A 71,531-nucleotide genomic window follows, 5' to 3' on the forward strand; every position below is an offset into this window, starting at 1 on the left:
AGACCCCCCAACCTCTAGTCACTTCCCTTGGGAGTGTATCTACCTTCCTCTTGCACTACGCACGTGGTTTGCCCCTGGGCGTGGCCCTCTCATGGGTCGTATCTATCCCAGGGGCCTCCCAGCGGTGGCATGAGTACTTCACGAGTCAGGTTACTCCCTACTGGTACTAGAACTATGGCCTTGAAACCACCTTTCTCTTCTCTTTGTTACTGTTTTGGGCTACGTCTTAACCTGGCGACACCCTCTCCTGGCGACGCCTTACTTTGGCGACGCCTTCTCTTGACGACGCCTCATCTTGGAGATGCCTTCTCTTGGCGACGCCTCAAGCGGTCAGTCTGTTGACTTCCTTCTTTGTACTCCTCGAGTGGTCTCACTATATGTTGACTTTGACTTTGGTCAACGCCCGGGGACGGGATGGTACATTTATAAAGTTTAAATAATATATAAACAAACACGCAATATATAAACAAATAACATCCCTACAAGAGAAATTGAATTTGAGACCACGTCCCTTCCGTATTCAGATTTTCTATCCTAGGGTGTTATTAAAACTTAAATTTAGCTTCCCTTACCTCAATTGTTTGTTTTCCAAGCAACTTCTAGAATTTTATTTCCCACAATCTGGATAAGCTTCAAGATTTACGGGCCTAAAGAAAGTTATCCAAACAGAACAAAAATTCAGTATATAATAGAATAAGTTGAGAGGATTAAACTTCTCAACTGACCCCACCAAGATTGATGACTAAATCCTAAGGAAAAACAGATAACAAAGGATATTTAGAGTAAAAATGAACTTACTCTATTTGAAAATCTGATCGGGTAGAAATGTTCTTTAACTCGCCAGCTACAACGTGGTATGATCAGATTTTAAAATAGATGAAGATTGGAAGAGAAAATTAAGAGAGAGGGAGAGAAGAGAATATAGAGAGAGGGAGAGAAGAGAATATAGAGAGAAAGAAGAAAAAGGATGGAAAGAAAGCTTCTTTACTCTCTTTTTTTTTTTGTCTTTTATTCCGTTGTTACATAATATATGTTTTAAAAGTTTAGAAATTTATATTTTTGCTTAGTATAAATGTGGTGATTTAAAAGTTATTTTCTTTCTTTGTGTGATTTTTATGCATGTGAGTTTTATATAAGTATTTTGAGTAGGAAGGTAGAATATGAGAATTCAAGTTACAATTACTAACTTACAACTTCAAAATTTTGAATTTTCATTTTTTTTAATGTCAGAGAAATTTTTTCTAACAATTTTAAAATTAGAAATGTTGCTATGAATATTTATTAGTCATCAATTCAATCAAATTCTTCATTTATTAGATTGGAGAATGAGTTTCGGTGATGAGTAACCAACCCACTTGCTAATATAATATAATATATTTTTAATTTTAATTTATTGTTTATATATCTTATAAAAACTAAAGATTAAGAAAAGTCACACATATTAAATATCATTTTCAGTTTTTTCTTATCTTATTCTCCTTATCAGAAAGTTTCTTAGAGCACTTTCAGTGGATAACTTATTTATGACTTCTTTAAAATATTCTTTATAAATATTAAATTTTTATGTCATAGTTAAGAAATTTATCCACCTTTTCTGTAATAGTAAAGTAATTATAAATTCAATTTTTTCATTTTTGTTAAAAAATATTTATACGAATTAATTCTGAAAAATAAATAACGCCGAGTTTCAATAAGAAACATTATCAAAAACAAGTTCTAAAGATAAAAATATTTTTATATTTTCTCACATTTAGTTTAAGATTTGATTTAATTTTTTTACATGTATTATTTAATTATATATATAATATAAATATTAAAAAGTTACAAAAATAAATTGTCAAACAATTTTTGTTTCGATTGAGTTTTATGACACCTGTGAAAACATCCAACCCCTTGAATTGATTAATAAATTTGAAAAAACTCAACCTAATCTTATTATATCTTATTATTTATTTTATTTTATATTATATTGTAATATTTATTCATCATTGTCTCAATTCCTTATCTAGCACCATTTACACTTTTATTTTTTTAATTAGCACTTTTTTGTTTTTATTTCCCTATCTAGCATCCTTTTATTTTTTATTTCTCTATCTAGCACTATTTCAAAAAATAAATAAAATAATAATAAATTTATTTTTTTGATAATTTTAATTTTGAATATATTAAAAAATAAGTATTTTTAATGTTTAAAATAGTTAGAATATAATTAATGAATAAAGAAATGAGTTTTTACAAAATAAAAATAAAAAAGTAATAAATTAAAAATATTTAGTTTAATTTTTTTTAAGAATGAAGAAAATAAAAAATTAAACTCTACAACAACATAAAAGTTGAATCTATAAACATAAATTAGTATTTAGTTTTATTATTATTGATGATGTAATCATGTTAATTTCAAGTAAAAAATACAGGACATAATTATAAAAAAATCAAAGTCAATTAGTATTAATTAATATTGAGCGCATAAATATGTTAATTATTGATGATGTAATATTGAATCTATAAACATAAATTAGTATTTAGTTTTATTATTATTGATGATGTAATCATGTTAATTTCAAGTAAAAAATACAGGACATAATTATAAAAAAATCAAAGTCAATTAGTATTAATTAATATTGAGCGCATAAATAATATTGAAGTGTCTATCTATCCTAAATGAAAAATCCTAATTAAAATTATCAAAAAAATAATAATTTATTATTTATTTATTTATTTTTGAAATGGTGCTAGATAGGGAAATAATTTTTATTAATTTTTATTTCCCTATCTAGCATCCTTTTATTTTTTTTATTTCTCTATCTAGCACTATTTCAAAAAATAAATAAAATAATAATAAATTTATTTTTTTGATAATTTTAATTTTGAATATATTAAAAAATAAGTATTTTTAATGTTTAAAATAGTTAGAATATAATTAATGAATAAAGAAATGAGTTTTTACAAAATAAAAATAAAAAAGTAATAAATTAAAAATGGCAGAAAAAAAAAAGAATAACTAGAAACATAAAAGATATAAAATAAAGGCAAAACAAAATAAGATAAAGATAAAATATATAAAAAAATCCAAATAAGATAAATATAAGAGATATAAGACGATACTAAATAACTATATGTTGATCATAAAAAGGAAAATAAATGAAAGATGATCATTCATTTAATATTTTCTTCAATGGTACATTAAATAGTTTGTGCGAAATGAAACATAATTAATGACGAGAAGTGCACAATCTAGTAATGTTGGGACAGGTTCTTTGTGTGTGTCCTGGTGTTTGACAATATGAACATTTTTTTGTTCAATCGTGTTGTTCTCTTATGTCCATATCAATCCTTATTGAACTTGTTTTTTTTTAATAATTATGTTATGTATTTTTTACTTGAAATTAACATAATTACATCATCAATAATAATAAAAATAAATACTAATTTATATTTACAGATTCAACTTTTATGTTGTTGTAGAGTCTAATTTTTATTTTCTTCATTCTTAAAAAAATATTTTTTAAACTAAACATTTTAAATTTATTACTTTTTTTTATTTTTATTTTGTAAAAACTCATTTCTTTATTCATTAATTATATTTCTAACTAATTTAAACATTAAAAATATTTATTTTTTAATGCATTCAAAATTAAAATTATCAATTTTCTTTTAAATTTATTATTTATTTATTTATTTTTGAAATGGTGCTAGATAGGGAAATAAAAAATAAAAGGGTGTTAGATAGGGAAATAAAAACAAAAGGGTGTTAGATAGGGAAATAAAAACAAAATGGTGCTAGATGGGGAAATAAAAGTGTAAATGGTGTTAGATAGGGAATTTACCCACAAAAGGGTGCTAGATAGGGAAATAAAAACAAAAGGGTGCTAGTTAGGGAAATAAAAGTGTAAATGGTACTAGATAGGGAATTTACCCATACATCATTAGTAATAAAAAATTTAAGGTAAAATATGTTTTTAATCACCGTACATTTTTTAATATTCTTTTGTATTTTTTTTTTAGTTTTTGAAATTTCAGCTTGTTATTAACAAATTAAATTATACTTAAAAAAGTACATTTAATTAAAAAATGTGTATTTTTTTTAAATACACCAAAATACACAAATGTATGCATTGTAAATTTCACTATAACACGTTCATAGGTGTACTTTTTCTATCTCATGATAATGGATGTCCATGACGATTTTCAAAGATGAAATACTTGTCTTAAGTCTTATCGAACATTTAAGTGTTGAAAATTACTTGTTTGTTATCAAAATTAACTTGAAATCGTGACACCAAATGATTTTAGGTTGAAAAAAATTTAGAAGAAATGTGACGCATAAATGTATTGTTTTAAAAATTCGTCTTCGGCATCTAATTTTACATGTTAAAGATGTATGTTTTAATGAGAGAAGAATACTGTAAAAAGAAATTACAAAATGTGTGTGCATATTTTTGTGTTACAATGTTGTTTTACATGCAAAACACATGTAGATTTTTTATTATAGTGAAATGTGTGTTTTTGTATTATACCTTGCTATCGATGTAAACTCTTATAGAACTATATTTTATTTAAAATTATTTAAAATTTAAAAAAAGAGTTAAAATTAACTTTTTGTACGGAGTTAATGGGAGAATTTGGCAAAAAAGAATAAAGTGTTGAGCGTTGTAACCTTAATATTTGTAAAAACATAGAAGAGGTCCAAATGTTCCTTTCCAGCGTAATGGATGTAGATGTGAGCTGTGTGGGATTTTGAAACGGACAGGCAGACAAGTTTTCATGTGACATTTTTGAATTTTTTTGATTTTAAGATAAGAATAGAGCAGTTTAATATCCCTACATCTTATGCACTTGTACACAACATCACCAACACAACTTCAATTTCCACCTATCCTCCAATACTAGATCCATTCATTCCGCCCAATAATTTCATCGCAGCTACACACACAAATTTTAACACTTTTGTTTCTTTTGCAACACATGCTTCTTCTCACATCTTCACCCAATCCATAACTTTTAACATCAGGACCAAAATATGAATTTTACATTAAAATATTTTCTAGATCTAACAACCAAATATCGGATAACTATTTTTCTATATCTCACTTGTGTCAGACGTTGTACACCTAAACTCTATAAGCATCAATAAGTCGGTGGAACTCTTGTGTTAGAGTCTCAACCCAATCACAATTTCTCCCACCAAGTCCAGAATACTCATCACTGTTTCTTTCTCTACCTCCCTACCTCTACTCTACTTCTATAGCTTCTTATTGCATAGCTTACTATCACACTCTATATTTCTTAAAATACCAAAAATACTTTTTTTATAGAAATTGATATAAAAAATAATGAAAGTTAAGAATGAAAATACTTTATCAAAAATATTTTTATTTTATTAATGTGTTTCAGAATAGATGATCCATCAGATTCTATAATTTAAAATATATTTAAAAAAAAAATATATTTCAGATTATAGTTTCATCAAAATATTTTCGTCAAAAATACCTTTTAAATTATATAATCTAGAATATATAAATTAAAAAAATACATTTCGAATTATAAAATCTAAAATGTATTTTTGATCCGAAAATACATTTAAAATTTTATAATTCAAAATACACTTTTTTAAGAAAAAAACACTTTAAATTATAGAATATGAAAGATATTTTTAAATATGAAGATATCTTTGAGATTCCAAAATATGGGATGTATAAATAAAGAGATATATTTTGGATTGTAAAAGGTATTTTCATAGAGATCCTACAATCCAAAATGTATATTTTAATGACAAAAATAGTTTTTTCACTTTGCCTATAGACATGTTAGGAGAAGTTAGGAAGGTGCAGGAAGAAATAGTCAATGATCACAAAGCTCAAGGTTCAAATCCAACATCTAGCACATAACTACAAGCCTTTACCCATTGAAGTGTATTTAGAAACCCTAATGGTTGATTCTCCCCACACCAGATCAATTCAAATCTGCGCCCAACACACTAAGGTGAAATGTCCGTTTTTCTCTTAATAATTTAAAAAACTTTGTCTTCCGAATATTCATATCCGTAAGTTAAATCACAAAGTTTCGGATATGCAAATCTAGAACTAATATATCACTTCTGGATGTGGCCATCCGAGAGCTTACCTGGACAGCATAAATGACCTTCTGAATGCCAAGATCCGTAAGCAAACATAAATGAGTTCTGGATCTCAATCCTTAACACCATTTACAGCACACCATTTCAGACATGGAAATCCAAAAATCATAACTCACTTTTGGATATGGTCATCCAAAAACTTAAATGAAGCACGAAAATGACCTTCTGGATATCTAAATCCAGAGTATATAACAACCACTTATGGGTTTCTACATCCCTAAACAAACATGAAGCCTTCTGGATATCCGGATCTGGTAACAGCTCAATACCATTATTAGCTAAAATGCAAAATGTAAATGATTTTCCTTTTCTCAAAAAATATTTGCATCGCACCTAAGAGTAATGACTTCACTCCACCACCACAACAACCCACTTCACCACCACCACCTCTACTCAAAATGCACAACACAATAGAAAACACTCCTTGCAGTTTTTTTCAAAACAAAGAAGATAAGGACAATGTTAGGTTTAGGGTTTATGTTGGGTGCATGTGTTAAATGATATGGTGTAGGGAGAAACAACCAACCCTCATTTTCCAACTACAAAATTTATCTATTATAAAAAAAAGATATTGCATTTTCTTTACTAATCTTATATCAAAACATCCTATAAAAGTAACCAAGTTTAAGATATTGGGGGTGATTTTTACTTTAACCACTTGGGTGTTTCTTCCTGCACCACTACATTTTTCTTCCTGCACTCTTATATTTTTAAAAGTACCAAAACTAGCCTTGCCGTTTTTATTTGAAAAGGCACCATTACGGTGTTTATAGATTTCCAAAAATTGCGTTCCGAGATATTTATGGATTGGTGGATCCGGAATGTATTTTTTTTTTTACTTATGGATTGATGGATCCAAAATGTATTTTTTTAACTTATAGATTGGTGAATCCGAAATGTATTTTTTTGACTTATGAATTGTTGAATCTGGAATGCATTTTTTTGACTTATGGATTGGTGGATCCGGAATGCATTTTTTTTACTTTTGATGTTTGATTGTGGTTTTCAATAATTTGTTGGAATTTCATGGTAAGATGTTAATTTGTAAAAGTATGGACAATATCGAAGGATTTGTTGAACTTCACTATTAATCAATTTGAAGACTCATTGGAAAACATAAACATAAATATTTATATCCAATCACCAAAGTTTGGTCTTCATATATAGTTATTGGGTTATAATCGAATTCATAAATCAATAAGTTGTCAACAGTGACTCATCCACTGGATTGTAGAATATTGAAGTGGTGCAGAAGAAACACCCAAAGTATAATTGTACCTGTGTGGATGACGAAGTCTGAGTAATGTTGATCCACTCGATACACAATTCGTTGTTGTGCTAGTAGTCTATGAATTCTTCAAAGTTCTTCCTCTCTCACGCACGTGCTCCGTTGGTAGGTGGGGGTACCTGCGATTGCACTCTGACACTCAAGTCAGTGCTAGTGATTAGTTTTGTTCTCTCAGGATATGAAAAACGTACATTTTCCCCCTTCAGAAGTCTCTTTTATAGGTTGACTTGGGCCTTCACTCGCGTGGGCCAGATAACCAGTTTTCCAAGACATGTGTAGTGGTCATCAGGTCTTGTGTAGTGGCTTCCTGATATTACGGAAGTGTGTTTCGAAGTTTCCTTGACTCATTCAACGTTAGTTGTAACTGCTTTCTTGCCACATATTTATAACATTATATTATTAATTCATGTCTTGGGCCTTAAATGCATAGCAGAGATGTGACAAGAGGTGACATTTGGCAGAGCCGCCATTTCACGTTGCACTGTTTCATCAGATGCCTTTGACGGTGGAGATTGCGTGTCATTTCACATGCCGGATGGTTTTGATCATTAGATCATACTAGATCCAACAATGTTGGACGAATGAGGAGGATTTCTCTCTCTTACTGTGATGGCTATAAATAGCACTTTGCTGAGAAGTTTGAAGGTTTACACTTTCTCTTCTCTTGCAAGGATTACGCTATTTGCTCCGAGTGCCGAGTCCATTGCGAGTGCCAAGTTCGTTTCCAATCAAGGTTAGTAATGCCATCTCCAGTAGAGTCCTCCAATAGTGTTACCCGTGTCAATTCGTCCGTGACTCGCACTGCATCTAGTAGCGCGAGTTAGTCGTCGGACAACCCAAGCTACGATTGGATTGATCCGTCAGTCCTCAAAATCCTAACTAGGATTAGGACTTCCGATGATTTAGATAAATTCCTTTCTGCGAATGATGATTTTTTGGCGCCTGACTTCCCATCTGAGGCAATAACCGCGGACGTTTGCGGCGTGACCGACCGTGTGTGCCACAATCGGGAAAATGTGCCGCATGACTTCTTTTTTGTGTATAATACGTTTTTTGCCAACCTACACGTTACCTTTCCTTTTGATAAATTTACTATGGGAGTCTTTCAAATTCTTAATGTTGCGCCCACGCAATTGCATCCCAACTCGTGGGAAATTCTTCAAGCATTCTGAGTGTTATGCCATGTTTTCAAACTTGAGCCTACCCCTGAGTCGTTTTTGTACTACTATAACACGCATCCAATTACCCATGTAAGCTGGTTGTCATTGTCTAGCCGACCAGGGAATGTCCGTTTCGCTGCCTTTACCACCTCATATAAAAATTTCAAAGAAAATTACTTTAAGATTTTTGTGGAACCTGACGGTCGAGACCTCTTTTACAATGCGGATGGGACGACCAAATTTCCCTTCAATTGGACAGAGAAACCCACCAAACTTGGTAGTTGGTTGCGGAAGTCGTTGCCACCCTTCGACAAGGAGATTATAATAGTCACTAACCAGTTGCCCTGTAAACTGCCCACCCGAGAATTGGTAGCTTTGTATGGGTCGTCCAAAAAGTGGGTATATTTAAATGGTATGTGAATTTCTTTACGTTCGGTCGTTCTTCTGCTAAGTTAATATGGTTTAATTGTACATGTATTTTGCAGATATTATTCTGAAGATGGATCCCTCCTTGAGCAAGTTTATGAGTAACCTCAAGCGTCAAGCGGCTGGGCAGAAGATTAGTGCTGGGGTTGAAAACGCAAAAACTGATATAGAGGTTGTGCCGTTTGTGGTAGCGGTCGCTCCGGTCGGTAATCGAAAAAGAGGGCGTCCACCAAAGACGCAAATCAGCCTGGAAGTGGGATCGTCGTCCGGCAAGCCAATTACCATGCTTGGTTTGTCGATAAGAGTTGCCCCCACCATGCAATTCGACCTTCGTCCCGAAGATGAGGGTGTGCTGGCGGCCATTCTCACTAAGGACTTAATAGAGAAATGGTGGAATTACAATGTCGGGCGGCAGTTGTGGGTATAGCCATTGGCGACGAGCTAAATAGGGCCCAGTCGGTCGTAGTTCCCAAGCTGAAAGTGAAGCTCGAGAACTCAGCCCTCTCTTTAAAGAATGCCATAGAGAGTGTGGAGGCCTGCTGAGAGGAGATGCAAAAGAAAGAGCAACTGGCCAAGGAGGAACAAGAAGGATTGAAGGCAGCTCTTGCCAAGGTGATGGTCGAACGCGATCAGCTTGTAAAGGAAAAATCTGAAGGCAAGGCTCATAGAGAATCTCTGAATGTTGAACTGGAGAAATGCCAAGAGTTTATGTTGTGAATTAGCGAAGAGAGCTTTAACCAAGGCGTTCGTTAAGTGGCTTTCTTCCATGGTGTACCGACCGAGAACTCGCGGTATGACCTAGAAAAAGACGTTGTGAACGGCCAATTCGTGCCGCTTGGGGAAGGTGTTGATCAAGTGATGGAAGACCAACAAATCGAGGTTGCACAGCCGGACCAATCCATCGAAATTATTTGAATTAGAATATCCTGGAACCGGGTTATGGGTTTTGAACAATTTTATCGCACTTTTAATTGTTTTAGCTTGAATTGCCTTGAACAATTGCATTTATGATTGTCATTTTATATAATTATGTTTCTGTTAAGCAATGTTGATCGTATGTTTGACCGAGTGCTTAAGTTATTTGTTTTTTACCAAAGATTTGGCAAATAATGCTTAAGTTATTAATTTCTAACCGAACGCTTTCGTAAATAACAATTAAAATTTAATTTCGGACCGAATGTCTCGGTAATTTCAGACCAAAGATTTGTTAAATAATCCTTAAGTGATTAATTTCGGATCGAACGCTTCGGTAAATAACGATTAAGTTATTTAAGTTACTTGTTTCTGACCAAAGATTTGGTAAATAACACTTAAGTTATTAATTTTGGACAGAACGCCTCAGTAATTTTGGACCGAACGTCACGGTAATTTTGGACCAAAGATTTGGTAAATAATCCTTAAATGATTAATTTCAGACCGAACGCTTCGGTAAATAACGATTAAGTTATTTAAGTTACTTGTTTCTAACCAAAGATTTGGTAAATAACCCTTAAGTTATTAATTTCGGACCGAACGCCTCGATAATTTTGGACCAAAGATTTGGTAAATAACCCTGAAGTGATTAATTTCGAACCGAACGCTTCGGTAAATAACGATTAATCGTATACGCTTTTGAGAAATGATTTTTAAAGTGCCTCATTAAAACCTTCTCGGTCAAAAACCCTCCTTAGGGATAAACAACCGAGTGAGGAAAGAGTACACTAGTGTTTATTCATCAGCTGTAATAAAATTTGAGATGCGTGGCATTTCACGTTCTCGGTACAGATTTTCCTGAAAAATATTCTAAATAATATGTCGTGTCGGTACTTGAAGCTTCATGGCTTTACATTCGAGTTATACCGCCTTGTTACCCGCATTTTACACGCTTTTTCTCGTATTATGCACTTGTCCCTTAGTTCGTTGATAAGGTCAAGGTCGACCAACAAGCTTTCTTTATTTAAATCCAAATATAACATTTGTCGTCGTAATGAAGGTTTGCCTATCTCGACTGGAATCATGGCTTCGGTGCCGTACGTCAGACTATAGGGCGTCTCTTGAGTTATAGATTGCGGGGTACACCGGTAGGCCCACAGAACCTCCAGAAGTTCCTCAGTCCAACTTCCCTTGGCTGAACCAAGTCTCTTTTTAAGCTCGTTGAGGATGACTTTATTGGCGGCCTCTGCTTGGCCGTTGGTTTGTGGATGCTCGACCAAGCTCGCAATGTGTTTGATGTTGAGTTTTTCGTAGAATTCTGCTAACCCTTGGTCGGTGAATTGTCGACCATTATCGGTGATAATAACCTAGGGTAGATTGAATCGACAAACGATATTCTTCCATACGAAATTTTGGACATTTCGAGCAGTTATGGCTGTCAAGGGTTCGGCCTCGATCCACTTAGTGAAGTAATCGATGCCGACCAGTAGGAATTTACATTGCCCCTTGCCAAGTGCAAAGGGTCCAATTATATCCATTCCCCACTTTACGAATGGCCATGGAGACAAGATATGATGTAGATTCTCGGGCTTCTGGTGTGACAAGGTGTCATACTCTTGGCACATTAAGCACTTCCGAACGAACTCTGTACAATCCCCTTGCATGGTCAGCTAATAATACCCAACCCGTAACACCTTGACAGCCATGGTTCGCACTCCAGAGTGAATTCCGCATATCCCCTCGTGCAACTCGGTCATCACTTAAGTGGTTTGTTCAGGAGTAAGGCACTTTAAGAGTGGACGAGTGTATCCGCGCCTATAAAGGTCTTGGTCAATGAGTACAAACCGAGTGGCATGTTGCTTCATCGTTTTCACTAAGTGCAGGTCACATACCCCATCCATTAAATACTGTTTGATGGGGGTCATCCAATTTGGCTGAGTGTCAGTCGCCATACATTCTTCTTCACTGAAACTGGGCTTGGTTAACGTGACGTGTACGACTGACCGATGAATTCCTTTCTGTTTGGTGGTGGCCAATCGCGATAGGGTGTCCGCACGAGTGTTATTTTCTCGTCGGACGTGTTGGAACGATACTTCCTTGAATTTGGTTAACATATTTCGATTGAAATGAAAATACTGCTGAAGCAAAGTTTCCCTTACCTCGTATTCTTCTATAAGTTGTCCGACCACGAGCCGCGAGTCGGTTTGCAAATTAATTTAGTTACTTCTAATTCATTGGCCAGGTAAAGCCTGGCTATGATGGCCTCATACTCGGCCTGATTATTTGAAGTTTTGAACTCAAATTTCAGATCCTGCTCAACAACAATTTCACCTGGTCCTTCCAATACTACTCTTGCGTCGCACGATCGACATTTTGAAGAGCCATCTACATATAAAATCCACTTAGAATGTTTGTCTTCAGCCGATTGTGGGGTTAGTTCTACTGCGAAATCGGCGAGGGCCTGAGATTTACCTGCCCCCCGGGCTGATATTGAATATGAAATTCGAACAATTCGATTGCCCATCCTATCATTCGTCCGGCCAAATCTGGCTTAGTCAAGATTTTCATAATGGGATAGTTTGTCTTAACTATGATCTGATGATTTTGGAAATACATCTGCATCCTTCGGGCGGTGATCACTAAAGCCAATGCGACTTTTTCAACCATATTATATCTGATTTCTACGCCGTTAAGTACTCGGCTAACAAAGTACACCAATCGTCCCTCTACCTCTATATCTTGTACTAGGACCGAACTTACTGCTTCATTTGACACGACAAGGTAAACGATAATAGGTTCTCGTGTGTTAGGTTTTTGGATAATTGGTGGGGATGCCAGGAATGTTTTCAATTGTTGAAAAAATTGTTCACACTCAGTGGTCCACTCAAACTTAGACGCCTATTTTAGTTGTTGGACGATCGGTCTCGTTCGTTCTGCCAGTTTTGGAACAAACCGAGACAAAGAGGTGAGTCGTCCGACTAACCTTTGGATTTCTTTAATGTTGCTTGGACTGCGCATTTCTGCAACAGTTTTGCATTTCTCAGGGTTTGCTTCTACGCCCCGATGAGTGAGCATAAAACCTAAGAACTTCCCTCCTTCCACGCCGAACGCGCACTTGTCGGGATTAGGCGCATGCGGTACTTACGTAAAGCTTGGAAAACTTCTTTCAAATCCGATACATGTTGTTGGCATGAGCCAGATTTGACAACAATGTCATCAACATATACTTCGACATTTCTTCCGATCATGTCATGGAAAACATGATCCATTAAACGTTGGTATGTGGCTCCAACATTTTTTAGTCCGAACGTTATGACTTCATAATAAAAATTGTTGGAGTCTATCATGAAGGTTGTTTTCTCCATATCCCGTGGGTGCATCTGGATTTGATTATATCCTAAGTATGCGTCCAGGAAACTGAGGAACTAATACCCAGCAGCTCCGTCGACCAGCCGATCGATAGTCGGCAGCGGGTAAGAATCCTTGGGGCATGCCTTGTTGAGGTCTGTGTAGTCTACACACATTCGCCACTTACGATTAGACTTCTTGACCATTACTACGTTAGTTAACCACGTAGTGTAATGGGCTTTCTAGATGAAGTCAGCCTGAATCAACTTATCAATTTCTTCTCGGGCGGCCTTGCGTCTTTCTTCGCCCAATTTTCTCTTCTTTTGTGCTATCGGTCTGGCCTCTTTATACAGAGATAAACGATGAGTGATGACATTAGGATTTACCCCGGGCATGTCTGCGGCGGTCCAAGCAAAAAGATCTGCATTTTTAATCAAGGTTTTGCTTATCACCTCTCGATCGTCCGACTTCAGGGATGTTCCTATGTATGTTTTGCGGTCGTTCTCTTGAAGGAATTTGGGCTGAAAGTCTTCTCCAGCCTCCATGCGAGGATCGTCCAGTCGTGGGTCCAGATCTACGAGGGCAACCAAGTGTCTTCTGGGATTTCTGCCCCTAGAACGCCTCTCCAGGGACCATCCTCTTCTACTGGAGGATCGGTCGTCCGTTGTAGTATATAATCGCCTAGTCGGCTCGACTTTTAGGCTTGCTACATAGCACTCCCGCGCAATTTTTTGGTCAACATGCACTGTTGCAATATCTCCATTGATAGAAGGAAATTTCATGGCCAAATGAGGAGAAGAAACAATAGCCTTTAACCTGTTGATAAAAGGACATCCGAGTAGTATGTTGTAAGAAGTGTTGGCATTAATCAACAAGTATCGGATGTTGATTGTCCTACTAAGACAGTCATCGCCAAAGGTGGTAAATAAATCGATGTACCCCTTGGTATCCACCTGTTTTCCTGAAAATCCAACTATCTGTTCATCATAAGGTTGTATTTCTACTTCCGAAATTCGCATCTTCTTAAAAGTTTCCCAATATAAAATGTCGACTGAGCTGCCTTGATCCACCAGAACTTTAGCAATTGCAAATTTGTCTATCTCCACCGTGATGACCATGGGGTCATCTTGTGCTGGATCGATTGCGATCTAAGTTGAATGGACAGATTGAATCACCCTCGGATGTTTCTTCCTGGCAGAGTTAGAGCATCCACCACCTGCGAAGTCACCTGCAATATAATTAACCTCCCGAGAGGGTACGCCGAGCGACACTGGGTCGGCGATGGTGTTAATGACTTCACGAACCTTTTGTTTGGTTCGGCTTCTGCGCTCAGGGCTCTCACTTCGGGGGCGAGTACGCCTGACCGGACTCTCACTTCATTTCTGTCGAGTTGTACGACGATAGCCATCGCGGTTTCGGATGTCCCTTCATCGAGAACGTTCTTTATCTTTATAATAGTCAATGTCATGTTGGGGTGACCTTGGTGCAGCGGCCGTCGTCCTAATGAATTTGCGGAGGTGACTGACTTGAACAAGCTCTTCTATTTTATCCTTTAATGTTTTGCAACCCTCGGTCGTGTGACCGTAATTGTGATGGTATTGACAACGTTTAGTTGTATCTGCATTGGGCGGTGTTTGTGCTTGCTTGAGCGCTGGGATCAATTCAGTTTGTAAGGCTTCATCCAAAGTCTTCCCTCTAGGTACTGTCAGAGGAGTGTAGTTATAGAAACGAGGACCTTTGTTCAGACGATACTGGTCTCGGTCGGTCCCCACTGCGGGAGGACGGATACCCCTATTTTTATCTCTTTCTTTTTCATAAGCTTTCGCTAACGTTTTCCTGTGATAGCCAACATGTTCTTCTATTTGCATGAATTTGGTTGCTATTGTTCTTAATTCGTCCATGTTGTATGGTGGTCGTTTTATAAGGCTCTCAGTGAATCGACCTGGCAGTATGACTGAGACTAAATGGTGCATTGCTATGTCTGGATTCAAATTCCTGATTCCCATGCAAACCATGCTGAATTTATCCATGAAAGCCCTAAACAATTCTCCTTTTTCCTGTTTGACATTGAGGAGAGACATGGAGGACGTACGATGGGGTCTACTCGTAGCATACTGGGTGGTAAACTTTGTTTCCAAAATTTTGAAACTAGCCACAGAATTCGGTGGGAGCTCGGTAAACCATCCCAGAGGCCTTTCCCTCAGTGAGGTGGGAAAAACCTTACACCCACCGTCTGATCCACGGTGTATAAAGTCATTTGCGTCCTAAAAATATTCAGGTACTCGTCCAGATCAGTGGAACCATCATAAAGATTCATCGTTAAGCCCCTCCACTTGTCAGGAAGGGGTGCAGCAATGATGTCATCCGTAAAAGGATGACCCCTTGGATTGGCTACTCTGTCGGGAGCAGCATACTTAACGCTTTGATGTGTGTGATGCGTAATTGACGTGTGATGCACCAACTGAGTTTGGGGAGTTAGTGGTTTTGTCCCGAATTGATGTGTCGGTGGTGTCGGCGCACGAGAATGTCCTTCCCGTTCGGATTCTTCAAGTTGTTGGAGTAGTCTTTTGTTCTGCTCCTTTAATTGAGCCATTTCCTCTACCTGCTGACGTCGTTCTTCTTCTTGCTTACGCTGATCCTCCTCATGACGTAATTGATTTGCAGTTCCTTTCCGCAATAGCTCTTGCATCTGGGCTTGAAGGGCCTGCAACATCGTCATTTGATCTTCTACCGTGTTGTCATTATTCGTGTTATTCATTGTGGATACCATTGTTGCTCGTCGAAGTCCTTGTGACTGAAGGCTAAAATTTACTCGGGCCCCATGGTGGGCGCCAATTGTACCTATGTGAATGACGAGGCCTGAGTAATGTTGATTCACTCGATACACAATTCGTTGTTGTGCTAGTAGTCTTTGAATTCTTCAAAGTTCTTCCTCTCTCACGCACGTGCTTCGCCGGTCGGTGGGGATACCTGCGATTGCACTCCGACGCTCAAGTCAGTGCTAGTGATTAGTTTTGTTCTCTCAGGATATGAAAAAACGTACATTTTCCCCCTTCAGAAGTCTCTTTTATAGGTTGACTTGGGCCTTCACTCGCGTGGGCAAGATAACCAGTTTGCCAAGACATGTGTAGTGATCATCAGGTCGTGTTCAGTGGCTTCCTGGTATTACCGAAGTGCGTTTCAAAGTGTCATTCAACGTTAGTTGTAACTGTTTTCTTGCCACATATTTATTACATTATATTATTAATTTATGTCTTTGATCGTCCGACCGGTACAATAATATTAAAGTGGATGGGTTACGGTTGACAACTTACGAAAATCATGTGACCCATTTGTATGATGTGTGTATGTCCGTACACAATGACATGAACGACGATGATTATTTATATCTTTTATGCTTTTATTTGTATTTCTATTTTGTAATTTGATGAAACTACACATTGTTTACATTATTATTTTAAAGAGTAATGGAATTAGTTCTTAAACAATCGTGAATGAATTTGTTTTTCTGCATTTATAATAGCCACAATGTATGTTTACATATTAATTTATAAATTCGATTATAACCTCATAACTAGATATGAAGACCAAGCTTTGGTGATTGCATAAAAATGTTTATGTTTATGTTTTTCCAATGAGTTATAAAATTGATTAATAATGAAGTTCAACAAATCATTCGTCATTATCAATACTTCTACAAATTTACATCTTACCATGAAATTCCAACAAATTATTGAAAACCACCACCAAACATAAAAGTAAAAAAATACACTCCGAATCCACCAATCCATAAGTCAAAAAATACATTCCAAATTCACCAATTCATAAGTCAAAAAATACATTTCAGATCCACCAATCCATAAATCGAAAAATGCATTTTGAATGCATAAGTAAAAAATATATTCCAAACCCACCAATCTATAGTATTCAGAAAATCCACATTGTAGACTCACCAATCTCTAGATTTCGCAAAAGCCGCATTCCAGAACCTATAAACTCCATAAAAATTATAACGATGCCTTTTCAAATAAAAATAGCAATATTAGTTTTAATATTTTAAAAAATATAAACCTTTTCAAATAAAAATAACACGGCTAATTTTGATATTTCGAAAATTATAGTGATGCTTGAAGAAGAACGGAAGGATGTACAAAAGTGGACGAGTAAGTGGACTAGAGCATCAAAAGTTTAATGTCACATTTATTTGAGAATAAAGAGTAAATGTCGAATAGAAAATTTTATTTAAATCTAAAATTACTATTTACTTATGACTTTAAGTTGTATACTAATATTTACTTTAAAATAGAACATTGAAAAAATTATTATCCTTAATAGATACAGATGCCAAAATTACTCAAACTATATAATTTATACTTTCAGATAAATATACAAAAATAGAACCAATTTTTTCATAAAAAAAAATCCGAGGGAATTAGTCAGTTCATAATAGAAAAGAAAATATAAAAGGTAAAATAGTATACAAGATGAATATTACAAAACTTGAATAAAATTAATAACAAGTTATTGTTAGATTACATAATTTTAAACGAGACCATTTATAAGAAACTTAAACAAAAAAAAAGTTTGCACAACATTACACCTCATTTCCTTAGATTTTGTGTTTTCCTGAAAATTACAAAACGTTTCTCGGATAAACTAATTCGTTGTTTTCTGTTGTCTTATCTTTATTACATCTCAATGCTCTCTATTTTATTTCTGTTGTCTTATCTTTATTACATCTCAATCCTCTCTATTTTATTTCTGTTTAATAAACCTTCCAATTTCGCCCAATGACAAACCCATGAAACCCACCACAATAGCCCAACTATTAAACTAGTTATAAGTAGAACTAATTTCCTAAGAAAATTTGACCATATCACAGGCCGTCACAACTTACAAAGAACTTCAAATAATAACTAAAAGCAAATAAGTTCATCGCAAATTAGACTACAACTAGCATATTATGGTGATATGGAAATTACGATATGAGGCCATAACTAAAAAGTAAACATAAAGGGGATAACAATTTTCACGAACTAATTGATACTCTACTAATGTGAATATGGGTAAGATATTAATAGTTGAAAAGCTTTTAATTCACTGTATTCACTAGCTGGAACGATTGAAAATAGCTTGAGAAACTCATTTTAATATCAAATTAGAATCGGAATTATCTAATAGTGTTTTTAGGACAATTTTTTTTTCCTGGAAGCACAAATAAACTGATTTCAAAATTCAATCTATAACTATAACTCAACCACGGAATCTCAAACTTCGCTGCATTTCAAATTTCCAATCAAAAAGACTTACCAGTTAAAACAACTTGTCCAATACATTTTGGTATAAGAAAAATAATGATAAAGAAAAGATAAAAGTTTCAGTACCAACTTGACTTTGCAAACAAAATAAAGAACATCAAAACATCTCCTGCTATGTTGATATAACTAGGGGACTAGCATATCCTCCATTGCAACCAGTGAATCTCAAATTTGAAATCACTTCCATCCTCAATTGAAAATAACCTAGTAGAAGAAACCAAGGACCTTACCACCAACATTTTTCCTCCTGGCCTCTTCATGATCCATAATGCCAGCAGAGGTTGTCAATACAATATACCCAAACTGCATAATTAGTACAAATTGTCAGGGATAAGTAGTGGAACCATTAGTATTCAACGTCAAACAGTAACCAATCACATATAATTGAATCGTTGATATGATGTTAGGGAGTTTAATGTCACAAGCCCTGGAAGAAAAAAAAAAACCTTAGCATATAGCCGTGGCCAATCTAACTCAATCCTGACATAAAAATTTCACAGCACTGAAGAATTTTAATCCCCACAAGAAAAAAATGAAATAAGTTTTAATTCTATGGCACTATGCTATGCAAGCATCAAGTTGTGTTTAGAAAGTTCATAGAAACACGCATTTGAACACAACAAAAAAGGTATAAAAGTATATAAATTTAACTTACCTGTCTTGAGGGGAGAAGCCTAGCGGTCCAAGGTTCTATCTCTTTCACACCCACATCAAAACGGGGACTAATAACCCCACACTTGTTCAGTCTACCGTTCAACTCAACCACGATTTTACCAGCCCTATGGTCATCAACATACTCAAACTCTCCGATGTATCCTACACAGTAAAGCAACAATAATTCAACACAGAAACAATATCATTAAAGAGAAAAAAAAAAAACAAAACTTTAATAACTGAGAGATACCGTGCTTTTGCATGACCATAAGGAATTTGATGATGACTTTGGAAGATGGCCTGATCATAACTTGGCGCTTTCCCCTTTTCTCGGCATTGTACATGCTCTTGAGAGCATCGTTCAACACGCTAACCCTCACCATAGTCACTAACTGACACGCAAATTGCAATCAGAGTCAATCAGTTATCATTAAGGCTAAAAACTAGATCACACACTCAAACAGAACCAGATTTTAGGAAACGAGAGAATAAAACTATTCTTACCAACAGAGAAAAGAAGCCACAGGGAAGCTGCGCCGGTGCTCTTCCGTTCAGAACTAAGCGACAATCACAAAAAGCGCAAATTAGAAAACTTGCGACTCTGTATTTAGGGTTTAGAAGCTGCACAGCCTCTTATTGGGCCCTTTCGGCCTCAACGTATAGTTTTAAGCCCTTTCCATCTACTGCTTGCTGGGGAATTGCTTTCTGTACCTCCATAGTTTCTTCCTACACCTTCATAATTATTGTAATATCAAACATATTTTTCTAAATTTGTATTTCGAAATTTATAATTTGAAATCATTTTTCAAAATAAAATATTTTTAAATTGTAAAATTCGAAATAAAAAATTTGTTTCTAATTTTATAATTTAAAAATTATTTTAAAAATCATAATGACTTTCAAATTATAGAATTTTTGAAATCTAAATTTATATTTTAAAATTTAAAATTTAAAATATAAATTTGAATTTTATAATTTAAAAATCATTTTCTGAATTTATAAATAATTTTTAAATTATAAAATTCGCATTTTAAATTACATAATTTAAAAGTCAGTAAAATATATTTTAAATTTTATAATTTTATAATTTGAAATATAAACTTACATTCTGAAATATAAAATTCAAAAGTTATATTAATCGTGCTTCATTTCCTCAAATAAGATTTTTTCCATAACTTGTGGTTTAGGGTTTACATCAATAATAATAATAATAATAATAATTATTATTATTATTATTATTAACATTATTTAAAATAAATACCTATAAAAATAAAATAATAATTACCTTAATAAAAATAATAACTTTTTAAAATTAAAATTATTTTATGAAATTAATTTATGAAAAAATTCTCATTTGTTTCTTTAAGAGCTAATTTTTTACATTTAAAAGGTAAATTCAACTTCTAAAATACATATTTTTTTTATAAATGTTTGTTTGTATTGGGGAGAGAAAGGATGTTTGTATTGGGGAGAGAAAGGAAAGAAAAAGAAAAGAAGGGAAAAAGGTGAAAAATTATTTGAATTAAAATAAAATGAGTGAATTTAAGTGAAAAAATTGTAATATATAATTGATGTAATTGAAAAAATATTAAAAAAAATGTGTTATGTAATAAATTACTAATACGTCATTTGAGGTATTTTATTTGTTCCGATCTCAAGTTCAAGAGATAATATCGTTAGGGTCAATCACCGCATCCAAGGTATTGTCTGTTTTGGAGGTCGATATTTCATCACGATTTTGTCATTAAAAGGCACCTCAATGGATTGGAGGAGACATAATATACAAACTATCTTTGATCTCGACTCCTGAATATGTGAAACAATTGATGGTACCGAAAAATTATTGATGTAAGATAAATTTGAATAGTTAATATTTTTAAAATGAATTGTTTAAGTAAAGTAATTTGTTTTACATAAATTACTTTAATTCTTTTTATATATATATATATATATATATATTAAGAACTGTTTTTTTTTTCAATACCATATGTTGAGAACTCTATTTAATAACAAAATATTAAATTCAAATTTATAGTAACAACATAAATTAAATTATTGAATAAAACATTCCTAAAAATAATTTTACAGTGGTTTTACATAATAAAAATTGATAAAGATATTATAGACATATCATATTTCTTTAGTATATGTTCAAGAATTTATTTGTGAACTAAAGTCAGGATGACATCTTTATTTACAAATATTAAAATTTAAAATATCTAATATTATAAACACAAACCATAAAATATAATATTATAATGTTTGGCTATACATATATACCATAAATATTATATATAATATTATGAGAGTGGTTATAATCGATTATATAATTAAACAGTTATGCCAGTGAAGAAAGTCAAATTCTAAAGAAGATAAATGAAGCCGACAGAACTAGAATGAAGAGGGTAACATGTACAATTACAACACAACCCTGTGCATGGTAAAAGAGCAAAAATAGGATCATTAAACACAAATAACTGGATTCAAACACCTCCATTAAATATAGGATTTTACATAATAGAGTCAATTTATTAAATAACAATAATTATGGTAAAATGGAATGAAATAGGATATTATAAAATTTGCAGGTAATAAAATATAAAATCCTGAAAGCTATAAATGGAATGAAACAAAAAAAAACTAGCTAATGACAGTAAAAATTTGAAGTAATAAAGTTAACAGTTGAACACAAGTAATTATAACACTTTAACATTTTACATTTTATTTATATTTTTATTAAAAAAATTAATTATTTTTATTACAAATATTAATATTTTGTTATGGGTGTATGGTAATATTTCCACTATAGAAAAATGTTTTTTGACACCCATCTTTCATCCTATACCTCAATAAATATTAATATTTTAATTATTTTTAATTTTAAAAATTATTTTAATATTTAACATTTTATTTATATTTTTATTTAAAAAAATTAATTTTTTTTATTATAAATATTAATATTTTGTTTATGGGTGTAAAGCGACCGTCCTTATAAATATCCATGATTTAGTTGACCATTCAAGAGCATTTTTTTGTGGAAAGATGTACTCAAAGGACAAACTGGTCATACAGGAAAAGTACTAAAGAAGGAAGAAGCTTGGAAAGAGTACTGGAGAAGGAAGAAGCTTGGGAAGAGTACTGGAGAAGGAACAACCTCATCTCTATATATTGAGTCATTTGGTGCATGCACAATAAAGAAGGAAAGTAAAATGAAGAGAGCCAACAGTAGAAGAGTAAGGAGAAGGAACAGGATCACTGTGCTTTGGCCGAGGAATTTGATCATTCAAATCTTGTTGAGGTTGCCGGTTAAGTCTCTTGCTCGTTTCAAAAGTGTCTGTAAATCATGGTTTTCTTTAATCTCTGATCCCCACTTTGCAATTTCACATTTTGAACTTGCTGCAGCATGCACGGAGAGACTTTTGTTATTGGAACCTACTGTTCCTGAAGTCCGATCCATAGACTTCAATGCACCCCTTCACGATGATTCTGCTTCGGCTGCATTAAACTTCAACTTTCTGTCCCCAGAATCCCATTCTGATCTAATCCTAGGTTCTTGTAGGGGGTTTGTGCTTTTGGACTGTAGCCAAAGTCTCTGTTTGTGGAATCCCGCAACAGGTATCCACAAACAAGTGTGTCAGTCACCTATTGCATCGGATATGGATGCCAGGGTTTTTGTGTTTCTCTATGGTTTTGGTTATGACCCTTCAACAGATGACTACTTGGTGGTGCAAGCCTCCTACAACGTTGACTCAGAAGTTGCAACCCGAGTGGAGTTTTTCTCTTTCAGAGCTAATGCGTGGAAAGAAATTGAGGGCATTCATTTGTCTTACATGAATTCCTGCGATGATATCAGAACGGGGTTGCTCTTGAACGGTGCTATTCATTGGTTGGCTTATCGTTGTGATGTATCAATGGATGCTATTGTTGCTTTTGATTTAACAGAAAGGAGTTTTTCAGATATACTTCTGCCTGATGATATGTGCGAGTATGATTTATGCAATTTGGGAGTACTTGGAGACTTTCTTTGTGTACATGTTTATGGGTATGATTGTCCAGCAAAAATATGGGTGATGAAAGAGTACAAAATACAGTCATCTTGGACTAAGAGTGTTGATGTGTCTGTTGATGAGATCCCTACTAAATACTTTTCCCTGATTTGCTCTACAAAAAGTGGTGATATTGTAGGGAAAGATGGCAATAATGGATTGGTAAAATGTAACAGCGAAGGACAGCTTCTAGAGCATCGATCCTATAGCAATTGTCGAAGTCACTCCCTGGTGGCTGTGTATACTGAGTCTCTCCTTTCACTCCCTTATGATGGTGATCAAGCAGAAGAAGACTAACAATGGTGTACTAGAAGAAATAGGCTGAGATACTTTTACTGTTTTCTTGCTATTATTATCCTTGTCTTACGACTTATGAATTCTTCTTGTATAATAAAGTGTGAAAGATAAGGCAGAATGATGAGACTATAATTTCATCATCATTATGTTTTGATTTACGAATTACTGTATTAATGTTAATTGAAGGTGTTTATTTTTATACTTGTGTGTTCAACTTGATTAGTGCATAAATCATCATAACTTGATGGAGACTGTAAGGAGTCAAGCAGTAAGAACTAATAGGAGCTGATATCTTATTGAAGAAGTAGCTCATTATAAGGAAATGGTAATGGAATAGAAAAGAAACAAAAACTCACTTGTCTTATTTTTCTGTTATCACAATAACCCCATTCATACTCTAATATTCTGGTATAACAAAATATATTCATATTTGTTCTTGCATTCTACAAAAAAATATAATAATCCTATTCGTTTTTTCATTCCACTATATTATTTCTCATTCATAGTTCCATAATGTCACTACCTTAACATAGGTCCTAACTATTTAATTTTTCAAAAGTAATGCAGCGTGGAATCCGTAGCATTCTCAATCCTCCAACAGGGACACGATGATACAATCAAAATCACATACACAATTTCTCACTTCTTTAGATGTTTATCAAACCAATCTATCATGATTTTATGTGCCGCCTCTGCCTCATTCAAAGCTTTTGGATTTGTAGGGTCATACCTCAGAGCCCAACCATGTGAGGCGTTCGGAAATATTTTTACAAAACTTTCAACCTGCACAAAACAAAAAATCGGCACATTTGAGAAATTTTGTTCATTAATGATCATGAAAAAGAAACTACTTTGGCAAATACAACCGGAGGATATAACTAAATTGTTATTTAATTGTTCTGATTTGTCCAAAGCACAATTTTAATTTGTATGTAAAGTATTTCCTGAAGAAAAAAAGGTGTAAAATCTAACCAAGCTTGTATAACAGCAAAAAGATAACAATCACGGACAAGGAGGATAATGGTGATACCCTAGCAATTAATGGATGTTTACCATAATGGGAATATAAAAAAAAGAAGCTTAAAACCATTTATCAGACCTAAAATTAGTCTTTAGTAGTGGAATGAAAAACCTAAGTGGCAGCAACTATACAATGCAGTACACTGGAACTATTTCCAGCTTATGTACATGTTTATTCCTATGTGGTTGAGGATGAGAGAAAAGAGATGAAGTTGTGAAAAGTACGATTTAGAAGTTTCAGTGATTTTTTTTTAAACTCATGAAAGATTAAAGTGTTAAGATACCAAATATTTTAAACTACAAAATAGAAGCATTCTTAGTAAACTTTTGTGAGAATGATTGAGCATGAGGCATGGATGATATAAAAGTACTCCTATTTTTTTTCATTGAGTTAGGTGAATTTTTGTGATGAGCAAAAAGCAACAAGTTGTCTCAATGTTTTATAGAGGTTGAATATAATTAGGCCAACTTAGCAAGCTTTGGAGAAAATGCTTCAAAATTTTAGTGAGAAACAAGATACTATAACTATCCATTATCATGATAACTCAATCTTTGTTGTATAGTCTAGTTTATCATAAACAAATTACATAGTTATCAAGCATCATTTTATTCAAGAAGCAATTGAAGAAGAAGAGATAAAATTAGACTTTTTCAAGTTTAATAATCAAATTGTTGATATTTTCATAATGACTTTGTCCAGTGACAAATTAAAGAGAAAGTTTTTAGGAATTCAGAAAGAACACATTAGATGAAGAATATTGAGTCATTTGTACTCATAACTACTAGTATTGTTATTTATTTTAAACATATATGAATATACCACAGAAAGTAAGAAAATGATCATCAAAGTAGAGAGTTATTTAACCCTAAATTATCTTTTTAATTCTAAATTTTCTACACAATTTGTAGTAGCTGTTGTTTATCTTAATACTTAATTTTTTGAGTGTTAAAAACCAACCTATATCATTTGAAATACCTCCAAAAACATTTTTTTTAACTAGTTTCTTTAGAACACTCATTCCCATACCATATAAATATAGATAAGTAAGGTATATGCCCCTAAAATAGAAAAAAAAATGATAATTAACCAATTTTGATATATAAAAAATTTGTGATGTTAAATGTGAAATTGACATGGATAACTTCAACTTGTTTATACACAAAAAAAACATTTAATTAACTATGTATGTGTTGGTTACCAATTATGACAAAATTAATTACAGTAGTTAATTTCCATAAAATGACAGTACAGAACCAAAAAAAAATAAGATTCACCCAACCTCTGGTTTTGCATCTAGGACATGTTTAAATTCTTTTACAAGCTCTGGAGGAGAGAGTGAGTCATGCTCAGCTCCAAGTATAGCAATAGGAGTTTTGACACCTGAAAGATTGATAAATAGTTAACTAATTGAATACAAACACTAAAATATCATTATAGGTTTTGATAATTTTGTTACCCATCTCACATTCATTATAAATAAAAATTATATATTATGAATAGTCTAATAAGCAAACTTTCATGAAATAGATTTTAAATTCAACAATTTTTCGTCAAAAATAAATTTTAAATGATTCTTATATCCTATTAAAATATAAACTTTAAACAAAATTCAAATCTTATAAATCGCCACATCCAAGATCAATCATGGTGGCCTTCAAAGTGGGATGTGAAAATTCTTACATACCACGGACGTCATCCACAGTGATATATGATGGATGTAACAACACAGAAGCTTGAGTAAGTTGAGCTGTCCCAAGGCCGGTAACTGTCTTAGCTGAGAAAGAAAAAAACACATTACATTCTGAGCTTATACCAAAAGAGGGCAGATAAAGAAAACCAATTCAATGGAAGCCACTCACAACCCCAACAGAAACCAGCAGCTCCCATACTGGAAACACCTATACTTTTTAAGGCTTCAATAATAGGTTTTGCACTTTCAAAACCCTTTGCCTGCAAATTTAATATGCAATGCAAGCATCAAACAGAATGCATTTAATTTTAAAACAAGTGACAATTTTTATACACTAAATAATACTCTGTTTTTAAAATAATCAGGTTACAGAAGCCAAACATCTTAATCCTCTTCCAAAATCAGTTAAGAAAACTGAAATAAGGACACCAAGATTGAAATTTGAGGAAAGAAACGACATTTTTTCTTGCTAATTCAACAATATAAAGACAAGCAAGTATCATTAAAACCAACCGGTTCATGATCTTTTTTCCAAACATCATTTGGCCTTTTCAAATCCTTAGGATTAAAAGGGTCGTCATTTAGGAGGTCAGGAACCACAACATAATACCCAGAATCTCCAACCTTGTCAGCAATTTTCCTAACAATACATAACATGGTGTTACTTCTTAGGGGAACACATTACATTTAGCATCATAGAGAGTGAAAGAGAATTAGCAAAGAGAACAGTAAATTAACACCGAAAATTAACCATACCTTAAAAGGGGTGCTTTAAATCCTGCGAGACAAATTGAGTGTTAATTAAATGAAGGAATTTATGGCAATAGCAGTGCAAAGTGATAAGTGACAGCAAAATATCATGTTCTATTCTGATATTTTATTTATAAATAAAACATTACCATACAAGAATCCTCACAAGAATAACCAGTAACGGTGACCCAAGTCATAGGTTTCTTGATAATTTAAAATAAGTAAACAAAAGTTGAATGTTTTTAGAACTTAACAAAATAATATAAGCAAATAATAAAAATGGTTTCAAGGTGTTTCATTAACAGAAAGAACGAATACCATAAACATCAGAAACAAGAAGTATGGCAATGACGGAGAGACTGCAACCACTGACATAGCAATTAACACCTCCGATATTGGTAACATTGCCACCACCACTGGATCCATTCAGAACTGGATGGTTTGTAAAACATCCACCTCCTACCATTTTTTTTTCTCTCTCTTTTCTTTATGTTATGCTAACATTTCACTCCCATTTTGGTCTTACATAGCACACATTCTAGCATGAACCAGAATAGATCATGTGGTCTATAGTGAAGAAGGTTAAATGACCGATCAATTAGTTAGTTACAGTACTACGAAGAAGATTAAAATTAGATATATTGTACGGTTCAAATTGCTGAAGAGTAATCTGTTATAGCAGAAATTATAAATCAAATTTAAATTGTTTCTACCATTTTGTAATGCTAAATGGAATGAAATTCACGTCATGAAAAGAGTTAGTTGACATTGCTTTCAACTGCATGAAATTGGACATAACATGTGTTCATTCCAATCAAGTATAAATTTGGATCAATTATTAATGAAAGATGAGAAATTTTCTATAAAGTACATTTTAAAGCATAGTAATCTCTTACGGTAATCTTGTAATCTAGCTTAATTTCATTGTTTTCATACTCAAATATGAAGCATATAAATTCAAAAAATGATATATAAGGTATTTTTTTAGCTTTAAGTACTGAAATATATATAGAGATTTAAATAATGGATGTTGCTAATAGAGATTTAGTAGGTTGTTTTTCTTAAAAGTCTCTACAAGTGGTTAAATTAGTTAACCATAATTGTGAGTGAATAATTTTTTTTAATTATTTCTTTTGAGAGGAGTAAGTCGAAAGCATATGATTTTTCTGGTGAAGAATAGCTTTATTATTATTATGAGAGCTGTTTAGTTATTATGTTTTTTTATTAGCATAATAAAAAAAGAATTTACACACAATATTTTTACATGATAAACCCTCAATTGATAACTAAAAGAATAATATATTTTCACTATTTGGAAGAGAAATTAATTTCTTTCTAAACACAACGAGAGATGAATTATACACATTCTCTCTTATAATAGGAGATAACACCTCATTTTACAGAGTTGTAGACTTCGGATTTTTGTCATTGTTGGTGTTTGTGTGATAAAACAATTGTAAACTAAATTAATGTAATCGATATTTAACTTCATACACTTCCTAACTTGTAATACTATTTGTTTCTATCAATCTTTTGTATTAATGTAAGCAAAGCACTTGCATTAAAAAGAAAAAAATCAACCATAAACAATCCTCTTTACCCCATCTTTAAGCACGCAATAATCGATTGTCTTATTGAGTTTGTAAGTCAAAACAAATTTCCATTTAGAATTAAAAATATAAAATCATACCATTATCCATTTTTATGCCAAAAAACAACACAAACATTAAGTGCATAAGAAGAAAAATAATAAACATTAAGTATATATATAAGAAGAAGAACAACAACAAACATTAATTAAATAAAAACAAATGTAATTGCAGCACGAAATCATATTCAATTTATTAAACCCCAATAATAGAAAAAGTAATTACTCTTAGTAAGAGTTTTTTCTCCCAAGAAGTGTGTGTCCAAAAACATAAGAATTATTTTGAATGGCATGGAAAGTGAGTTTGGACCATGTTTATAATAAGCGCAGTGAAGATTCAACACCACAGCACGTCTTGGGAATTACCCAAGGCTATGTTGTGTAATAATTAAAACTCATAAAAAGTATCTTTATTAAAAAAAATAAAAATAAGCCGAATTAAAGTTAAAAAATATAATAGAAATAAAATAATTGTATCTAATGTTTCCAAAATTTATAGATAGATAGCACTTGTTAATTATGGAGAATTTTGTTTTATTTTTTTCTATAAATATTTAAGAATTTTTTTATCTAAATAATATAGTTAACAACTAGTTACGATAAATAGCATAGGATAAAAATTTGTCTATGTTAGGGTCATAGTTGAATATCGTATGTGAATGTCAAAGACAAATGGAAAAAGATACATCATTCGGTGATAGTTTTATTTATGCTTATATCACTTCCAAGTGACTATAAGATAAATATAAAAGTTGATTTTAGGTTATTCACACTAAATTCATCATTTAATTCGTACAAGAGTAATTTAGTTTACTTTGAATCAGAAATCTCTAAAACTCAACTTAATTTAATTATATTGTGATTTGAGATTCCTAATGATATGACAATAATATTATGTTATTTATTATTTTTTTAACCGCAAGAAATTATATAAAGGAAACAATAGGGTGACAACTCAGCTAATGAATAGCTAGCTATTCATAGCAGATAAAAAAATGTAAAAAAAAATAAAACTATATAAAAAGAAAATATATACTCATCTTTATGCGTATATCTATACCAACATATCAAACTAACTAAGATTTCTAGGTGTCTTACTATGAAATTCAGGCACTTCTTCTTAAATGACGTATCCGTGTCGACACTCGTAGAATACTTATGAGTGAAGTGTTCAATTAAAAAAAATACTTATTGAATTTTGAAAATATTTTAGCTCATTCTCAATTAGAGTATCATACACACAACTATGGTGGGGAAGTGTTCTACCTTAACCGAAGTATTGTTGGCCTATTTACCTATTTTTAAGCTCGAGTATAACATGTATAAAAGTTTGGTTTGACCGGAAAACTTTCGTATATTACTTTAACTACTACAAACTAGTCAATAAACTTAACTACGCCAATAAAAAGAAGCCAGTATATTTTTTTTATTCTTTTTTTTCCTTAAATTGACTTTTGAGAATATTATTTTTTAAATGAAAATTATTCTACTTAAAAAAGATTAATCAAATTTAATTTTATAAATGTTAAACATTCAAAATCAAATTCTATCGTAGTTCATGATCCTTTATTACATATTAGTTTCTCCTTCTCGGATACAGCCACTTCAATGAATGTATAAATAGTTGAAATTTAAGTGCCTATGGAGTGAATTCAACAAAATCTATGCAGAGTACGAGTATGAGTGTATACACGTATTGAGCCTTAAGAGAGAACATAAAATCATGGCATAACAAACCAAAGGACGCGGAATCTATAAATACTTGCCTTTATGGATATGGATAAACTTATTACTAGGACAACTCCATCTTACACTGAGAGCATTGTACAGAAGAAATTTTAGCTTGAGTTCAATGAATCGTCTTTTAGTGGTACAAAAGAACCGAAAATTGGTTAAAAGAAATATCGGAGCGGTGGGTGAAGGGTCAAGAAGGAATAACAAAATCACAACTGTTTCACCATGAAGGAACTTTTACAACTGCAACCACCAACTGCACTGGGGTTTTCAGTCACCTGCGCATGAGACCAGAATCAGTAAATTGTCATCGGTTATATGCCTTAATGATGTTAATATGCAGCCTGACAACAAAAAACAAAGTAATGATAAGTGATAATCACATGCCCCTTCTCTCCCTAGCACATATTACTGCACTAACAGTTATGTAAGTTTTCATATCAACACTTTTCTACAGACATATAAGTTGATAGTTACACTTGGTGCAAATCATACCATACACACGCCCTTTTAGGGTGTGTTTGGGACAGTTGCAAAAACTATAATATTTCAATAACCAATTAGGTATTTATATGCATAACTGATTATTGTTACAATTCAAATAGTGTTAGAAGCTCCACATTAAATAGAATAAGTTACTTAAGGCTGATATCATCAAGGAAAAAAAGACTATCATCATATCATATGTTACTTAAGCCTTGGGAGTTAGGACCTAATAGACTAGTTTTTTGGGTTTAACTTTCCTTTAGTGCTTCAGTTCTTAACAATAAGTTTACTGAAAAGTGGATTTAACATAATTAATTTAGTTTGGATACAACAAAAAGTCAACTATATGAGAAAAAAAAAGTATGTGCGGAGCTGAAAGGGAAATAAGTTGTTGGAAAATAACAAGTTATAAATGTTTAGATTCATGAAAACAAGTTAATTTTTTAAAGAAACACTTGAATAAATTCCAGTTGATGTTCTAAACATTCAACTTATTTTATAAACAGCTTGTTTTTTTTTTTACACAAACAGCTGAAATCGAAGAAATATAAGTTATCCCAAACATGCTCTTGAAGTGCTGCTGTAAAACTTTCTCTTTAATTAACATGAAATCATGAAACGAAGAGGAGAAAATATGGTTGTGAAATCATTTAAGAGTGGACCCAAACAGTTTTATCACAGCTGGTTATTATTGCTGATTCTGCTTACACGGGTTAAGTAATATCACAAAGTATGGAATCATGCTTAGCAAAGAGAGACTTTCTTTCCTCCCTTTCTGACTCCACTAAACTTTCTGAGACTAAGTCCAAACAAGAGGCGATTTTATTTCAGAAAGCACGGCAGAGTTGGTTAAAGAAGGGAGATCTTAATACAAAGTTCTTTCATTCAGCGGTAAAATGGAGGAGAGCAAGGAACCAATTACATGGAGTTTTCGACAATAACAAATGGTGTGATAGTAAGGAGGAGGTAAAGGTTAAGGTTTGTAAGTTCTTTGAAGAAAGGTTCGCCAGGAACGATGCGTGTCAGGTCAGAATGGATAAGGTTAGTTTCAATACCATTTCGGAGGCGGACAATGATTGGTTAGTAAGAGATTTCTCTGAAGAAGAGGTTAGAGTTGCGATCTGGGGGTGTGATAGTTCAAAAAGTCCAGGCCCCGACGGGTTTAACTTTGGTTTTATAAAATATTGTTGGGACATTTTGAAGAAGGATGTGATGTCGGCAGTAAAAGATTTTGCTGGATTTGGATGTTGGCCAAAAGGATCTAATGCGTCGTTTCTTTGCTTGATACCAAAAGTTGAAAATCCTCAACAGCTGGGAGAGTTTAGACCTATTTCTCTAGTAGGCTGTTTGTACAAAATCATATCTAAGGCGCTTTCCTTGCGTTTAAAAAAGGTGATTGGAAAAATTATTGATATACGACAGTCGACTTTTATTGAAGGAAGAGGTCTGTTGGATAGTGTGCTTATTGCAAATGAGGTTATTGAGGATTACAAGAGAAAGGGAAAGTGGTGTATATTTTTTAAAGTTGACTATGAGAAGGCTTATGATTCTGTGAATTGGGATTTTTTATATTACATGCTAATTCGGTGGATAAAGGGATGCTTGGAGTCAGCTTCGGTGTCTGTCTTGGTTAACGGGAGTCCAACTAAAGAGTTCTTTCCTAGAAAGGGTCTTCGTCAGGGCGACCCGCTTGCCCCTTTTCTCTTTCTTATTGTGGCAGAAGGGTTAGCAGGAGTGACAAGGGTAGCAGAAGAGAAGAAGTTGATTGACAGTTTGGAGGTCGGAAAGGATAAAGTAAAGGTAAATATGTTACAATACGCGGATGACACCTTGTTCTTTTGTGAAGCAAATACCAAAAGCGTTTTTAATATCAAGGTGATTTTGCAGTGTTTCGAGCTCTCCTCTGGGTTAAGGGTTAACTTTGCGAAGAGTAGGATCGGAGGAACGGGGATGGACCAGGTCATACTTCAGCGTTTCGCAGCGATTCTTAACTGTGATACGATGGTTTCTCCTTTCATTTATTTGGGTTTGCCAGTTGGAGGAAGTCATAAGCGCGGTGCTTTTTGGAACGGAGTGATTGAGAAAGTGCAGGCCAGATTAAGCAGGTGGAAGGGAAGAATTTTGTCAATGGCTGGGAGGATTTGTCTGATAAGGTCTGTGCTTTCTGCTATTCCGTTATTCTTTATGTCGTTATTCAAATTGCCTTCTGGGGTGGAAAGGAAGTTGATCAAGATTCAAAGGGATTTTCTCTGGGGATGGGGGGCAAACGGAAGGAAGATTGCTTGGGCTTCCTGGAACTTGGTTTGTAAGCCTCGTGAGTTCGGGGGGCTTGGACTCATACATCCAAAGCAGTTCAACCTGGCTTTGTTGGGGAAGTGGATTTGGAGATTGGGTTCGGCTGAGGTAGGCCTTTGGAAGGAAGTCCTTTTCTCTAAGTACGGCGGTTGGAGAGGTTTGGGAGAGGAAGGTAAAGGTAGAAATTGCTCTCTTTGGTGGAAAGATCTGAAGGAAGTTTGGTCCTCAGAGGGTTGGGGGAGAAGTTTCGAAGACAATTTTGAGTGGAAAGTAGGCGATGGGAAGGATATCTTTTTCTGGAAGGATAGATGGTTGAAGGGGGAGGCGCTGAAGAGTGTATTTCCAAGACTTTTCTCCATCAGCTCTAACAAAGACTCAAATTTGCAGGAGGTGGGGTCTTGGACTAACGGAAGATGGGTTTGGCAGCTCAATTGGAGGAGGTCTTTTTTCGATTGGGAGAATCCGATGGCGGATCAGTTGAGCTAGCTCCTGCTTGGGGTTGAGGTTGTCCAGGTGAGGTTGATAAATGGATTTGGAAGGTTGGGGGTCTCCAATTTTTTTACAGTCAGTTCTGCGTATAACCTTATTAGGAAGGATAATGAGGTGGTTTCTTCGCCGGTTTTCTGTAAGTTATGGGGGTCCAAGGCAATTCCTTCAGCAGGGCTTTTGGCTTGGAGGGTGTTGGAAAACAAGCTTGCTACTAGGGTTAATCTTAGTAGAAGAGGGGTGCAGTTAGAAAGAGGGGTGCGTTTTTTGCGGGAAAGAGGAAGAGTCTGGTAGTCACTTGTTCTTTGGATGCAGTTTTGCTTGGCGAGTTTGGTGTCTATGCTACAGATGGCTTGGGATTCTGTTTGTGTCTCACATTGAGCCGAAGCTGAACTTTGATCAGTTTAGGCTGAGCTTTTCTTCTGAGACGGGTCTGGTAGTTTGGAACACAATTTGGGTAGGGGTGGTTAGTGAAATTTGGAGCCACAGGAATCGCTTACTTTTCAAAGGAGGAGTGGCGGATGTATCTGAAGTTTTTGCATTGGTACAAGTAAAGGTGTGGTCCTGGGTGTCTACAAATTCCCGGTTAGTTTCCTTCTCCTATTCTGATTGGTGTTTGGAACCAATGGAGTGTATGAGGTTAGTTTACTAAAGTTTTTTTAGTTTATATATGGATAGGGATTGTTTTGTTGGTTTTGGTGGTATGCAACTGGATTTGGTGGGGTGTAATGTGTATAAGGGTTGAACCACCCCTGAAGTGGTTCTAATTTATTTATTTGTTATTGCCGATCAAAAAATAAATAAAAAAATGGAATCATGCTTCTTAAATGTTCTACTGTCAAAAGGCAGAGAAAGAAAAATTAAAGGTATTACGTGGTTGATTACAAATCAATTCAAATATATTTAGATTTAGAGCATTTGCAACAGGTTCAACTGGGAAAAAATTCTGAATAATTTCAGATAAATTCCTAAATTTTTTTGCACTTCGAAAATCCAAAGAATTCATAAGATGGATCAGGAGTGTCCTCCTCAGAAATCAGAACTATAGCATAGTAGTGAAATCAGCAACACGCAAATCCCAAACTCAGTATAGGGCGTGCTTGGATTAGCCTATTTTTTATGAGATTTTTCTTCCTTTTCTTTTTTGAAACTTTTTATGAGAGCTTTTGAAAAGAAAAAGGGACACATTTCTTAGAAGCAATCAATTCACAAACGTGCACACAAAACATTCTTCCCTAGTTGTAACCATAAAAATAAAGTTCCGTGTCACAATAATGGTGAACTGCTAATATGAAGACAACAGTTTATGCTCACTCACAAGTATATTTGACTTACCACGAAAGCTGAACGGATTAGCTCCTCGACATAATCAACAGTTGCCCCTTTTACAAATTCGTATGATATGTTGTCAATGACCAATTTAGTTCCTTCTCTCTCAAAAACTCTACAATGTAGTGATAAAAGTTGTCAGAACAAGGGCTTGCCATATGTTACTGAAATTTAAATAGGAAAAGGCAATACCTATCATCTGTGTTGATTCTGTCATCAAGATTAAAAACATACTGGAATCCAGAACATCCACCAGTTTCCACACTCAAACGAAGCATTTTTGCAGTAGTCGATGATTCACTCGCTTCCAGTTCCTTCATTTTCTGTTACGTAACACGTTATAGAAATGTGTCAATAATAAGTATTGATTGCATGTAGTAATATATATAGCTCCTGTGACTTATACATAATGAAATCAAAGGAGTCTAAGAATCAAACTAAAATTTAAACCAAAATATAGGGTCATCACAATCGACCAGTGACACAAGATAATAGATTCTGAAATGCATTTATTGGTTAATTCACATAGACAAAACCATGCAGCCATCCCTCTAGTTGGAGAGACAGAAATGCCTTAGTTTCTTTCATTTCAATGAAAACAGAAGTTTTCCATGTGGGTCAGTCATACTTAGAACACTAAACCTTCCCCCATATGTACAAACAGACTGATGGAATTAATGAGACAAGATTGGCACTGAACGAAAGTGTATAGAGCATGCAAAGCTAGATGAATGACATCAAGGATTTTAACGTGAAAATGCTTTCCTACTGAAAGGAAAAACCAGGGATCTAGCCTTGGTTAAATATCTGTACAATCAAAAGTAGGATAAAAAAGTTTCTCTCTTTTAATACAAGAGGGTCTCCCAATCATCTCACCCAGAATAAGGATGGATAGAGTACTATGCTTCCTCTTTTTCACAATACCTATTGCCAGATATATCACTCCTTCTCTCTCCTTTCGAACTATACATATCTTCTTAAACAACTCTCTCAAGAATAACAAGTATATCTCTTTCTTTGTAACGAGGCTTTCCATTTGCGTGCCAATCAATCTTTGGACTTTTCATGAATAAGGAGTGAGTGGCTCACAACATATTAAGAAACGAGTTTAAGCCTAATTCATCCTCACAAAACCGACTTATAAAGTGAGGATTGCATGAGACTAGATATTCATGGATAGTCGAATAACGGCCGAATTGTGGATCACATTATAGGCCCATAAATTAATAACTCTTAAGATTATACCATATTAAGATGTGAGTTTAAGTCTAACTTATCCTCACAAAACCAGCTTATAAGATGAGGATTACCCTCATTTATATACTGTAAATTGATTTTATCTCCAGCTGATATTGGATCTCCAATACAACACGTATTTCTAGGCAACAAATAATCACTAGCAAAACTTGTTTCAAACCTGCTTACTTACACTTTTTTTTTATTTGGATAAAAAATTAGGTGTACTGAGTTGTGAGAGGTCACTCGGACCAGGATATAACCCAAGGCTAAAAAAGACCAACCATGGTACTTACAGATCATCCACTAACAAAGTACTCATGCTGGCAGTAGGATTCGAATCCACATTCTTGTGAGAAATGAATCTTACGGACAATCCTTTCTTGGCTATCTGCTTACTTATAGTTATAATCACTGTTGTTTTTGCCACTAATTATGAGGAAATTCCAACACAAACATCATATTCTCACTTTCCACCATAGTTTCTAATAATGAAGTTGGTAGAATCGAATTCATTAAGGATGACCCTAAAATGCTGTAAGCAGTTTAGCATAACCTGCACCTTCGAAACAATAGTCACCTGACATAAATTATGTATTCCAACGACGTGTGCCAAACATCGAAGAATACGCTGAACAAAGTATGTGTTTTTTCCGCACACAAGAACGGGAGACATGAAATTCACTATAGTGGTTGTTGAACCCCCAATTTTCATTTGCCAAATACAAATCAAGGTACAAATCACGTACGCAAAACAATAGCTATATGACACGAAAAATAAAACAGATTTCCTTATATTAAGCAGTGACCGTCAATTTACAAGATCAGATTTGGTTTCCTTCCTGGGTTTCGGCGGGCATAGAAACAAACATAGATGGATAAGAAAATGATAAAATAATGAAAACTTAAAAAAATGGTAAACATACTCGAACGCAGTTGTGGGTGATGTGAACGGGCTCAGCGGAAGGAGAAGAGGGAGTGGCATGATGAAGAGTAGCGGGAGAAGCAGAAGAAGAAGAAGAAGAAGAAAGACGCAGGAGGTTTTGGTTGTGTCGGAATCGTGATGCCAAGTGCAGAGAAAGGCTTCGAATCATTGGTCCTTGTTCTGTTTTCTCCCAAATGAAAGGGTTCAAATTCATATGCTCAAATATAAATCTAAAACAATATAATAAATAACATCAAATTTTGTAAGAACAAAAATTATTTCAATAAATTTATAAAAAGATATTATAATTTTTTATACTAGAATAAAATATGATGAAAAAAATAAAATGTTACGTTATTACTTTTAAAATCAAGTTAATCTTATTGGTTCTTAATCTAAAAATATGAATTCCTTATAGAGTCTTCGTTGACACGTAAGTTTAAGTAAACTTGATTTTTATTTAAAATAAATATTTTTAAATCTTTAAGATAATATAAATTTATTAAATTTTAATTTTTTTTCCTTGAACAAAGTATTTTTTTTAATTAACACTAAATACAAAAAAGTTATTTAAATATTAAACAATGATTAATAATTAAATATCACTTTTTTAGCTAAGTTGATGCTCTTTTTGAGTCAAAATTTATTTAGATTTTTTTAATTGATATTGCCGAAGGTTTTTCAATTGACTATCAAATGAGGTTATTTTTTATTAATGTTGATCAAAATTTTAAGATTATTTTGATAGTGATTATTTTACGTTGATTGTTGAAATTTTTTTGTGTTGATCTTTCTATTATTAATTAGCAAGAGAATCATAGTTAAGTTTGGTTAAAAAAAATCCAGACAACATTAGAAAAGAATTCTTAACAAAAATATAACAATAATAAACATCAGTGGAAAAAAAATTAGTTCAATGGAAATAATCTCCCCCAGCAAGAAAACTCTAATTAGTACGGATAACAATAAATAATAATGATCTACAATAATAATAAAATTAATCGTAATATTTTAAATAAATAATCTTTTATCAACACAACAAGCAAGTCAGCTCTACCGTTGGGTCGAGAACAAGGGCTACATCTTTGGGCTCAGGTATGTCCATATTATCTCTCGTTCATGCATTAGTATAATCTTTCGCATATAAGGCCTGGTAGGTCTAAAAGTGTGTTAAATGAGCCTAGGGGTGCATATAATGCATTTGGGTCTAATATAAGTAAAACGTACTCTGTCAACTTAAGCCCAACTAGGGTTTGATAGAACATCGGCATACAAGATACGTAATAGCATATGCATGGTACAGTAACACGTAAAAGCATGTAAATGTGCTTTAAAACATATTTGATCTTGGAGAACAATACCCAAGTGGGTATCCAGGTAGTTATTTTGTTAAGATTTGATACACTCCTAGGAGATAAGATTTTGCGCAATTGTGTTGTTAAGATTACACACATTGAAGCGGGATCTTCTCCCATTGAATATGTCCTTACTCGAGATAAGATTCTTGTAACAGAAGTTGTTATCATAAGAGGTAACCTAGCGACACTCTATGAAAGGGACTCAAGATCCCTGGTTACGGCACACTGTTTCTAACGCTTGGCTAACACTTTAATAAGCATTAAATTATATACTTCTTGTTTATTATAGTCCTGTACTGACTTGACCATCAGAGTGCGACCGGCTGTTAGGGCGCCCTCTGTCTTGATAGGAACAACATCCAGACATTAAGGAAAGCACGAGTTCCACCACAAGGCAGACGGAGTCTGAGATCGCCTGCAGAAGTCTACCGGCGACCAAGTCAACCGGCAAGAACATTTGGTGCCCACCGTGGGGCTCGATAAAACTAGGTCCCATCCACATTTGTGATTGAAGCTACTGAGCAGCATGAAGACAACTAGACAAGGTCCCATAGGATTAAAAGGAGGTGACAACCTCATTATACAACAACTCATGCAGAACTCAACCGCTCTCAAAGAGTCGGTGGCGGCGTTTAGGGCCGAACAGGCTCACAGGGAAGAACATATCAGGATCGAGTTGGACGCTTTGTGTGTCACTAATGCTAAGTTACGCAAAACCAACAAGGAGTTGCGTAAGGATTTACAACGTTTGGAAGAACGCTTCATGGGATAGCAGATCCAGCCTGCCCAAGCTAGGGCTCATCCAATGCCCTTCTCGTAGGCAATCATGGAGGTCATGGTCCCAACGAACTTCGTGACTCCTAAAATTACGTTCACAGGTACAGAAGATCCAGAGGCTCATCTCACGACTTTCCATGCCCAGATGATGATTTCGGGAGGCAGGGACGCTATGCACTGTAAGTTACTCATGGGAATATTTACGTGTACGACGTTGCGCTAGTTCATTGGCCTCCCAGATGGCCACATAACTTCGTTCGACCAATTCTCTACGTTGTTCAGGGAACAATTTATCGTCAACCAGGCTCCACCCCCTGTTCCTATTCTCGTCGGTTGACTCAGCTGCCGTTGACTTCAAAGGTAGATTGTGGCTCCTCCTATCTTCTGGTGGTTTCCGCTCTCTCTCTGGGTAGCTGAGAGTGACTCTATTGAAATAGAGGGGGGAGGCTAAGGCTCGTTGCCGCTTGCGCTTCTTCGTATACGTTAAACCCCTCAAACCCCTACGCTCCTCACTGTTTCATTACTTCTCTTAACATTTCTCAAGCATTTCCTTCTCTCAAACGCTCTCTCTTCTTCCTCAACCACTTCAACCCTTCAAAACCTAATCGCTCAAAGGTATGTTTTTTACTTTATGATTACCTATGTTTTACTATTCCGATGCTCATAATCTGCCTTAACTGTTATGGGACTGTTTATGTTTTCTCCACTTTACATTTTCGAATCTCTCTGTTTTTCGAATTTCTGAAGCGCGCTAGCTCCTTTCTCTAAACTCTGCCATTCTCTTCCTTTTTCCATTTCCTTCTTTAGCTTTTCTTATCGAGATGGCTCAAACAAAAACTACTCTAAACCCACCTCCTTCCATCAACTACAAATCTTTGTAATGTTGGCCTCTGACAGCCTTTTAGCCGAGACCTCCAAAATCACCTCCTTTAAGGATATAGAGGCATATAAGGAGGGCAAGTCCAACGAGAAATTTTGCATTTTCGGGAAGGAGCACGACAGGTTTGTGAAGGTTCTGCTCTGTAGGGAAGGCGAACCGGTGTGTATCGATGAGTCTGCGAACCCAGAGGACCCCTTCTTCTTCATGTACTCCATGGTCTTCAAAAGGCTCAAACTTCGTCTACCACTTACTGGGTTTGAGCGTGCCCTTCTAACCGAGGTCAACGTGGCCCCTGCCTTGCTACATCCCAATAGCTGGGCATTCGTCAGGGCCTTTGCCATTCTCTGCAACCACTTTGGCCATACGCCATCGGTGGACGTTTTCCTGTACTTCTTCGAGGCCAAGAGTCCAGGGAAGAAGCTGTGGATGAGCTTCAATGAGGTCGCTGGAAGAGTTTTGTTGTCCCTGTTCCAGCAATTGTACAAGGGCTTCAAAGGGAAGTTCTTCAAGATTCGGTGTAGTAAATTTGACCCCACCCTACTGGACAAGTTCCCACTCTACTGGGTGAAAGAACATGAGCTCAAGAAGCCTAGGGGCCTTGAGGACTTGACCTCGCACGACCGAGAAGTGTGCGAGTTCTTCTCTAAACTGGGGGTGGTGTTTAGCACCGCTGAATTGATCAAGCTCGAGTACAACCCCGGGTCCCTTAAGGGTTGTATCGGTATTCCCCCGTCCCCCTGCCTTTGTTTACGCGTTTCTTTACTTGTGTGTCTTGTTGGTTCTTATGTGTTATTGTCTTCTTATGCAGAGATGGTGCACAATGCTGAGAAGAGGAGGCAGTTTGTTGTTGTAGCTCTTCAACTCAGGGCTGCTCCTGGCCCCTCTGTCGCCGATGCTTCAGCCCCTGCCACTTCTACCCCAGGCCCTTCTGCCCCAGCCCCCGTAGACCTCAGGCCTCGTCTTCAAGAGGAAGAGGAAAGCCGATGTTGCGGTTCCTGCGAACTCAGCTTCAGATGATCGCGCCTCATCCTTCAGGGAGCACCCTCCTAGTGCCTCTTCCCTCGTGACCTTGTGGTACAAGAAGGTGGGGGGGAGAGTGCCTATGGGGGCGATCGCGAGGCGCCCCTTGCTGATCTGCCTGCCTTCCTCCAACGGCCCTACAGTCTTTCTAAGATCAAGAAAGGATGGAGATCATGGAGGAGGACCCCCTACAAGAGCACGCATCAAAGTGCCTTCGAGAAGTCTTAGGAAGCCATAGGGGCTCATGCCAAGGCCTTGGATCTTCGAACTGAGGTGATTGGCTTGAAGGAGGAAGTGGCCCAGTCAAAGGAGAAATCTGGCAAACTTGAGGAAGAATTCAAGGAGAAATCATTGCAACTAGAGGAGCAGCTCGTCAAACTGAAGGAGGAGTTAGCTCGTAAGGATGAGCTTTTCTAGCAGGCCAAGAATGAGCTTACCTAGGATGCCGCCGAGGCCTACGCCGTTGGGTTCGAAGACGCCATGGCCCAGCTTGCCTGTGTGCATCTTGGGGTGGACCTCTCCCAAATTGGACTGGCGAAAGGGGTCGCGGATGGGCAGCTGGTGGATGCTGACTCATGATGATTTCTCTTGTAATTATTTGGCAGTCTAATGAAACTTTGTAAATATATATATATATATATATATTTCTATTTATAAAATTTGTTTTCCCTTGAACTGTTCCTTTGTGTTGTCATCTGCTTGTGTTGAATTAGTCTAACAACGCTTTAGGACCTTTCTAACTTAGATAACACACTTCTTTACCACTCGCTTGACCGTAACCTTTCTTCGACGTATTAGGGTAGAGGTGGTGCTTGCTTGAACTGTTACTTCGCCCTATCCTTTGTCAAGCAAAGATAAGGGTGATGCTGCTCTCGACCTTGGCGTATATGGGCAAGGGAGATCTTTAACTAGGAACCACACTGTTCTCGACCCTGTCTTACAAGACAAGGGAGAGGTTCACTTAGCTGGTCTCGACCTTTCCACATAGGGGTAAGGGAGATATATAACTGGGAACCGTATTGACCTTGCCTTACGAGACAAGGAAAAGGTTCCCCTTTATTGACCTCGTCCTAGTCGTATAGAGGCAAGGGAGGATTTTAACTACTAACTGTTCTGTTCTCGACCTTGGCGTTCCCACGCAAGAGGGAGGTTTACTGAGAATCATACTATTCCCAGTCTTGGTGTTTCTAACCCAAGGGGGATGTTTACTTTACTGACATCATCCTTGCCTCATTGAGGCAAAGGAGGATTTTATCTAGGAACCATGTTGTCATGACCTTGACGTTCCACGCAAGAGGGAGGCTCACTAAGAACCATACTATTCCCAATCTTAGTGTTTCTAACCCAAGGGAGAGGTTCACTTACTGACCTCGCCTTTGCCGCATAAAGGCAAGGGAGGATTTTAACTGGGAACCATACTGTTGACCTTTGCGTTCCCACGCAAGAGGGAGGCTCACTAAGAACCGTACTATTCCCAATCTTGGTGTTTCTAAGCCAAGGGAGAGAGGTTCACTTACTTCACTGTACAACAAATTTGTAAAGATATATCTTATAATTGAAACTTTATTGGGTGACCTCGTTAAAAAACCCTGATAAGGAAAAAAGAGTGACCTCGTTAACAATCCAGGTTCACCTTTCTTTCTTCGTTGGATTCTTCAGCCACGAAGTTTTGAAAACGTGGTGAGCTTCTCCTGGATTTCTACAGGAATCATCGCGTCCGAACCATACACCAAGCTAAAGGGTGTCTCTTTGGTAGTGGACTGGGAGTGGTGTGGTAAGCCCACACAATTCCAGGAACCTCATATGCCCAGGTCCCTTTGGCTTTTTCCAGCCTTCTCTGTAGACCTCTTAGCAGAACTCGGTTGGCAGATTCGACCTGCCCGTTTGTCTGGGGGTGTTCGACTGATGCAAACATCTACTTTATTCCAAGCTCTGTGCATAGCTTGCCCAACTGTTGGCTTACAAACTGGGTGTCATTATCGGACACCAGACGTTTTGGGACTCCAGAATAAGCACATTTGGACCTTGTAGATTGTGATTTACGCTACTGGCTCAACCTCTATCCACTTTGTGAAGTACTAAATGGCAACCACGAGGTACTTCATCTGTCGAACTGCTAGAGCGAATGGCCCCAGAATGTCGATCCCCCAAGTATGAAACGACCATGGGCTATGAATCGATCTCAGCTCTTTTGGGGGCGCCTTGTGCCAGTCTACATGTTGCTGACACTGTTTGCACCGTTGTGCATACCTCGTGCAGTCTTCCCTCATGGTTGGCCAGTAGTATCCTGCGCGAACGACCTTCGATGAGAGAGCTCGACCACCGATGACTCCCGCATATCCCTTCATGAAGTTTTTCCATAATGCGCGTGCACTGGTCACCACTTACACATATTAGGGTAGGGTGAGTATACCTGTGTCTGAACAAATCCTCGTCGATCAGGGTGTATTTGCTCAAATTTTTCTTGACTACTCTGGCCTCTGTGGGTTCCAGTGGGAGTACGCCATCAACCAAGTAGCGCTGGTAGGGTGTCATCCAGTTTTCGCCTTCTTCAACCAGGCAAACACACAACGACTCTTCCCTAGATAACGCGTATGTGCTTATTCTGGGCATTTTTATCGTTTCTTGAGTCAAGGACCGGTGACTCCTCTTAGTGCCTTCTGAAATGCTTATTTGCTGGACTTCTTGCTGGACTTCTGTTGTGCTGCCTGTGGGGGTTCGAGGTGTCCTTAGGGTCTCTTGTATGACTGTCCTCTGTCTGCCCCCCTTGCCTGAACTGGCGAGCTTTGCTAGCAAGTCAGCTCGACAATTCTGTTCCCGGGGGACATGTACTAATTTGAACACTGCAAAAGTCTCCTTGAGAATCTGGACATACTGTAGGTATGCGACCATCCGTGGGTCCTTGGCCTGCTATTCTCTGGTAACCTGCCCCGTTACTAACAAGGAGGCACTTTTTGCCAGCAAACTCTTTGCACCCATCTCTTTGGCTAGCAACATTCCATCAATTAGGGCCTCATACTCTGCCTGGTTGTTACTGGCCTTGAAAGAAAACCACAGGGACTGCTCGATCAACAACCCATTTGGTCCTTCCAGGATGACACCAACCCCACTACACTGCTGGTTGGAGGACCCATCTACAGAAATGACCCATCTGAAACCTGCTTCTTCTTGGTGCGTGGCTGCCGATGAGAGCTCTACTACGAAGTCAACATAAACTTGGCCTTTGATAGGTCCTTGTGGTTAATATTGCACATTGAACTCTAACAGCTCTACCGCCCAACGCACCATTCGTCCTGTAACATAGAGTTTTTGTAAGACCTTGCGAATGGGTAGATCTGTCATCACGATTACAGTGAAGCTTTGGAAGTAGTGGCGAAGTCTTCGCGCTGAAAATATCACCGCCAGGGTTGCCTTTTCTATGGCCTGGTATCTCACCTCAGGCCCTTGCAAAACTTTGCTCACAAAATATATTGGTTTCTGCACCTGGTCCTGCTCCTGAACTAGGACCAAATTGATCGCCCGATCTGTGACTGCGAAGTACAAGCGAAGCGGGGTGCCGAGCTGTGGCTTGCACAATACCGGTGGGCTGTGTTAGAATGTATGGCTTTAAACTAGAGGGGGGGGTGAATGGTTTAAAGAAGGTTTTCGCAAACTTTTTAGTCTAGAATGAAATTCCTTTAAGCTCAGTCAACACTCAAAACAATTTTCTGTTATGGTTTGAAAACAAACAATCGGTTGAATGTGCGAATCAATCGGTTGTTTTGGTTTGACAGCAAGTCAACCATCAAAAACAGTTTTCAACCTTTCTCAAAACACCTAAGTATAAAACAATCGGTTGTTTCGACAAAACAACAGGTTGTTTTTCACTTAGATGAAAAACACTTTCAATTCAAAAGGTTTGAGAATACTTAAGCTTTGGATTCAATCAAGAGTGGATTTACATAGATAATATACCCCAGATCCTATTCTAAAACCCCTCAGCAACAACAAGCACATCCAGCCTTCCATCAAACTCAAAGGATTTGGATTCTTCAAAGCTTGAACACACTTGATTCAACAATCTCCCCCTATTTGATGAAGACAAATCCCTGGTTGCTTGTGTTGGATTTGATTGAATCTGAAGCAGTTCCTGCAAAAACAACATATATACAATCCAGTTTTTTCTACAACAGTAGGTTAGTTTTTCACATTTTGAAAACAATGTTCCAGACAAACAATCGGTTGTTTCTATCAGCAGAAGCAAAAACAGTTATAATATCAGAGATTTCAGCAGTTTTAAAACTCTTTTTCCAGAGAAAGACACACACACACAAGAACCAATCAATTCTCCCCCTATTTGTCTTCACAAATAGACTATAACAGTTATAAGACAAATTTAGGAAAGATTTTGAAGGTCAAGGATACCTAACTCATTTCGCAAAAAGAAGAACCTTTCTTTTGGTAGAGGTTTTGTGAAGATATCAGCTAGTTGCAGTTTTGTCTCAATAAACTTCACTTCACAGTCCCCATTGCTCACATGATCCCTGATGAAATGATGGCGAATCTCAATATGCTTAGTTCTTGAGTGCTGAATCTGATTTTTGGTAAGATTTATAACACTTGTGTTGTCACACATCAAAGGGACCTTGCTGATTTGCAATCCAAAGTCTGCAAGTTGCTGTTTGAGCCAGAGGATTTGTGTACAACAGCTTCCAACAACAATGTACTCAGCCTCTGCAGTAGAGAGAACCACACAAGCTTGCTTCTTGCTATGCCATGAGATGAGGCTTGAACCAAGAAGATGGCAAGTGCCACTTTTGCTTTTCCTGTCCAGCTTGCATCCTGAAAAATCAGAGTCTGAATAGCCAATTAAATGAATGGGAGAGTGTGAAGGATACCATAACCCAACATTTGTTGTTCCTTTGAGATATTTCAGAATTCTCTTTGCAGCTTTGAAGTGGAATTCCTTTGGATTTGCTTGATATCTTGCACAAAGACTTACCGCAAACATTATGTTCGTCTACTTGCTGTTAGATAGAGCAAAGAGTCAATCAAACCTCTATATTTTGTTTGATCTACCCCTTTTCCAGCAGCATCTGCATCCATATAGCAGCTTGAGGGCATAGGTGTGCTTGCTTCCTTGCAACTCTCCATTTCAAATTTCTTGAGAATTTCTTTACAATACTTAGATTGGCATAGAAAGATTCCATCCTTTGTTTACTTGACCTGCAATCCAAGAAAGAAAGACAATTCTCCCATCATAGACATTTCAAACAAACCTTTCATAGCAGCCACAAATTCCTCACACAAACTATCTTGTGTAGCACCAAAGATGATGTCATCAACAAAGATTTGCACAAGGATAATTTCAAAATTTGACTTTTTGATGAAGAGAGTCTTGTCAATCATTCCCCTTTCATAGCCATGTGACAAAAGGAAGTTGCTAAGCCTTTCATACACTGCCTTGGAGCTTGCTTCAACGCATACAAAGCCTTTTTCAACTTGAAGACATGATTAGGATATTAATGATCTTCAAAGCTAGGTGGTTGATCCACACACACTTCCTCATTGATGTAGCCATTGAGAAATACACTATTGACATCCATTTGAAAGAGTTTGAATCCACTCATGCATGCAAAAGCCAACAGCAACCTCACAGCTTCCAATCTTGCAACAGGAGCAAAGGTTTCCCATAGTCAATACCCCCATCTTGATTGTAGCCTTTGGCAACTAGCCTTGCTTTGTTTCTTGTGATCATTCCATCCTCATCCAGTTTGTTTCTGAAGACCCACTTCGAACCAATGATGTTCATCTCAGCTGTTTTAGGGACAAGAAACCATACCTCATTCCTTGCAAACTGATTCAGCTCTTCATGCATAGCTTCAACCCATTTTTCATCCTTGAGAGCTTCATCAATTGACTTTGGTTCAATTTGAGAGACAAAAGCAGTGTGCCTGCAGAAGTTTGAGATAGAGCTACGTGTAGAAACACCCTCCTTTATCTACCCTATGATGTTCTCTACTGACAGATCTATAGGAATCCTCCATTCTTTGGGCAACTCACTCTGCTGCAGAATTTCAATCGGTTGTTTCGAGCAATCAACCGGTTTTTTTCTGCACAAATGTCCAGCTTCTCCAAACTGATGTTCTGCTCATCCTCTTCAGCACTGTTCTTTGAGATTTGAATGCTTTTGCGATCCACTTCATCAAAGGCAACATGAACAGACTCTTCTACTATCATTAGCCTCTTGTTGTAGATTCTGTATGCATGACTATATAGTGAATAGCCAATGAAGATACCATGATCAGCTTTTTCATCAAATTTCCCTAGGTTTTCCTTTCCATTGTTTAGAACAAAGTAGCTGCAACCGAAAACTCTGAGGTGATTGATGTTTGGTTTCCTTCCATTGAAGAGTTCATAGGGAGTCTTCTTCAAGATTGGCCTTATAAGCACTCTATTCATCACATAACAAGAGGTGCTAACTGCATCAGCCCAAAAATACTTGGGAAGAGAAGATTCACTTATCATTGTTCTAGCTAATTCTTCAAGGGATCTGTTCTTCCTTTCCACTACACCATTCTGTTGTGGAGTTCTTGGAGCTGAAAAATTGTGCAAAATTCCCATCTTTTCACCGAATTTGCTGAACTTTTCATTTTGGAATTCCCCTCCATGATCACTCCTTATTGAACCTATGTTGTTGTTCTTTTTGTTTTGCAAGCTTCTTGAATGCAGAGAAGGCATCACTTTTTGATTTCAAGAAGAGAGTCCAAATGAACCTAGAAAAATCATCTACAATAACAAGAGCATAATAGTTGCCACCAAGGCTCATGGTTCTTGAAGGTCTAAAAAGATCCATGTGAAGTAGCTCAAGAGGTTTTAAAGAAGAAACAACATTTTTTATTTGAAAAGAGTTTTTCACTTGTTTCCCCTTTTAGCAAGCTTCACAAATATGGTCCTTCTCAAACTTGAGCTTGGGCAGCCCAATCACAAGATCTTTAGATATCAATTTGTTCAAGTGATTCATGTGAATGTGAGCAATTCTTCTATGCCATAGCCAAGACTCATCATGCTTAGAAAGAAGACAACCAATTGAACAAGGAGAAGAAATATCCAAAAGATAAACATTATTGATTCTCTTACCAATCAACATTACCTCTTTTGTGTTGGGAAGACAGATTTTGCAGGAGTTTGTTTTAAAGATAACTTGATATCCTTTGTCACACAATTGACTAATGCTCAGCAAATTGTGCTTTAAACCTTCTACATAGAGAACATCATGGATGATCAAGATATCTTTGTCTCCTATGGATCCTCTTCCAAGAATCCTTCCCTTGTTGTTGTCCCCATAGGTAACATGCCCTTCTTGCTTAAAGGAGATGCTTAGAAACTTTGATTTATCCCCAGTCATGTGCTTTGAGCACCCACTGTCCAGGTACCATTGCTGCATGCTCTCCTTCAAGGTTTCCTACAAAGAAGATTTTCAAGTACAAAGATTTGGTCCCCTTATGAATGTGGGTCCATTTGGTTTACATTCATCATCTGAACCTTTACAACATTTGGGAATCCACTTCATAAAGCCTCTAGGAACTACATATTTTCTGATTTTACAGAATCTGACAGAATGGCCTCTTTTCATGCAATAAAAGCATGTAACAACCGGTTGTTTCGATAGATCAATCGGTTGTTTTTCTGGAAGTTTCGAAAATGACTTTGAAAATTTATCTTGCTTGTTATGTGGATTAAAACCTAATCCTGCTTTTCCAAAAACACAATTTTGAGATGCCAATACATTCTCAAAGTTGGATTGACCTTTTGAAAGCTTATTCACAGTTTTAATAAGATAATGAACTTTCTTTTCAAGATTTTCACAATTTTCACAAATAAGAGTATCACACTTGCAAGAAGAGTTTTTCTAAACAATTTCAAGGTTTTCAAAATCTGTTTTTGAATTTTCCAATTCTTATTCCAGTGTTTTGACCCTGTTTTCAAGCCAGCTATTCATTCCCTTTAACCGGTTGTTCAAGAGGGCCAATCGGTTAACTTCTTCATGTGTTTCTTGAAAAGCTTGAAGCAATTGACTGTAATTTTCAGAATTTGAGGAATTAGAGGAACTTACACTGCTTGAATCATCTTCCTTTTTGGCCATGAAGCAGAGGTTGAGGCTTTTTCGGTTTTGCCTCCTTTTCCTTCGTGCTTGACTTCTTGTCTTTACTTCCTTTGATTCATTGATGTTCCCATGAGTAGCTTTGAGCGTGTCCCACATTTCTTTGGCAGATTTGCATTCTGATATCCTAAAAAATTCATTAGAATCTAGTGCAGAAGCTATTATGTTTTGGGCAGTACAATCAAGCTTGGCCATCTTACATTCTTCATTGGTCCATTGGGACCAAGGTTTTTTAATAAAAGATCAATTCTTTTTAAGCTTTGGAATGAAAGGGCCATTTTCGATTGAATCCCAAATTCCTTGATCAATGGATTCAACAAAGATTTTCATTTTAGCCTCCCCATACTTATAATTCAAACCACAAAATAAAGGTGGTTTGTTGATTGAAGCACCTTCCTCGAAAGATAGTTTTCCAGCCATTGAAAAAGATTTTCGGATCAAATGAGTAAATTTCAAGTACCAAGCTCTTGATGCCAATTGTTAAAATGTATGGCTTTAAACTAGAGGGGGAGGGGGGTGAATGGTTTAAAGAGGGTTTTCGCAAACTTTTTAGTCTAGAATGAAATTCCTTTAAGAAAACTTGATTCAGAATTCAGTTTGCCAAAAACACAAAGCAATTTAGCACAGCACCAGAAAAACAATCGGTTGTTTATACCAGTTAAAGATATACAAACTGAAATTAAAGGGTTTAAGGGAGAGAGAGATTGCACACACAGTTTATACTGGTTCACTCTTAAACCAAGAGCTACATCCAGTCTTCCCAGAAACCACTGGGGAATCCACTAAGTAACCAAACCTAGATTACTTACACACACCACCAAAGAAGTGACCTTGATCCCCTCAAGACACACACTTCCTTTGGCTCAGCACATACACCACCAAGAATGTTGATCTTGACAACCTCAAGAGCACACAACACTTCTTGGCCTATCACACCAGAGTTTAAACAAAGTATAGAAGGATTACACTTGTTACAGAATGATCTGAAATCAATACAAATGAAAATCCTATTCCACTCTCTCTTGATCAAAGCAATCTCAAAGCAATCTTTTAACTCTTGAAAAACCCAAATGAGTGAAAAACTAAAATCTATTTTTCTATGATTAAATCTCAGTTGTTGTTTGTTACAAAAGATTAACAAACTATTTATTGCTTTCAAAGACTGGTCAAAGCATTTAAAACAGGAGCACATTCAGTTATAAAATCATTTAAAGCTCAGTCAACACTCAAAACAATTTTCTGTTATGGTTTGAAACAAACAATCGGTTGAATGTGCGAATCAATCGGTTGTTTTGGTTTGACAGCAAGTCAACCATCAAAAACAGTTTTCAACCTTTCTCAAAACACCTAAGTATAAAACAATCGGTTGTTTCGACAAAACAACAAGTTTTTTTTCACTTAGTTTGAAAAACACTTTCAATTCAAAAGGTTTGAGAATACTTAAGCTTTGGATTCAATCAAGAGTGGATTTACACAGATAATCTACACCAAATACTATTCTAAAACACCTCAGCAACAACAAGCACATCCAACCTTCCATCAAACTCAAAGGATTTGGATTCTTCAAAGCTTGAACACACTTGATTCAACAGGCTGGCCAAGTATTCCTTCAACTTGAGGAATGAATCCTCACACTCCTTGGTCCATACGAACCTGTTATTTCTCTTTAGGCACTGGAAATAGGGATGCCTCTTATCTCCCCCTGCTGACACGAATTTGGACAAAGCGACCATCCGCCCTGTCAACTACTGCACCTCCTTTAGTAAGATTGGGCTGCACATGGCTATGATTGCAGGGTTTGCCTTTATCCCATGCTCAGCGAGTAGGAACCCTAAGAACTTGCCTGCCTCTACCCAAAACACACATTTTTCGGGGTTCAACTTTAATTTGTACTTGGCTATCGTGGTAAATAACTCCTCCAAATTAACAACGTGTTGATCCTTCACCTGGGAAGTGACCACCATGTCGTCCACATACACTTGGACATTTCACCCTATCATGGGCGTGAATACTCTATCCATAAACCTCTGGTAGGTTGCCCCTGCGTTCTTCAGCCCAAAGGGCATCACTTTGTAACAGTAACAGAAGAGCTTCGTCATGAACGCTGTCTTGCATTCGTCCCTAAGATGCACCCGGATCTAGTTATATCCGGAAAAAGCATCCAGGAAGCTAAGGAGTCTACACCCTGAGGCACTGTCTACCAAGGTGTCAATGCTGGGCAGCAGGTAGGAGTCCTTCAGGTAAGCTTTGTTAAGATCTGTGAAATCAACGCACATCCTCCACTTCCCACTAGCCTTCTTGACCAACACTACGTTCTCCAGCCACTCTGGGTATTGAATCTCCCTGATGTGGCCAACGCTCAGCAGCTTCTGGGTCTCTTCCTTGATGACCTGACGCCTATCATCATTCAACTTTCTCCTTCTCTAGCGGATAGGTTGAACCTGTGGGTCCATGGTGAGGTGATGACATAAGAAATTGGGGTCAATGTTAGGCATGTCTGAGGCAGACCATGCGAAGGCATCCAGGTGTCGTGCTATGACCTCGACAATCTGGTCCTGTGCTTCTTAGCCCAAAGACTTGCCAAGCTTGAACTTCTTACCCCGATCTCCCTCTCCAACACTTCTTTTGCGGGCTCGGGTCATCTCTCCCGGGCGATCTCGACACGGGTGACCCCTTCTTCCCTTGGAGGTTGGGTGGTGACTGCGAACACTTCTCTCTTTGTTTTGAGGCTATTCTCATAGCACCATTTGGCCTTCTTTTGATCAGACTTCATGGTGATCATTGTTCCATCAAGGGAAGGCAACTTTATCTTCATATGCCTCGAAGAGGCTACTGCTCCAATCCTGTTCAAAGTAGGCCTTCCCAAAAGTATGTTATAGGCTGAGGGAGCATTAACAACAAGGTACCTGATGTTAGCAGTGCGGGAAGCTGTGCCGTCAGTGAAGGTTGTTCTAAACTCTACGTATCCCCGTACCTTATGGAAGAGGCCCAAGCACAAGCCCACATGCAAGCCCACCAAAGGGTAAATTTGGGCCAACCACTAGAGTTATGGCCAAGAGGATCCAAGAAGACGTTCTTTTACATGTTCAAATGCCATAAACTCTAATGTAGATTAGATTTTAATTTCTTGTCAAAATTAGCATAGGAACTTTATTTGTAATTTTTCTTAGAATTAATTTTGGCACCTAAAACACCAACCTAGGTAAACTTAGAGTTTCTAAAAACCTCTGAATTTACCTAGGCCGGTCTAGAAAGCCCATGGAGGGGGTGAGCATACAAACTAGACACACCCCTCCCCATGTGCTCATTTAGGCTCCACTTTTGGGAGGGAATTCATTTGAATTTCCCTCCACTTTCTTTTGAATTTCTAGCCCTCTAAACACTATAAATTAGAGGGTTTGGCTCATGTATTTGCAAAATTAATATACTTAGTGAATTGCTGTCAAATTGTGCCAATTTCACTTCTTGCCCAAAACCTCCTAGGTTAGGCTTTTAATCTTCACAAATTTCCCTTTTCCAAGTAGAGTTGGCCTCACCACTCTCAATCCCTACCTCTCATGCACCTTCAAGGTCACCACCATTCTTAGGAGGACCTTGCTTCATCTTCAATCCATGATGCTTCCGCCATTCACCAACAAAATTCGAAAACTATGAAGGCACATCTCCATTATTTGGTATTTAGAGCCATGGTCTTCAAGAGCTAAGTGCCTTATTTTGTTTTAATTTTTGTGTTCATCTTGTTTTCGTGTTGTTTTTCAATTTTCCATATTTTATTGCTGTTTTTTTACATTTTAATTTGATTTAGGTGTTGTTTGGAGAAATCCAATCGGTACATTGTGTTCAAATTGTTCTTGAGCTTCTAATTGTCAAATTTGTGTAGGATACTACATAGATTTGTGTTGCTGTTTTGTTTTTGGTTTATTTGAGTCTTATTTGCAATTCTAATCGGTTCATATTGTGTGTTTTGAGTCATTTTAATTTTTGAATCCAATTGTGTTTTGTCTAAGTCATGTTTCTCCTAAATTGTCATCAATTCCATGTAGTGCTGTTTTTGATAATTTTGGTTTCTGGATTTGATTTGAGTCCAGTTTTATTCTGAGTTTGTTTGATCCTTTGGTGCATTTTTCTTTTTAGATTTGAGTTAATATTTGTGTGTTAGATCCATACAAATTCATATACATCCATTCCTTTGTGTTTTTGAAGTTTCTTCAAAGTGTTTTTAATTCCATAATTAAGATTACTCTGTTTTTCAATTCTGTGCTGGCTATTTTTTATTATGAAATTAAAATATGTTGAAGAAAAATTATGAAAATTTGGATGTATTAGAAAATCAATAAAAAAAGAATCAGATCAAAAGACAAAATAGAAAAAAATGATAAATCAAACAAAAAAAGTGAACATCCTGGCGCCAACAGAAACGGTAATTTGACAAGAATTTTGAAAAATTTATCACAATTATTTGGTGCATAATTTTGGTGTGAATCCAGCGCCAAAAGTTTGCTAAGATCTTGAATTGTTTGTGGTACAAATTGCAGAATTAGATTTCAAATAGCCAGCTCAGCATAAATTTTATAAGTCACGCTTTTTGTACCTAAAATTTCCAATTGTACTGTTTTGTTTTTTTTTAATCAATTCTAGTGCCATTCTCTAGGTTCAATTTGTGTGCCACCTTTTGTTGTGTGCCTATTTGATTGCTTGTCAAATTTATTCAATATTCCTTCTAGTTGTGTCCGATAAATTAATCCATTTTCTATTGTCCTAATTTTTTAAATTTGCATTGTTCTTTGCTTTCATTTCTTGACCTCTAATTGTTGGTGAACAAAATTCAAATTGGTGCTTGTTAAGTTGGAATTAACCTTGTGGTGAGTCCATCCATACTTAGTAGGTACTGTTTTGAAGATTTTAATTGGCTAACCAGAAGAGGTTAAGGCAAGGAGCTGCAGCAAATATAAATACAAACACATACACATTATAGAACACATCAAGGAAGATCAACCACAAGCCAAGGAGTGCATAGTTTAGGAAATATGAATTTTACTTTTGTAATTCAATTTCTATTGTATTTCTTTTTGAATTGTAATTACATTCAACTTTGATTAATTAGTGGAATAATTACGTATTGGACGATGAGTGTGTCTTCAATGACTCTAAGTGTCTAGAAGCCTTACCTTAGGATTCGTCTAGTTTTAAACCTTTTTAGTTAGTAATCTTTAATTGTGCTTAGTAAATTGTTTTGCTTTAATTACTTGTTTTGTATTGTTAATTTTTTGCATTATTTTTCTTGCATAAACAAGTGTTTTTTATTCTTTATTGTGATATAAGTAAATTACTTAGAAAAAGATTTGTGAAAAGTCTTGAGGGATAGATTTTGGCAAGGAAAGACTTAGTACTTAAGAGATCCTAGTGATCCACCTCTCTTTCCTGGAAAGCTACCTTCATTACTCTCCTTGTCTTTTTTGGGATAAATTACTTTTAACACAAAGCTTTAACCATGTCTTCTCATTCTTGTCATTCTAATGAAAGTGAGGGAACATCTATCAAATCTCTTTTGGAAAAAATAGCACAAGATGTTCAAGCACTTTCATATAGACAAATACAATATGAGGCCCAACTTAAAGAAAGTGATACTCATTTTTCTTTGATGCAAGAAGAGTTGAAAATGGTTAAAGAAAGGAATGAATACAAAAAATCAAAAAGAAGTTATCATGCATCTAGCTCTAAGGTAGACAAAACTTTTGGGGAACAAAGCTTTAGAATTAATGAATATTATCAACCACCCCCTAGGAGAGCTAGAAAAGAAAGAAAAGAAAGAAAAGAAAGCACTAAGGAGGTTAGGGTAGATCTACCTTATTTCCATGGGAAAGAAAATGTAGAAGCCTATCTAGATTGGGAAATGAAGGTAGAATAATTGTTTGCTTGCCATAGAGTATGTGAGGAAAGAAAGGTACCCTTAGCCACCCTAAGTTTTCAAGATAATGCTATGTATTGGTGGAATGCCCTTGAGAGAAAAAGGCACCTTCATAAGGACCCTCCCATAGAGTATTGGAATGATCTTAGGGGAGCTTTAAGACGCCGCCATATTCCCTCCTACCACAATAGGAAGTCAATGGACAAACTCCAAGGACTTCATCAAAAAAATCTAAGTGTAGAAGAATATTGGCAAAAGATGATGCTATATATAATAAGGGCAGGGATTAATGAAGACAACCATACCACCATATCTAGGTTTTTAAGTGGTCTCAAACTAGAGATAAGAAACAAAGTTGAACTTTTACCCTATAAAGATTTAAATGACTTGATTCAACTTAGCATTAAAGTTGAAAAACAAATTTTGAGAAAACAATCAAGTCAAAATTAAAGTTCAAACTCTGTATCTTATGACAAGGAAGAGGTCCAAAGAGGGGAAGAGCATATAAAAGAAACATCTCTAGAACCTTCCCAAAACCTACCCAAATACGAGCATATCTCACACACTCAAACTAGAGAAATTCCATGTTTTAAATGTTTTGGTAATGATCATTTAGCATCTCAGTGTTCCAATGAAAGATCTATGATCTTAAGGGAGAAAGATAACAATAATAGCCAAGACAAAGAAACTAATGAGAGTGAAGAAAATATGAAAATAGAAAATAATCAACAAGTGAAGGTCGAGTTATCTATAGGCACCTACAAAGATAAATTTTTATGTGATGCAGTGCCTAAAGAAACTTGTCATGTCTTATTGAGACGACCATTGCAAAGTATTAAAAATTCCATGCTCCATGGTCGTACCAACGAGACTACCTTCACACATAAAAAAGAAATTTTTCATGAAGGAGAACTTTTGGGTCAATTTGGAGTTGATAAAACTCTAGAGCTTTTAAAAAGAAAATTCTTTTGGCCACCCATGAGGAAAGATGTTCAAAGACATTACCCTAGATGCATTTCTTGTTTTAAAACTAACTCTAAGGCAATGTCTCATGAACTCTATACTCCTTTACCTTTTGCAAATGTTCCATGGGAAGACATAAGCCTAGATTTTATATTAGAGCTTCCTAGGACAATAAAAGGTTTTGACTCCATTTTTATGGTTGTGGACAGGCTCTTCTTTAGAGAAGCGATAAGATGTCATGGATTACCTAAAAGCATAGTTTTGGATAGAGGTCCAAAAGTTATAGGCCATTTTTTTGAGGACTCTTTTGGAAAAATTTGGAACTAAGTTGAAAAATTCAATTTCTAGTCATCCTCAAACGAATGGTCAAAACAAAGTTGAAAATATAGCTTTTTCTACTATGCCTAGGGTAATCATGAGAGACAACCACATGAGTATCTTTTCCATATTGAGTCTGCATACAATAGAGTAGTTCACAAGACTACCAATATTTCCCCATTTGAAGTTGTATATAGATTTAACCCTCTTACTCCTTTAGATTTGTTACCCCTTCCTAACCCACAAACTTTTTTGCATAAGGAAGGCGCTACCAAAGCTGAATTTGTTAAAAAAATGCATGAGAGGATTAAAGAACAAATACAACAACAAATAGAGAAATATTATGACAAGTTGCCAAAAACAATAGAAAAACAAAAAGAATGTCAACTTAATAGAATTGATTTTTATACAACTTCTCAAACTAACTCATTTGCTTTGTTTGATGACTCCCATAGATGAACATTTGATCCAGGAGGACGAGCATAGTTGTTAACGCAAGAATAAGGTTGTTATTCAAGATCGACCCTATAGATCTGAGGATAGATCCTCTCAAGAAGGAGGAGATGATGGACACCATCCAGCCGCATACATCCCCCTAACAATGAAGAAGAAGAAGCATTGGATTTGAGGACAAATCCTTTTCAAGAGGGAGGGGATGATGGAAGAGGCCCAAGCACAAACCCACATGCAAGCCCACCAAAGGGTAGATTTGGGCCAACCACTAGAGTTATGGCCAAGAGGATCCAAGAAGACGTTCGTTTACATGTTCAAATGCCATAAACTCTAGTGTAGATTAGATTTTAATTTCTTGTCAAAATTAGCATAGGAACTTTATTTGTAATTTTTATTAGAATTAATTTTGGCACCTAAAACACCAACCTAGGTAAACTTAGAGTTTCTAAAAACCTCTAAATTTACCTAGGCTGGTCTAGAAAGCTCATGGAGGGGGTGAGCATACAAACTAGACACACCCCTCCCCATGTGCTCATTTAGGCTCCACTTTTGGGAGGGAATTCATTTGAATTTCCCTCCACTTTCTTTTGAATTTCCAGCCCTCTAAACACTATAAATAAGAGGGCTTGGCTCATGTATTTGCAAGATTAATATACTTAGTGAATTGCTGCCAAATTGTGCCAATTTCACTTCTTGCCCAAAACCTCCTAGGTTAGGCTTTTAATCTTCACGAATTTCCCTTTTCCAAGTAGAGTTGGCCTCACCACTCTCAATCCCTACCTCTCATGCTCCTTCAAGGTCACCACCACTCTTAGGAGGACCTTGCTTCATCTTTAATCCATGATGCTTCCGCCATTCACCAACAAAATTCGAAAACTATGAAGGCACATCTCCATTAGTAGCTCTACCTGGTCTCCCGCAAAACCATACAGATAGCCATCGTAAGGCCTCAACCGGTCAGGAGACAACTACAGCTTGTTGAAGGTCGACCAAAACATCACATCGGCTGAGCTTCCTTGGTCGACGAGGACGCGTTGTACCTTTCTGCCCACCGTCACCACTGTGATCACTACTGGGTCATTGTCGTGTGGGACCACATCCTGCAAGTCGGTCTTGGTGAAGACGAGGTCGGGTTCGGGTGTCTGGTCCGACTTCTGCGCTTCTACTGTCATCACTCCTCTGGCATATTTCTTGCGTTAGGAGGCGGTGCACCCTTGATATGAGTTGGATTGACACTAACTAGATACACAACATTTAAGGAGGCTTAAGGTCATCTTAATGGAGGATAATGCCATCCAAAAGAGAGGCCAAACTCATTGAACAATGAGTGCCATGTTCTTATCACAAACACTTGGCGGAATTGAAAGGAAAACAAGAACAAATCAAGAACACAAATAGAGACACATTTGAAATATGTAATTAACTAAAACTGGACAGAGTTGAAAGAGGAAACATATCTACCGATTAAAATCATCCGAAGAACACAATGAACCGATTAGAACACATTGAAGAACAAGAATTAAAAGCTGAAACTACCGAATGAAAACAGCAAAGGAGATGAAAAGGATTGTGACTTAGATGGTTGAGGACTGACTGGAATGGAATTGGAGAATGATCACGCCACTTGGTAATGGAGTTCCAAGATGAGTGAAGGAAGCCGCCACTTGTAGCTCTCCAAAGGCACACAAGATGAGACTATGGTAAGGAGATCAAAATCTCACAAAATGCTCTCTCAAAATGAGTAGAGTTTCTCTATATCAATTATCCAAATCTAAATTTTACAAGAGCACACACCTCTATTTATAGCCTAAGAGGTGCTGAAATGTAAAGCTAATGAAATTCAAATTTCCCTCTAATTACACTAAATTTCGGCGCCAACTAGACCATGAGGAAGGTGTGACCTCGTTTCTAGTTTTGGCACCTCCTATGATGGAAACCAAGTAGAGGATGCTCAAGGCCATGAAGCCCAAGCCCAACAAGGGGCCCAAGCCCATCAAGGGGTCCAAGCCCAACAAGGGGCCCAAGCCCAACAAATTACTAGGAGCATGGCAAGAGCTTTGGGACAAGAGTATAATAAAATGGCTCTTCTTATTTCTTTTGTAGAATAGGGGTGTGAATGTAATAAAAAGGTGTAAGTAGTAAGGGAGTCTAGGGGGGAGTGTAGATAGGAACCTAGGGGGTGCCAATCTAGGAAGGAAAGTCACACTTCCTTCATTGTCTAGATTGGCGCCGAATTTCATTGCATTTGTGTGCCATTTAGCTTGCATTTTCAGCACCTCTAGGCTATAAATAAAGGTGCTTAGCTTGTACAATTCAGATTGGAATTTTATAGTAGAGAGACTATACTCAATTTTGGAGAGAATTTGTGAGTTTTGGGTCTTCCTCTTCTTTGCCTTATCTTGTGAGCTATGGTGAGCTTCAAGTGGTGGCACTCCATCACTTATCTTGGGTCAAGGTTCCAAGTGGCGTGAATGGCTTCTTCCAATCCTCAAAATCCAGCAAGCATCTTCCTATAAGTGTTCTTCTTCCCTTTTCTTCAATTTTCCATTCGGTAGTTTTGATTCCTAGAGTTTTACTTCTTTTTCTACCGTTTAATTTTGTGTTTCCAGCATTGTGTTCTTAATTCTGTTTGGTTCAGTAGCTAGCTTTTAAATTCTGTCCAGTTTTAATTCTTGTTCTTCTTTCCTTGTGTTATGGTTCAATTTGACAATACATGGACTTCCATATGAGTCTTGGTTGGTGCTAAGTTTTGGTGAGTTCTTGAATTTAGAACATTGATCCAATTCTAAAGTAAAGTGCCTTTCAAATCCAGCTCAAGTTGTTCCTAAGAATGTCAAGAATCATGTGTTCTTGTAGTTACATTCACATCATCCTATAATACACCTACACCTTGCCCCTAAGTAACATGGACAATGTGACTTTATTTTATACATTCACACCTATTTATTTAATATCACACCTCCTACAACTATACAAGAGTAATTCAAATGATTCTCTTTTATTTAATGTTTGGCCTTGCCCCTCATGGGATGGACTTGGGCTTCTTGGGCTTGGGCCTCCATATTAAGAATACTAATAAGAACTTCAAGTAGTGGTCCTTGACCATTCCTCCTATTAATATCATCTTTTTTATTCCTCCTGAGAATCCTCCAGATGGTGCTGATCTCTCCGTGGATGGGCACCTCGTGCCCCTATCTCCTGCTGGTATTCCTTCAAGAAATCATTCCTTACCAGTTCATCTAATTGGAATCCCAACGCCAAACAGTTGCGCAGGTCGTCGCCAAAGGCCTGGTGGAACTCACACCAGGTTGGGCCCTAGCCTCTTGTCAGTCTTCGATGGAGACTTCAGTCTGTCTGCCATGTTAGGGATGGCGATCAACCCTTTGAGGTCCATCTGAAAATTGTACCTGGTGGGGGCGTTCTCCCTCGCACGTGCCCGGGTTTGATCTTCCTTCCTTCATATGGCGGTTGTTTCCCCAGGGCTCTCTTCTTTGTCGTGGTCGCATGTACCCTTAGGGGCTGAGGACGACCAATTTCTCGAGGTTCGACTGGGCCGATGCTTCCGCGCTTCTCTGTGACCTCTTCTTCTGCAACGATGTGGGCGACGACTCTGTGGTGGATCTTTCTGAACGTGTTTGGGCGACACCTTATCAGTGAATCACTAAGGCTTTGTTTGGATTAGAGGGTGTGGGGGAGTGAAAAGTTGAGGGTGTGGGGGAGTGGAAGTGTGAAGAAAGTTGAAGTTGTTTGGATTGAGGTAGGTTAGAGTGGACGTGTGAAGAAAGTTTATTGAAATATGTGAGTGATTTGATGGTTGTAAGGATATTTTGAATTATTTTTAATTGTATAAATTGTAAGATTACAAATTTACCCTTGTGTATAAAAAAATAAAAATAAATGATAATTACTTTATACACATTTTATTTAATTAAAATAATTTAAAATTTTAACTATAAATAAAAGAATAAAATAATGTAGAATTTAAATAAATAAATAAAATATAAAATTTAATTCTAATTAAATTATTTTTCAATTTATTATTTTAATATTTATATTGTTAATATTAATAATACTTTTTTTTATTATAAATATATTTATGTTTTAAGGTATATAAGTATTTTTTATTAAAAATATATTTAATATTTTTTTATTATGAATATATTAATATTTTTTGGATATTTACAGTTTACTTGAAATAAAATTTTCTATCAAAATGGAATTCTATTATTTATATTTTTAGAATTTAAATATTTAAATGGATTTTGTATTTTCATTAATAAATCAAAATCTAGATTATTATAATATATAATTGAATTCTATTATTTATACTTTTAGAATTTAAATATTTAAATGTATTTTTTATTCTTATTAAGGGTAAAAATGTAAATGCTCAAAAGCCTATGTGGTTTTCTCTTCTCTCATTGCACTTTCTCTTCATACATGAGAGGCACCAAAAAAGCTCTATCTTCTCCTTTCCACACACCTCCCCCCTCACCAATCACTAGAAACAAACGTGGGGTGCACTCTCACATCTATCCGCGTGAATAGTGCACCCCTCAATGCAAACAGGGGCTAAAAGGTCCCGGAAACACCCCTCGTCTGAAGCCGTGTACTGTCATATCTTCATCTTTGGAGTGCAACTTCACCACCAAGGCCCCGAACCTGGTTAAGAAGTCCTTCAAAGGCTTTCCATGGTATTGCTTTACGTCAAAGAGATTGTAAGAGACAGGAGGGGGAGCCTGGTTGACGATGAATTGTTCCCTGAATAACGTTGAGAACTAGTCGAAAGAGGTGATGTGTCCATTAGGGAGACTGACGAACCAGACCAACGCTGTGCCTGAGAACGTAGTCATAAACAGCTTACAGTGCATAGCGTCGCTGCCTCCCGAAACCATCATCTGGGTGTGGAAAGCCGTGATGTGGGCTTCTGTGTCCTCTACACCTATGAAGGTGATCTTTGGACCTATGAAGTTGGCTGGTATCATAGTGTCCATGATTGCTTGTGAGAACGGCATGGGGCGAGCCCTAACTGGTACGGGCGGGGTTCGCTCACCAGTTGTGCGCTCACCCATGCACTGCAAATCTCTGCGTAATTCTTCACTGGTTGCATGCGACGCTGCCAAGTCGTTTTGGTAGCGGTTTTGGCTAGCCGCCTGCTCGACTCGCACTTCAGCCAAAATCCTATCCTGGTCAGCTTTGGACGTCGCTACAGTCTGCTGGAGAGCGTGAATGGTCTCCATCAGTTGTTGTATGGAGACGCTATCTCCTCCTTCTAGTGCAGATGCACCTTGCCTCGTACTCCTCATGTTGCTGGGTGGCTCTCAACACGATTGTGAATGAGACCTAGTTTTATCGGGCCTCACGGTGGGCGCCAAATGTTCTCGCCGGTTGACTCAGTCGATGTTGACTTGAAAGGCAGATGGTGGCTCCTCCTATCTCCTGGTGGTTTCCGCTCTCTCTCTGGGTAGCTGAGAGTGGCTCCGTTGAAACAGAGGGGGGAGCTACCTGTTGATTGCACTTCGACGATCAAGTCACTACTGGGCTAAGAAACAGTAAGTATGTAAAGCAGTTTCAGTCTTAGAAATGGCGTACCTTTTCTAGGGTTCTTACCACCCTTTATATAGGTTGTATCTAGGTCAACTCCCTGTCCCACGAGGATCTTTCCTTTAGTGGAATTAGGGTTACTAGCGAGGCATCCTGCGACGCGTTGCACAATCTTAGCACAGTAAAGTGGGATTGCAATACTTAGAACTCTTCTTTTTCAATTATATAATGCTCACTCTTCTTTACAAAATATTCAAAAACCAAACTTTGTGATGTTGTTACGTACCTTGGAAAATAAACAACACAAAGTGAACAAAAATATTTTTGAAAGGGGTCTTATGTTATTTTTTAAAAGGATTTTTAAAGATTAAATTTTGTTTAGTTTTCTCATGTTTGTTTGATGTTTACTGTAGATTGACATTTGATCCTGGAGGACGAGCCTAGTTTTCAAAGCAGGAATAAAGCTGTTGTTCGAGATCAAACCTGTAGATCTCAAGAAGGAGGGGGTGATGGAAACCATCCAGTCACACACAACCCCCATATTAATGAAGAAGAAGAAGCATTGGATTTGAGGACAAATCCTTTTCAAGAGAGAGGGGATGATGGCAGAGGCCTAAGCCCAAGCCCAAATACAAGTTCAAGCTTTAGCTCAAGCCCAACACATAGAAGATCTGGGCTAACTAAGCATCATTGGATGTCTCTTGTTGTGATTACTTTTGAGTAGTTTTTAGTAGAACATAAAGGGAGGTGTATATATAGATATAAGAGGTGCAAATGTATAAAGATAAGTCATACCTTCCATGTGACATAAAGAAGGTGTAGGTGTAGATTTAGGAGGTGCCAAAGAAAGAAACCAAGTCACACTTCCTTGTGACTAGGAATTGGCGCCAAATTCAAATGCTTCTCATTTGAATTTTCCCACTTTAATTTCAGCCCTCTCACACTATAAATAAGAGGGTTTGGTTCATGTAATTGAAGATTAATCAATGAGTGAATTGTTGCCAAATTTGTGCCAATTACACTCTTGTTTCCTACCCTCCCTAGGATAGATGTTTGATCTTTAATTTTCCACTAGACCAAGTGATTAGGCCTCACCTATCACTCTTGTTCTAGCCGGTTGACCTGGGTTGTCTTTATGCGTGGCTTGTTCTAATGAGCTAGGGCACCTTCGTTCTGCCTCGTCTATGTGTACCTGAAAAAGAAGAACAAAGGGGCGCCCTCGCGGCCGTTTGCACTCCGACGATCAAGTCAGCTAGCAAGAAACACCAAAGTAACTAGAAACTGTATAATAATCTCAATGACTGAAACTGTGTGGCTAAAACTGTGTTGCCCTAATTGTCTTGTGCTCTCAGCGGATGCACCGTCAAGAACAATTAGGGGTTGTGCTCTGTATGTCTATCTGAGAACTAGGTTAAAACTCATGTAACTGTGAAAAACGTACCTCTCTAGGGCTTATTCGTGCCCTATATATAGGTGAAAAACTAGGGTTTACCTCTGCGTTGCTTGCTATTATCTAGGGTTCCTTGGAGAAGGTCCTTGCGCCGCTATCTTTAGGATCTTAGCGTATCTGGCCCATGGACTTCCCTTATCTGGAGTGCAATGTATAACCTTATGGCCCCTTGGGCTCTAACTTGAGCGTTGTATTCATCGCGCCATCGTACTGTTCGAGTGCCCTAATTAAACACGTGTCATGCATGCAGCCTTCCCTGGATACCTTTAGTGAGCACGTGGGCATTGCCACGTGCCCTTTTGACTTGATCATTTATTCTGTGCATAGGGACCCACAGTGCCGCCACCCAACTTAGGGTTATCCCATCGTGTGGGCCCCCTCTCTGTGAAATGCTTACGTCATGCGGGTTGACTCTTCGAGCGATGTCTTACTCAGGCGATGTCTTACTTAGGCGACGTCTTACTCGGCGACGTCTTACTTCTGCGTGATGCTTCTCTTGGGCGATGGGCGATGATCCATCTTGGTGGTGACACATCTCGGCGATAACCGTTTATTTATATTGTAGAACGCCGCTTTTACATACGGCGACTACGTTGACTTCTTGACTACCTACCTTTCTCTTATCCACGTCATCACACCCGATGACCTGGTCGGTACACAAGCCCCCCAGTCTTGAGCTGATAACTTGCTTTCAGCGAAAAGACTAAAGCTTGCCCCCTACTGCCCTTGCGGCGTTTTGATGACATGTCATCCTCCGATCGATTGACGTGACATTTCTGTATCACCGGCGCAACGTACCCTCAAGGACTCTGACGATGTGATATTCTCTGAGTGAGACAGATGACACTTTAATCCGTACTTTTACCTCGCGACACGTGGCCCACTCATGAGGCGCTTGCTTTACCGCTTCAATCATGAGGCTCGAATCTTGAAAACCCCGCATCTCAACTTATTGACTCTACTTCTTTCGTATCTTCCTTGCACTATTCATCTTCTTCCCAAGAACTCCTTGCTCCACGTTCTTTCTTTGCGACCTTTCCTTTTGTTGCGTTACTGAACCCTTGACCTCCAGTTTCCTTACTGTCAGCACACACTAAGATGTCCACCAACCCATCTTCCTCCCGAGTGAGTCACAAGGACCTTTATCCCTGGGCTTCGAGTGAACTCCTCGACGAGTACTCTTGCTTACTTTCTACTAGGGCCCTGAGGGAACACGTGGGGGAAGCGTGTTCCTATGACCATCGTGCCTTCGCAAAGAGGCACGATGATGACATCGTCGTGCTCCCTTGTTCCATGGGGGAGCCGGTGTGCGGGGATGAACGATCCAATAACGGGGTCCCCTTTTTCTATTTTTACCAAGTAGTTTTTAAGTGCGTTGGCGTACGCCTTCCCTTTTCCAGGTTCGAGAAGGAGCTGTTAACGGAGATGAACACCGCTCCAGCCCAACTGTACCCTAACAGTTGGGCCTTCGTGAAGGCCTTTGACATTTTGTTTGGCTTCCTTGGATGTGCGCCTTCTGTGGACATCTTTCTTCACTTCTTTGAGGTGAAGAGGCAGAGAAACAATCTTTGGGTAACTCTTAGCAATGTCCCTGGTAGGATTCTGTTGACTCCTTTTCAGCAAGCCTTCACAGGGTTGAAAGGCAGGTTCTTTAAGGTATGCTGTTCCAGCTTGGTGCCTTCTGCTCTGGACGGCTTTCCTTTGTACTGGACAAAGGACGCCGGAGCCTTGAAATCTAAACCCCTTAAGAAACTGTCTTCAAGGGATCAGGAAGCTTGCAAGATCCTGGCGGGTGTTGGAGGATTTGATGCGGCTGCTTTAATAAGCTTGGAGTATAATGCCGAGCTTTTGGAAAGATATATATGTGCGTGAGGCTTTTCTCATGACCTTCCCACTTCTTGTTGGATCTCTTGTATGATTTCGCTTAGAAATACTTTGTTTCACATATGTCTCTTACTATACTTTACCCCTTTCTTTCACGTAGGTTCAAAGATAAACGATCATCAGAGGACGCTTCTGACTTGGGCTTTGCGGTTCGGAGATGGGGCCTTTTCGTCGTATTGCTCGAAGCCTGGGGCCACTGATGAGTGATGTGTTCTTGCTTTTTGTGCAGATATTAGGATGTGTATAGGACTATAATTCCATTTTGCAAATGTTACAAACTTCGTCTGTAACCCTAACATTGGTTCTACGCTTTTCTTTATGTCGAATGCTGTTCAAATTATCTTGCATGCTTGCGTTCTTTGCCATGCCGCGCGCGTCACTTCGATATTGCCTTTATGCTCGGCGTGAATTTCTTAGATAGCATTTGTTTGTTTCCCATTCCTTAAACATCCTGTTTCTGGTTGCCTTGTTTATGGCTCTGCTGGGCCTTCGCTTTTGTGAGGGATACCTTTCCGTTTGAGCTTTCCTATTCGAACCTTCAGCATTATCGCGCCCGAGCTCATTGGAATGGTTGGCGACGTACTGCTTGTAGCGATGTCAGACCGCCTAGTCTTTCGTTTGACGACGACCCCGTCGGCGGTCGTGTACATTTTGCAGACTGCCCCTTCACACTACCTGATCACGTCATCGCCCTTGGTGACTCGAGGAGGATAACTTAAACTTCGGCGATCTACGTGGCCTCGCGCGCTAATGCGCACACCGGTTACTGATTTGACACTTCACCAACCCCCTCCCATCAAATGACATGTGGATTCATCGATGGTTGTTATTTCGTGTCGTTTGCGCTTCCCGTAACCTTCGAAACTCTAAACTTCTCGCGCCACTCCACTGTTACATTATCTTTCTGCTCCACTTTCAAACTTTCGACACGCTCTGGTGAACGCTTCGTCTCCCTAATCATCATTTCCTCGCGCGCTCCTTCGATCATAAGAAAGGTAAACCTTTTATCACTTTGTTGGTGCTCACCGCATTTTGATCGACTTGCATCATCCCTAAACTGCTTGACGCATACGTTGTGGGCTGTTTGTTCTCTGTTTTGCTTTTTCCTGCGTTTTTAGGTTTTTCTTTCCTACGACCCCCGTTGTTCATGCTGATTTCCCTTCCTATTTTTCGAATCGAATCGTTCTTTTTAGCGACCCTCCGCTTTCCTTTTCTTACTTTCCTTTCGTCTTTCCTGCAGTTCTCGATGGCTCGTACAGGTGCCACCCCTGCCCCCTCTCGAAACCCTCCTTCAAAATCTCGCAAACAACCTTCGTCAGGAAACCCCTCCACGTCTCGTAACCCACCTAGGGATCCTGGCATCCTTTCAAACCGGGCTCAGAGGCCTGCGCCTTCTCATCCCAACCAATCGCAATCAACTCCCCCACAAACTAGCGCCACCGCCCGCCCCATTCCTGATTACAAACTGTTGTACTCATGGGCTTCTCCAGCTCTGCTGAACGAGGCTTCCTTGATTAACTCTGAGGCCGATATTCTTCGCTTGAGAGATAAGACCCATCTCACATTCCATAAGGAGCATGATGACAAGGTTGTTATTCGTCCTAGTCCTCCCGGGGAACCTGTTTGTACTGATAACGATGGCAACGATGGTCACCCTTTCTGCTTTGTTTATGCAACCGTGTTTAAGAAGGTTAAGCTCCGGTTCCCCTTTACTCGCTTTGAGAGGGAGCTCCTGACCGAGCTTGATATTGCCCTTGCTCAGCTGCATCCCAACGGTTGGGCGTTTGTCAGGGCATATCAAATTGTTTGTGCACATCTAGGCCATCCAGCCTCTGTAGACGTGTTCTTATTTCTGTTTGAGGCCAAAAACCCGGGGGACCGCCTATAGGTAAGCTTCAATGGGATTGCTGGGAGATCCATCCTTTCCATCTTCCAACAATCTTATAAAGATTGGAAAGGTAAGTTCGTTCGTGTTTGCTATAATGATCAGAGTCCCACACTTCTCGATGGGTTCCCCTTGTACTGGGTTAACTAGGGAAAAAAGGATTCCCAGGATCATTTTCGGAAAGCTAGGAGTCCAGAGAAGATGGGGGAGCTCGATAGAGACTTGTGCAACTTCTGGAAGGAAGTTGCCTCCACCAATACTACCTTACCCACCTCCTCAATCATCAAGTTCGAATTCTGTGAGGATCAACTAGACTTTTACATAGGTCTGTCCCTCCACTCCACCTGGATTTTTCTTCCTGTGCCAAGTCTGTTTTACTTTTTTATCAAATTTGTTCGCATTACACTGTCCTGCGCTTACCCTTGCACTGCTAATTACCTGTATCTGTAATTGGATTGATTTGTGAACATTGATCACTTCGTGCAGACACAATGCTGGGAAAAGATCATATGGCCAGACTGCGTTCTATAGTCAAACGCCACAAACTCGCTGCGGGTTCTCAAACCGTCCCGAATTCTGTAGCGGAAGCCGCCGTTGCCCGAGGCGAGCTTCCTCCCGTGGGCTCATCTTCCCTTATCGCCCCTCCTGCCCCTGCGAGAAAGAAGCTGCCGCCGAAGAGGGCCAAGAGGAAGAATCCCACAATGGTGTCGGATGAGGAGGATGACGAGAGCACTGAAGATGGACTTATCTGTAAAAGGAACAGGGCAACCGTCATCGAGCTACCCACAAACGAGAGTACGGGCCCAGATTACGCAGAGAATCCCCCCAGCGTCTCTACACCCTTTGAGAGCGCTGGGGATGCTCTACCATCAAACACCTCAGCTGCTGGAGGCGTTCTGGAGCAAACTGCGGACATTCAGTGGTCTCCCCAGCCTGTAGAGGAGCCAGACGTGTCGCCGCCATGTCCTGATGTTCCCCTGGTCATCCACGTCCATACTTATGAAGGTGGCGGCGAGAACCAACCCCCGACTCCTCTTCCAATCCCTGCTCTTCCAGCCCCTGTCGAGGAGGTCTTGAAAGCCCACGCCGCTTACCTTAGCGCTATGACTACCGAGTGCGTAGAGAAACGCCTTTACCAGATGATGGGCGAGGCTTTAAGGAACTCCTTGAGCCAATATGAATCCGAAGCCAGTGTTGCGAAGGACCAAGTCCAACAACTTAAGCGTGATCTTACGATGCGGGGATTGGAGTTTTCGCGATTAGAGAATGCTCTGAAGGAAGAGTTGCAGAGCGAACATAAAAACAACGCTGAACTAGACCAAAAGCTCAACGCCAAACTCTTAGAGGTCACCGAACTCGAGGGCAGACTCGTGCATCAGCAGGAGAATATAGCGGACCTTGAGGAGACTCTCAAGGCCAAAGGGGCCTACGCGGATGAGATCGAGGCCAAGTCAATTGAGAGGGAGGATCTGCTGGGTAAAGTCAAAGCTGACATGGATCAAAAGGTCAAGGAACTGAGCGAGAAAGATAAGGAGCTGAACGAATCTGCAGCAAAGCTTGCCCAGGCGCTTGGGGAGAACGAAAAGCTGAAGAAACAAAGTGAAGAACTCGACCTCAGCGCCGCAAACGTTCTGACTTCCGGGTTCGGTGCGGCCTTGGAGCAGTTCGCTTGTGCTTACCCCGACTTGGACCTCTCCCAGTTCTCAATTTGCCATGAAGTGGTAGACGGCAAAATTGTACCCTCCGATTAACGTTTTCATTTGACGTCTTGTTTAGAAACATTCTGAAAGACTTACATATTCGACCTCTGTCTATGTACAACGAATCTGTTTGTAATGACTTCTTTATTCGGACCGTGTTAACACATGCACATGGTTTATCTTTGATCTGTTGTGCGATCACTTGATAATTTGGTGGGCTCTCACTTAACCCAATTAACTTAGCGCAAACTAATGCTTAATTTTCTGGCAATCAACTTATTTTAAACAAACGGTTAGTCTATAGCAATAACATTTGTCACGAAATTACTTACTGAGCAGTAGGCGAGAGTCGTTTTTAGTATCTGAAATCTCGCTTGCCTGATCTGCCAAGTGACATGTGTATTTCAAGGTCATCGCCTAAACTGGGCTGGCCTGATTCTGCACTGAGGACTTTCGAACTTGCCTCAACTTGCTTAAGCAAAGAGGTCTTGTACTCTGTTCTTGCCTGAACTCACTCTGAGGTGAGAAGGACTTTATCTGGCCTGAACTCGCTCGCGGGCGAGAAGGACTTTATCTGGCCTGATCTCGCTCGACGGCGAGAAGGACTTTATCTTTCATGAACTCGCTCGACGGCGAGAAGGACTTTATCTGGAGCCTCAACTTGCCCAGGGGCTACCTTTTCCCTGAATGCACTGAGGACTTTTAATCTCATCTTGCCTGAACTCACTCGAAGGTGAGGAGGACTTTCTCTGGTACCGGGGCTAGCTATTCATACTTGAGGAGGGGGCGTCCCGAAGGAATCCTTTCACCCCTGCTCAAGGACTAGGCACCCGGATTTGAACTGTTATCTGGTACCGGGGCTAGCTATTCATACTTGAGGAGTGGGCGTCCCGAAGGAATCCTTTCACCCCTGCTCAAGGACTAGGCACCCGGATTTGAACTGTTATCTGGTACCAGGGCTAGCTATTCATACTTGAGGAGGGGGCGTCCTGAAGGAATCCCTTAACCCCTGCTCAAGGACTAGGTGCCCGGATTTGAACTGTTATCTGGTACCGGGGCTAGCTATTCATACTTGAGGAGGGGGCGTCCCGAAGGAATCCCTTAACCCCTGCTCAAGGACTAGGCGCCCGGATTTGAACTGTTATCTGGTACCGGGGCTAGCTATTCATACTTGAGGAGGGGGCGTCCCAAAGGAATCCCTTAGCCCCTGCTCAAGGACTAGGCGCCCGGATTTGAACTGTTATCTGGTACCGGGGCTAGCTATTCATACTTGAGGAGGGGGCGTCCCGAAGGAATCCCTTAACCCCTGCTCAAGGACTAGGCGCCCGGATTTGAACTCATACTGTACATATCTGTCATCTTGTACTGTACATATCTGTCATCTTGCTCTGAACTCTCGCCTATACTCGTTCTTGGCGAGTAGGACTTCTTAATCTGTTCTCGCCTAAACTCGTTCTAGGCGAGTAGGACTTCTGATCTGTTCTCGCCTATACTCGCTCTAGGCGAGTAGGACTTTTTATTTTGTTCTCGCCTATACTCGTTCTAGGCGAGTAGGACTTAAAACTTAACTTTCACCTCCGATTGCCAGGTGGTGGCAAGGATTCGAAAACTTTATACCTTTGCCTATGATCGCCAGGTGGTGATGAGGGTTACAACTTAACTTGTGCCTCCAATCGCCAAGCAGCGACGAGGACCCAAAACTTATCTTTCACCTCCGATCGCCAACTGGCGATGAGGGTTTACAACTTTATACTGGTGTCTCTGGTCGCCAAGCGGCGATGAGGACTTTAAAAAACTTTATACCGAATGCATGCGATCTGAATCTGCCCTAAGTCTTTTGTTTTAAAATTTAAAATGATAATCATACAAACTCAATAACTGGGAAAACTTGATAGACTCAAACTTTTCTTTATTGGGTGGCCTCATTAAAAAACCCTTCTTAGGGAAAAAGAGCGCCACCTTGAAAAATTGTTTTCACTTAATTGTTCGAGTTAACTGCTACTTACAATGCTTCAACTGTAATAAAACTTGAGATGGGTAGCGTTCCAAGTGCGAGGAATCGC

At 37.7% G+C, this 71,531-nt stretch overlaps 6 protein-coding genes across 7 annotated transcripts; 1 reads left to right on the top strand and 5 right to left on the bottom strand.

The window, feature by feature from the left end:
• Nucleotides 1-13,512: 13,512 nt before the first annotated feature.
• On the bottom strand, nt 13,513-14,388 carry LOC137839212 (uncharacterized). Its single transcript, XM_068648337.1, has one exon. It carries the CDS (start codon nt 14,386-14,388, stop codon nt 13,513-13,515), a length of 876 nt encoding a protein of 291 aa, XP_068504438.1.
• Nucleotides 14,389-14,697: 309 nt separating this feature from the next.
• LOC137839213 (uncharacterized) lies at nt 14,698-15,351 on the bottom strand. The gene has a single exon (XM_068648338.1). It carries the CDS (start codon nt 15,349-15,351, stop codon nt 14,698-14,700), a length of 654 nt encoding a protein of 217 aa, XP_068504439.1.
• A 3,181-nt stretch (nt 15,352-18,532) lies between these two features.
• LOC137806785 (small ribosomal subunit protein uS8) lies at nt 18,533-19,884 on the bottom strand. Its single transcript, XM_068607067.1, has 4 exons — nt 19,747-19,884; nt 19,493-19,634; nt 19,244-19,404; nt 18,533-18,891 (listed from the first exon to the last, which is right to left on the bottom strand). Exons 2-4 carry the CDS (start codon nt 19,623-19,625, stop codon nt 18,793-18,795), a joined length of 393 nt encoding a protein of 130 aa, XP_068463168.1. The 5' UTR covers nt 19,626-19,634; nt 19,747-19,884; the 3' UTR covers nt 18,533-18,792.
• A 2,393-nt stretch (nt 19,885-22,277) lies between these two features.
• On the top strand, nt 22,278-23,784 carry LOC137806782 (F-box/kelch-repeat protein At3g06240-like). The gene has a single exon (XM_068607063.1). The coding sequence runs from the start codon at nt 22,452-22,454 to the stop codon at nt 23,583-23,585; it is 1,134 nt and encodes a 377-aa protein (XP_068463164.1). The 5' UTR covers nt 22,278-22,451; the 3' UTR covers nt 23,586-23,784.
• Nucleotides 23,785-23,990: 206 nt separating this feature from the next.
• Nucleotides 23,991-27,521, bottom strand: LOC137806783 (endo-1,3;1,4-beta-D-glucanase-like). Its single transcript, XM_068607064.1, has 7 exons — nt 27,365-27,521; nt 27,053-27,074; nt 26,810-26,936; nt 26,466-26,556; nt 26,291-26,380; nt 25,886-25,986; nt 23,991-24,368 (listed from the first exon to the last, which is right to left on the bottom strand). Exons 1-7 carry the CDS (start codon nt 27,510-27,512, stop codon nt 24,225-24,227), a joined length of 723 nt encoding a protein of 240 aa, XP_068463165.1. The 5' UTR covers nt 27,513-27,521; the 3' UTR covers nt 23,991-24,224.
• A 2,926-nt stretch (nt 27,522-30,447) lies between these two features.
• LOC137806784 (iron-sulfur assembly protein IscA-like 2, mitochondrial) lies at nt 30,448-37,446 on the bottom strand. Of its 2 annotated transcripts, none has more exons than XM_068607065.1 (4): nt 37,187-37,446; nt 35,217-35,347; nt 35,031-35,139; nt 30,448-30,706 (listed from the first exon to the last, which is right to left on the bottom strand). In XM_068607065.1, exons 1-4 carry the CDS (start codon nt 37,397-37,399, stop codon nt 30,638-30,640), a joined length of 522 nt encoding a protein of 173 aa, XP_068463166.1. In that variant the 5' UTR covers nt 37,400-37,446; the 3' UTR covers nt 30,448-30,637. The 2 variants fall into 2 exon arrangements, with proteins under 2 accessions (XP_068463166.1, XP_068463167.1); XM_068607066.1 differs by having other exon boundaries at nt 30,448-30,772; nt 37,187-37,419.
• Nucleotides 37,447-71,531: the final 34,085 nt, after the last annotated feature.

This window comes from Phaseolus vulgaris, chromosome 3 (genome assembly GCF_000499845.2).
Source record: "Phaseolus vulgaris cultivar G19833 chromosome 3, P. vulgaris v2.0, whole genome shotgun sequence".
NCBI classification, from domain to species: Eukaryota; Viridiplantae; Streptophyta; class Magnoliopsida; order Fabales; family Fabaceae; genus Phaseolus; species Phaseolus vulgaris.

Coding starts and splice junctions, on each gene's coding strand:
- LOC137839212 (XM_068648337.1), bottom strand. CDS start 14,388: ATGGTCATCACGGTGGAGATAGACAAATTTGCAATTGCTAAAGTTCTG.
- LOC137839213 (XM_068648338.1), bottom strand. CDS start 15,351: ATGTCTCTCCTCAATGTCAAACAGGAAAAAGGAGAATTGTTTAGGGCT.
- LOC137806785 (XM_068607067.1), bottom strand. CDS start 19,625: ATGGTGAGGGTTAGCGTGTTGAACGATGCTCTCAAGAGCATGTACAAT. Junction 19,405..19,492: donor TATGGTCATGCAAAAGCACG/GTATCTCTCAGT, acceptor TTTACTGTGTAG/GATACATCGGAGAGTTTGAG. Junction 18,892..19,243: donor GGCTTCTCCCCTCAAGACAG/GTAAGTTAAATT, acceptor CTAATTATGCAG/TTTGGGTATATTGTATTGAC.
- LOC137806782 (XM_068607063.1), top strand. CDS start 22,452: ATGAAGAGAGCCAACAGTAGAAGAGTAAGGAGAAGGAACAGGATCACT.
- LOC137806783 (XM_068607064.1), bottom strand. CDS start 27,512: ATGGTAGGAGGTGGATGTTTTACAAACCATCCAGTTCTGAATGGATCC. Junction 27,075..27,364: donor TCTTGTTTCTGATGTTTATG/GTATTCGTTCTT, acceptor TTTGTCTCGCAG/GATTTAAAGCACCCCTTTTA. Junction 25,987..26,290: donor CACTGTGGATGACGTCCGTG/GTATGTAAGAAT, acceptor TCAATCTTTCAG/GTGTCAAAACTCCTATTGCT.
- LOC137806784 (XM_068607065.1), bottom strand. CDS start 37,399: ATGAATTTGAACCCTTTCATTTGGGAGAAAACAGAACAAGGACCAATG. Junction 35,348..37,186: donor TCACCCACAACTGCGTTCGA/GTATGTTTACCA, acceptor GTTACGTAACAG/AAAATGAAGGAACTGGAAGC. Junction 30,707..35,030: donor TAATCCGTTCAGCTTTCGTG/GTAAGTCAAATA, acceptor TCTCATGCGCAG/GTGACTGAAAACCCCAGTGC.